The sequence below is a fragment of the Staurois parvus genome, unplaced genomic scaffold, assembly GCF_062004578.1.
Source record: "Staurois parvus isolate SC_StPar_1 unplaced genomic scaffold, SC_StPar_1.0 ptg000189l, whole genome shotgun sequence".
NCBI lineage: Eukaryota > Metazoa > Chordata > Amphibia > Anura > Ranidae > Staurois > Staurois parvus.
In genome coordinates, this window is record NW_028317985.1 from 1062789 (window position 1) to 1123736 (window position 60948).

The 60948-nt window shown below is 46.2% G+C and overlaps 1 protein-coding gene across 3 annotated transcripts; it reads left to right on the forward strand.

Moving 5' to 3' along the window:
* Nucleotides 1-17419: 17419 nt before the first annotated feature.
* Nucleotides 17420-57711, forward strand: XYLT2 (xylosyltransferase 2). Of its 3 annotated transcripts, none has more exons than XM_089677600.1 (11): nt 17420-17706; nt 26056-26470; nt 29224-29399; nt 32381-32583; nt 33294-33374; nt 37456-37672; nt 37779-37955; nt 41849-42111; nt 45732-45912; nt 51119-51452; nt 56451-57711. In XM_089677600.1, exons 1-11 carry the CDS (start codon nt 17572-17574, stop codon nt 56771-56773), a joined length of 2505 nt encoding a protein of 834 aa, XP_089533726.1. In that variant the 5' UTR covers nt 17420-17571; the 3' UTR covers nt 56774-57711. The 3 variants fall into 3 exon arrangements, with proteins under 3 accessions (XP_089533726.1, XP_089533727.1, XP_089533728.1); XM_089677601.1 differs by having other exon boundaries at nt 41852-42111; XM_089677602.1 differs by having other exon boundaries at nt 26242-26470.
* The last annotated feature ends 3237 nt before the right edge of the window (nt 57712-60948 follow it).

Consider the following 60948-nt stretch of genomic DNA (forward strand, 5'->3'; position numbering starts at 1 on the left):
ATAAGCTTGAATTCTTGGCCTTGAAGTGGGCAGTAGTGGACAAACTTCGAGATTACCTATATGGAGCAGAATTCGTGATAAAAACAGATAATAACCCCCTCACATACATTCTCACTACAGCTAAGCTGGATGCCACTGGCCACAGGTGGTTAGCTGCCTTATCGGAGTTCACTTTCAGCCTCAGTTATCGGCTAGGGATTGGGAATAGGGATGCAGATGCCTTATCCCGAAGACCTCACTGTTCCAAGGATTCCCCAGAAGAGTGGACTCAGGTGCCCTCTGAAGGGGTACGAGCCTTATGCCAAGGAGTGGAACACCGAATAAGAGGTGGGTCTAGGGCAGAAGACATTGGGATTTCGGCGTCTGGCGTTCCCAGGTGTTATTGCAATGTCACCCAGGTTGGGGGTGAAGGCCTGCCCAAGCTTTCCAGGAAGGATCTGCGAAGAGATCAGTTGGAAGACCCCCTCTGCGGCCTAGTATTGAAGGCTTTAGAAAGCAAAAGCCCTGATTTGCTTCTTACATCGTCAAGGGAGGCCCGGCGGCTACATCGTGAGTGGGATCGGCTACAGTTACGCCACGGAGTGGTCTACCGAAGGGGCCCCTCTGATGATCCTGAAGAGAAATGGCAGCTATTTTTGCCCGCAAAACACAGAGAAACGGTGCTGACCGCTCTCCATGATGACCATGGCCATCTGGGACCAGAAAGAACCTTTTGTTTGGTAAGAGACCGCTTCTACTGGCCCTGCATGCGGACAGAAGTTGAAAGTTGCTGTCACTCCTGCATCCAATGTATTCAGAGGAAGACTCTGCCTCAACGAGCTGCCCCAATGGGCCTCCTTCAAAGTCAGGGACCCATGGAATTGGTGTGCATTGACTTCCTGTGCCTGGAGTCGGATCAGAGTGGACAGGGAAATATCCTGGTAGTGACTGACCATTTTACCAGGTATGCCCAGGCTTTTCCTGCTAGAGATCAGTTAGCATCAACTGTGGCAAAGATTTTAGTAGAAAGGTTCTTTGTGCATTACGGACTACCACAACGTATCCACTCAGACCAAGGGAGAGATTTCGAGAGCAATCTCATCAAGAGACTCTTGAGTCTACTAGGCATCCAAAAGTCGAGGACTACTCCATACCATCCTCAGGGAGATCCTCAGCCAGAGAGATTCAATCGTACCCTCCTGAATATGCTCGGGACTTTGACTTCAGTGCAAAAGCAACACTGGAGTAAGCATGTAGCAGCCATCGTACATGCCTACAATAGCACTGCCAACGACGCTACAGGATACTCTCCTTACCGGCTGATGTTCGGCCGGGAAGCCCGACTGCCAGTAGAATTGGCTTTTGGAACCTCTGTAGACCATACCTCTGCAGCTTCCCATAGAGGATATGTGGACCGCCTAAGGAAAAGCCTGAATATTGCTTATGAGAAGGCTCACGCTACCTCAGACGCCAGGGGTCAGAGAAACAAAGAGAACTTTGATCTCAGAGTGCGAGTACAGGACTTACAATCTGGAGACAGAGTCTTACTGAGAAATCTGGTTATCCCTGGAAAACACAAGTTGGCAAATCGGTGGCGATCAGAGCCCTATGTCATCTGCAAACAATTGCCTGGATTGCCAGTTTACCAGATCCGACCGGAAAAGGGTGTTGGCCCACTCAAAACCTGGCACCGCAACCACCTTTTGCCTTTGTCAGATGCAGTCCGTCTACCATCACAATCTGATCCACAGTCTACCCCCTCGACTTCTCAGAGGACTAGACCTGTGACCAGGTCTCAACCCACACCACCTCCTGCAAATGAAGAGGACAGTGAGAGTGAGGAGGTAGGGACAGATTTGCTGTGGCCATCTGACATTTCCAAACCCACCACTCCGTTTTCCACTGGAGTGACTGACGTAGTTCCTCTTAGGCCAGAGGCTCCTGAATTTGTGCCTCAGGCCCAACCTACAGAAGATTTGCAAGAGCCTGAGCCTTCTCTACCCGAGTTAGAACCCAAAGACTCTGGGTCCATTGTTGATGAGGGAGAAGACGTGGAGGAAGCTGAACTGGGAGAGACAGAGAGCATTGAGCAAGAAGCAAGGGTTGATGAGTCAGTAGTGTCAGAACCAACATCGGAACCAACACCAGAACCATTGCTAGAGCCCAGGGAACAGAGAGAGCGTAGAGTTATTCAACCCCCAAAAAGACTGACATATGATGTGTTGGGTGAAAACTCTGAAAAAGTACTACATGCTTCTCAAAGGACTCTCGTGACGCCTGGTTCTCCTACCGCAGTTTCGGTAGGGGACAGCCCTAACTCACCCCCTGGCACATCTGGTTGGGCCATTCCCATTAGTGTGGCCTATGGGCAGGACAACCCTCACTCTGCTACATGGTGGGAGGTTCCTCTGCCAGATTCTTATGCAAGTGTGAATAATTTAATTTCCTGTGTGTACTAACTTTGCTTTTTCTCCGCGTGTATATAAAAAGCATGTAACAGGTTGCTTTTACTGCTGTCTTTGGAGGACCAAAGCTTCTCTGGTGGGGGGAGTGTGTAGCAGGCTCCTTGTACAAGAGGATTCAGAAGGAATCACATGTTCAGCAGTCAGCTTTCCTCTCTCTCCCCTATTTGTAAAACCTGGGCATTCTGCCAAGTTCATGACTCATCCACTACACAGCAAAGAACGCTGGGAGGGGGGAGGAAGCAGGAAGTGAAGGGGAGAGGAGAGAGACACGAGGCTGGAGAAAAGACAGGGACATGTGGAGCCCGTCCAAGCAGAGGAGGAGGCACTACAGCACCCAGCACGGATAGAGGGACCCTGCTGTGTGTTCAGAGTCTGGTGAGCTGTCCCCCTGGAGAGAGTAAGACACACCATTTACACTTTGCATATAGACTGGGACATCCGCACCCCACTGCTGGGATCTCACCCATCCGGGGCCCTGTGCAAGCCACAGATCCTCCTGCCTGCTTTGCCCCTCACCACCAGTGTAATTGAGACTGTCTGCCCCGGGGACTGACACATACTGGGAGATTGCATCCTGCGACTGCCCCTGGTCTTGGGGTGCTTTGTGTTGCGTTTAGACACTGAGGTTGGACCCTCTCAGCCCAGAAACCTAGTAAAATTGGATGTAACCCACACCAGCTGAAACTCCAAAGAAGCCTTCAGCTGCTATTTACTTCATTGTAAGGACTAAACGTGCACCAACTAGAGCTCCACCGTTACAAGGACTGAAGTGGGGGAATCTGGCTTAGTAGCCTTATTAGAGGTACCTCTTTATTGCATCCTGTTCTGACTCTGAGGTGATTTTTGGCTAACGCCCCTCAGAAGCAGAATCATACCCCGGTGTGGGTAATACATTTCATTGATAGAGTATAAGTAAGTTTATTTGTTTGATATCAGTTGTATTCTGCTTAAAGTGCGACTCTGCCCTCAGGAGACTCTTGGCTGTGAAGCCCTCTAGTGGCAGACCAAATTTACTGCATTGCATAAAAGAAGAAAAGTAAGTTTGGAAGTTGAAAGGGGAACCCCACCCCTCTACACTGCATTTCATTCTCCATAAAATTGTTCTTGTTTCATTTAACCCTGTGTCAGCAAATTTCTTGGCGGGGTATTTGCTATTCATTACCAGTTGTGCCAGAGGGATTGGGTTTGCTTAGGGTTGGATCTATTGAGCGCAGGACCCATAATATATTCCAGCTTGTCCCAAGGGGCAGTGCTACACATGTATACTAATCATATTGGCATGGAGAGAAATGAACTAGTAGCAATCGGGGAATTTTGCCTGTCTTGCCCACATCAAATATGGCAGCGGAACGCAGCACCAACGTGCGATACACTCACCGGACGTGACCTCACACGTCATAGATCGAAAACCGGAAATTAGGTCAACGCGTTTCGCCTCTCCTTCAAGACGTCACGGGCCACGGCGAGTTTTTTGAAGTTATAATTTTTTTCGTCATAATTGGAAAATTAAGAAATTAAAAAAATTATATTCACAATTTTTTTTAACATACTGTCACCAGTGCAGTACAGCATCAGCATATAACTGGTGTGGTGGTGATCAGGGACACTGACTGGTGATAGTATGAAAAAAAAAAAAAATATTTTTTTTTTCAATTTTTTTTATTATTCTTTTTTTATTCTTTTTTTCTTTTTTATTACATTTTTTCTTTTTTATGATTTTTTTTTTCATATTACACTATGACCAAAGTAGTATAATGTTACCATAGTAACATTGTACTACTTTTGGGAAGTGATCAGTATTTATTTTTTTTACACAGTTTGATTGCTTATAGCAAAGAATTTCTTTGCTATAAGCAAGCATTTAACAGAATGAAATCGATTCATTCAGTTTTTTTTTGTTGTGATTAGCTGTGATTGGCCACTGCTAATCACATGACACAGATGGGCTGTGATTGGCCCAGCCTGTGCATGTGATCACTGTGACCATTCACAGCTAGACACACTTGTATACAATGGATGGGATGAAAGGAAGCAATCCATTGTATACAACTGTCATGTGACCTGCTGTGATTGGTCACAACAGGTCACATGGTACTGGCAACGGGGCTGGTACACAGATCTGTCATTGGCCATTGGTGAGATCCAGTGACAGATCTCAGCACAGCGCGTCCCTGCAGGCACGTGCAAATCGCAATCCGGGAAGGACGTTATATGACGCCCTTCCGGAGGGACAAAGTGTTCGCCCGGCAGTCATTTGACCATAGGCCGGGCTGCAAGTGGTTAAAAATATGACTGATGGCAGTTTTGGGGGCGCTCGTGAGCAGCAACCAGGATGGCTGCTTCCTAAATTAACTCCTCGGCCGCCGGACACATCGGCCGATTTTCACTCCTCAGGGGGGGTCCCTCTGTTTCCTCCCTGGCCCCCTGTCTCTCCAGTGCCCTGATGGGCAAAAAAACGCTGGCCGCCCGTGCCTCCAGCTCCCGGCAGGCTGCTCCGGAGTTTGCGGCCTACCCGCCGGCGATCGCGGCTGAAGCCGGGGCCTCGATTTTGGGCCGGCCGCCGCGGACTTCCAGGACCCCGGCCGCGGGTTCGCGGCTCTCCCCCGGGACCTCAGATGGAGCCCCAGCCGCGATTTTGGGTCCCCCGCTGTCACCATCCATAGGTGGGTCGGACCCTGGCAGTGTGGAGGACCTGGCACCAGAGCCATCCCATCTCTGCGGGATGCTGAGCTCCTGCGCCGATTCAAATGTATGCTGCAGTCGGAGTTGTCCTCCGCTACCTCCAAGCTGGCCGACCGTCTTTCGCAGGAGATTCGCAAGTTGGGCAACCGGACGAACGACCTCGAAGATAAGATGGACGCTGCGGTCACGGTCATAGAGAATCACGAGCAGGATTTGTGCGACCTCAAGAAAGAATTGGCGGACGCGCTGCTACGGCTTGAGGATTTCGAGAATCGTTCCCGCCGTGGCAATCTGCGGTTAAGGGGTATCCCGGAAACGGTCGCGGATCTTACTTCCACTGCTACAGCTCTGTTTCAGGAGCTGACACCAGCTATTCCCATTGACCGGCTTGAATTTGACCGCATCCATCGTGCGTTGGGCCCCAGACGACCGGATGGGCCCCCGAGGGACATTATCATCAAATTTACGTATTACCGCACTAAGGAAACTATTCTCTTGGCGGCCAGAAACAACCTTGACCTCAGCTTCCAGGGGCATCGCTACCAGCTCTTTGCGGACCTCTCTCAGACCACTCTTCAGAAACGACGCCAATTGAAGCCCTTCACTTCGGTCCTAGTGAACCACAGTATCAAATACGCTTGGGGCTTCCCGTTTCGCCTCACCTTCACCTACCAGGGCCGCAGTCATTCTGTGGCTACGCCGGAGGAGGCCCATTCTCTCCTGGAATCCTTACACCTTCTTTCGCCTGAGGCTGCGGATCGGAGCCTGGCACATTCATCAGGATCCCCGGCAAGGCCGCTTCTTCCAAGCCGCATCTGGGAGCGGTCGTCCAATAGGAAGAGGGCCCTCCCTCAGACCCCTTCACGATCAAGTCCTTCCTGTTCTTCTCCGGGCTGAAGATGTGTCTTGGACTTCCCATGTATCATCTCACCGATGGACTTCCTTGACGGGACCGTGAGTTTGGCCCTTAGGGCGCCCCCAGTTTGTCAGCATTACGGGTTGGGACTGATATAGTGTGCCCCCTTGGGTTCCTTCCCTGGTTGGGGGGGGTCTCCTCATGGACTCAAGAATTATGACTTTCTGCTGTTGCAGCCTATTTTGGGCCTGGGAGATGGTATTCCAGTTTTTGTTGGTAGCACGGAGTGAGGGCTCCCTCTGGTTTCGGGGTGGGAGGTTGATCTGGTAGGCCCGGCTGGGTGGGAGGGGGTTGGCCCCATGGTTCTCTGGGTTGCTATGGGGAGGTCATCACGGTTGCCTAGCTCCTGGGACCTTTAGTTTTATTGCTTTGGTACCCCGTTCTATTGTGTTTATTGCCTTATTGCCCTTTTGCCCCCTGGGGACTTATGTTTCTGATGTTTCCATTTGCAGCCATGTGTCCGGTGGTAGAGCCACCCCTAACTGATATCCTTCATTTGTAGGATGCACGTCACCATTGGCGTGACACGATTGCACTATTGTATATTCTTTTTGTGTCCTTTTCCTTCTTTCTTTCTTTGTTTTTTTTTCTTCTTTGGTTTTTTTTTGTTTTTGTTTTCTGCAGGGTTCCGGGATGCCACGGTCCGATCGCCATTGGGAGCGGAAATTGCTAGCTGCTTTATCGTTTGTTCTGCTGAGCGTGTTGCTCTGATGCCGCCATGGCCTCGCCCCTTTTGAAAATTCATTCGCAAAATGTTCAAGGCTTCAATTCGCCTCAGAAGCGGGCTAAAGTTTTTCATCACCTCAAATCGCAACAAATTGACGTGGTATGTTTACAAGAGACCAGGTTTTCTCAGTCCTCCGCCCCACGTTATCTTTCACCTCACTATACCACCTTTTACACGGCCTCGGCTCCTGAGAAACGTCGGGGTGTCCTGATCGCTTTTAAACGCAATCTCCCCTTTGTCTGTGCTAGGAATATAGCGGACCCCACGGGCAGGTATCTGCTTCTGCAAGGCACCCTCTGGGACCAGGAGGTTACTTTTGTCTCTTACTACGCGCCTAATCGTTTTCAGGATAAATTCTTTTCACATCTTTGCACCATTGTTTCCCGACACTCTAAGGGTCTCCTTGTTGTTTTGGGGGATTCGAATGTTACTTTGGATTCCGCAATGGATAGGCGCTGCGCACGGGGGGCGGCCCCTTCTCATGACTTGGCGCTGGAGGAACGTATGCGCTCTCTCCTGCGGACAGCGGGGCTGGCGGACGTCTGGAGGGAGCTTCACCCAACGGAACGGGACTTTACATTCTATTCCAGTCCTCATGATAGTTTTTGTAGAATTGATCATATATTTATGCAGGTTCAGCAGCTTCCCTTGGTCAGGCGGATAACTATTCCCTCCTCGCCTTGGTCGGATCACGATCCCTTGGTACTTCTCCTTGCCCTCTCTGGGTCAGAACGGCGCCCTTTTCATTGGCGCATCAATGATTCTTTATTGACCACTCAGGCTACCTGCCAACAAATAGAATTTTTTTTACGAACATACTTTACGGAAAACGCGGGATCGGTCTCCTCTGCAGTGCCCCTATGGGAGGCGCATAAGGCCACGGTGCGGGGTCATGTTATACAGCTGGCGGCGGTCCGGAAGCGGGAGCGGGAGCGCCGACTTTTGGAGCTTCATTCTCTCCTGGCCTCTGCGGATGCGCGTTGGAAGTCATCTCCATCCGCGGCCCATAAACGCGCTCGGGACGCTCTGGCGGCAGAGTTGGACTTACTTGCCTCTTCGGAGGCAGAACGGGCCCTGCGCTGGACCAAACACAAATTTTATTCCTGTGCTAATAAGCCGGGCCCGATGCTGGCCAGGAAACTTAATTCTGTGGGGAAACCCCATAAACCGATTCGACTGCGACTTCCTACAGGTGGCTGTACTTCTAATCCCCAGCAGATTGTTTCCCGTTTCTCAGACTTCCTTTCACGCCTCTACGCTAAACCAGATCCCTTCCCCGTGGCTCAGGCAGAGGAATTCTTTCAAGATCTCCGACTTCCTGGGTTATCCGAGGCGGCACAGGTGGCACTCAACGCCGGTGTCACTGTACCAGAAGTGCTCCAAGCTATCAAATCTTTACGGTCCACCGCGGCCCCAGGTCCCGACGGCTTTTCCGGTCTTTATTATAAGAAATTCTCAGCCTTGTTGGCGCCCTTTTTGGCTGAGTATTTTAATGCGTTACGACAGGGCTCCTCGCCCTCTCCAGATGCGCTTAGAGCGCATATCGCCATGATTCCTAAGACGACTGATGATGTACAGGAACCGCAAGCCTTCCGGCCTATTTCTCTTCTTAATGAAGACCTGAAGATACTGGGCAAGATCCTTAGTTTTCGCATCAATAAATATTTGCGTAGCCTGGTCCACAGGGACCAGGTGGGGTTCGTCCCCGGGAGGCAGGCGGGTGATAACGTCCGTAAGGTGGTCCATCTTATACATTTTCTGCAACAACGGAAAATCCCAGGATTCTTACTGTCTTTAGACATCTATAAAGCTTTTGATTCTCTATCCTGGGAATATCTGCGGTTTGTGCTGTCTCGTTGGGGTTTTGGGGATTTTATTCTTTCTTGGATCCAGGCCTTGTATTCTTCTCCTTCGGCCTCCGTCAAATACGCTGGGTATTATTCAGATCCCTTTCCTATTGGGCGAGGGACAAGACAGGGTTGTCCCCTGTCCCCAGCGCTCTTTGTCCTGGCGCTTGAGCCGCTGGCTTTAGCGCTTCGGACCGATTGCAATGTATCGGGGGTTCCTTACGCGGGACAGGAATTCAAACTGAATCTTTTTGCGGATGATGCTCTCCTGACTCTTACTAACCCCCTGACGACGCTTCCTAATTTGCAACAGGTTCTTGAGCGCTTCTCCTTGATTTCGGGTCTCCGTATCAACTTGGATAAGACTATAGCCCTCAATATTACTTTGGCTTCGGATTTGATTTCGCGCCTACAATCCCACTTCCCTTACAAATGGGCTTCCTCTTCTCTTGAATACTTAGGCGTTCGCTTGACCCCCACTTATGACTCCTTGTTTGCTGCAAATTATTATCCATTGCTTAGCTCTCTATCCTCTCTTATGCATTCTTGGCAATTTCCGCACCTGTCTTGGATAGGACGGGTTAATTCGGTGAAAATGACCATCTTGCCGAAATTGTTGTATTATTTTCGCACACTCCCGGTGCGGGTTCCCCCTCATTTTCTTAGGTTGCTTCAGGCGAAGTTAATGCGTTTTATCTGGGCCGATAAGCACCCCAGAGTATCCAAAAGTACGCTTTTTGCCCATAGACTTCAGGGTGGTCTTGGGGTGCCTAATGTGACTAAGTATTATCAAGCGAGCCAGATTGCCCCGCTGTCTATGTTGCACGCCTCTTCCGACGTCCCCCTCTGGGTCCTGTTGGAACTACCTAATTGTGCCCCTATCGCACTGTCGACGCTTCTATGGCTTCCCCCTGCCCTGCGCCCTATGGCACTGAGTCCGATGTTACTTCATGGCCTACAAGTTTGGGACTCGGTACGTTATTCTGGTGGTCTGATGTCACCTTTTCTGCCTTTGCTACCTATTATTAACAACCCTCTTTTCCCGCCGGGTTTGGATCACCCAGGGGCGTTTTCTTGGTGGGTGACTAATGGTTTTTCGCAGGTGCGACACTTTTTGATTTTTCGGTCCTTTCCCACCTGGAACTCTCTTCGGGAATCCCGGAATATCCCCCCAGCGGAATTTTTTCGATATCTTCAATTGCGACACTGGCTGCTCTCGCTGCGGGGTACTTCTGCGTTCCCGTACCAGAAATCTGCCTTTGAACAGCTTTGCCAACAGCGTCCGGGCGCTCCGGGCCTTATATCCCTTCTTTATGCAGCTCTGAACAGACGCTCATCGCATACTTCTCTTTCATATGTTGTTCAGTGGGAGCGCGACCTGGGAGTGGCTGTGGATCCGGAGGACTGGAATAAGGCCTGGTCACTCATAGCTAAATGCTCATTTAATACGACCACACTGGAGGCAGCCTATAAGGTTTTGTTTTGTTGGTACTGGGTTCCGGCTCGGTTGGCCCGGGCTAACCCTGCCTGTAGTGATCGATGTTTTCGGGGTTGTGGTCATCGTGGTGATGTATTGCATATCTGGTGGTCATGCCCGAGACTGTTTCGTTTTTGGTCTCGTGTATTTGGCCTCCTTTTCACTTTGTTCCATCTCTCCATACGCCGGGATGTTCGGTATGCTTTGCTTCATTGCCCCATACCGGGCCTCTTGGCTCACCAGCAGAAGTTGGCTTCCTATCTGTTTTTATCCGCCACTAGAACAATTGCTCAGGCCTGGAGGAGTCCTTTTGTCCCTCTTCAGGGGGTGCGGGATCGTATGACCACTATGATGCTCAACGAACAGATGTCGAGTATCCGCAATGACTCCCAACGTAAATTTTTGAAAATATGGGAGCCGTGGTTGCAATATGCCCTTCCCTCACTCTCCCCGGCTAGTCTGGGGATGTAATGGCGTTCGGTGTTGGCGCTCTTGAATCCCTGCTCTTTGCCCCCCCCCCCCCCCCCTTTTTTTTTTTTTTTTTTTTTTCTTTTTTTTTCTTTCTTTTCCTTTTTCTCTCTCTCTCTGTTTTTGGTGTGACTAGGACAGCTGCATTTAGTTGTTATAATCAGTTACATTAATGTTTTGTAACTTATGTGCCTTTGATAGCCCCTGCGTGGGCGTACCTTTTGCCCTGTTGGCATTAGAGCATTGTTTTTCCCCTTTTTTTTTATTTGGCATTTTGTTTATCTGTGCAATTGATAGCCCCTGCGTGGGCGTGTTTTACTGCCTCTGTTTATACTGTTTAAAAAATTTAATAAAAACCATTGAAATAGAAAAATATGACTGATGATGCCAAAAAAATGAATTTTATTTGAAGATAGTGATCGTATGAAGCCATTTATTATGAAATAGTTGTTTGGCTCCTTTTTAAATCATAATGATAACAGAAATCACCCAAATGGCCCGGATCAGACGTCTCCACCCCCTGGAATGTTTGGTCTTGGTACAAACGCACAAGGAGACACACACACAGGGTAAAATGGCAATTAAAGGGTATTTTCCCACATCTGTGGCTTTTTAGATTGCAATTAGTGTCTGTGTATAAATAGTCAATGAGTGTGTTAGCTCTCACGTGGATTAACTGAGCAGGCTAGATACTTAGCCATAGGGATCAGAAAAGAACTGTCAAAAGAACTGTGTAACAAGGTAATGAAGCTTTATAAAGATGGAAAAGGCTATTTAAAGATATTCAAAGCCTTGGATGTGACAGTTAGTACTGTTCAATCACTTATTAAGAATTGGAAAATTTGTGAATCTCTTGATACCAAGCCAAGGTCAGGTAGATCAAATAAAATTGTTCGGGATACAAATAAAAACCCACAGGTAACCTAGGGAGAAATACAGGCTGCTCTGGAAAAAGACTCTGTGGTTGTTTCAAGGAGCACAATACGATGATCAGTGGTGTAGTTAGGTTTTGTCCTGCCCTAGGCAACACAATAATCGTACGCCCGCCCCCACCCTGCACACCCCAATGAGATAGTTGTTATAGCACTCACTCTCACAGCCAGAGATCGCCGGAGCCATGATCAGGAAAGTCCAGGTGAGTTTAGCCAGTTATCTGGACAACCCCCGGAACGATAGTTGGGCTCTGCCGCCCTCCTGCAACACGAAGCCTCTTTCAGATCCTACGTGGCGGAGCAGAGCTCTTTCAGTGCCTCACCAGGTCCCCAACCTCACATGTGTCCATTCTTCCGGTACAGCACTGCCCCCCTGAAAATGCCGCACAAGATAAATGCCTTGTTTGCCTTGCGGTAAATAAACCATTGACGACGATACGTGAACAAAAATTAGCTGCATGGTTGAGTTGCCAGAAAGAAGCCTTTACTGCACCAATGCCACAAAAAAAATGGGTACAATACGTTTGGAGAGGGGTCAAAAGGCATACAGTGACAAGAATACCATCCCCACTGTGAAGCATGGTGGTGGCTCATTGGTGTTTTTGGGGTGTGCTAAAGGCATGAGGAATCTACTGAAAATTGTTGGTAAGATGAATGCACCATGTTATCAGAAAGTACTGGCAGACAATTTGCAATCTTCTGCATGAAAGCTGCACATGGGACGCTCTTGGACTTTATGCACAATGCCAAGTTGACCCTCCAGAGGTTACAACAGAAAAAGGTTCTGGAGAGGCCATCACAGTCTCCTGACCTTAACATCATTGAGCCACTCTGGGGAGATTTCAAACATTCGGTTCAGGCAAGCCGACCAAAGACTTTGCATGACCTGCAGGCATTTGGCCAAGATGAATGGGCAGCTATACCACCTATAAGAATTTGGGGCCTCGTAGACAATTATCATAGAAGACTGCACACTTACATAATACTGCAATACACCATATTAAGAACTAAGCAGGGAGGGACTGACAACTCATGGGGCCCCCAGGCAACAGGGGATCATGGGGTCCCTGTGTCCTCGCCTAAACTCAAAAAAGCCTATGAAAAAGGTACCAGGGGCATCTCATGGGGTCCCCTACTGACCCTGGGCCCTCGGGCAGTGCCCGAGTTTCCAAATGGTCAGTCCGCCCCTGGAACTAAGGATATGCAGACTTTTGAACAGGGGGCATTTAATTGGTTTACTTGTTGCCATGTTTTTATGATTGTGCCATTCTGTTATGACCCACAGTTACAGAATATGAATCCCATAAGAAAAAAGTGAAATGTGTTTTGCCTGCTCACTCATATTTTCTATCAAAATGGTACAAACTGCTTATTACCAATTCTCCAAGGGGATGCAAACTTTTGACCAGATCTGTAAATGCCACATACTGTACAGTACTTAGCAGGGCCCTATTATATAACAGCCACTTACTGATGTATAGAGCATTGTATTATGGATTGCCTAGGGTGAGGCATGTGGATTGTTCACAAGAATGTGGACCCTGGATACTGGGAAACCCTATATAACACACATCTAAGGAATTTATATTCAACGCTTTCTTTACACTTCATTAAAACTGAAAAAACGGGTTTTAGACAGACTCACCCTTTCAGTAAAAAAAAAAAAAAAAAGAATCATTCATAAGTGTCAAGCCATCACCATGCATTCTTTGGACCATGGAACCTCTGATGCTTGTTAGATAGCAGTGTGTGAAGCCTGTTTTCGGCAGGCCATAGACTTAGTTGGATGTGCAGAGATAAGGCGAAAACTAAAGTAGATGACAGCATAACACTCTGAGCATGGCTGAATGGGGGTCCCCCGAGGAAGATTTCCCCTTACCTCTTGTTCTGAGACAACTCTATAATTTGGGGTTTCCCCTCACTGTCTTGGCAATAGTTACCAGGAGGAATAGAGAGCTGAATCTTCTCAATAGGGACACAAACAGAAATGAAACTTGACAAATGGTCTCACTCAGTGGTCTCCAAACTGCAGCCTGTGGGCCGGATGCTGCACTATGCCTGCCTTTAGGTGGCCCTTGGGGCACTATTCCTCCCACTGATTGCTATCGTTAACACTAATGATGTGGCACCATTTCTTTCACTTCACCAATGATGGGGCTTAATTCCACCCAATGACATCAACAATGGGGCACTATTCTTCCCACTGACACCAACAATGTGGCACTATTCATCCCTCCATCACCAACAGTGGGGCACTATTGTTACCAATAATACCAATGATGGGACACTAGTCTTCCCACCGACACTAATAATGGGGCACTATTCTTCTCACCAACACCAACATGGGGCACTATTCCTCCTACTGACACCAACAATGGGGCAATATTCATCCCACTGACACCAACAATAGGGCGCTATTTTTCCCACCGACACCAACGGGAGGAATAGAGAGGCGAATCTTTTCAATAGGGACACAAACAGAAATGAAACTTGACAAATGGTCTCACCCAGTGGTCTCCAAACTGCAGCCTGTGGGCCGGATGCTGCACTTTGCCTGCCTTTAGGTGGCCCTTGGGGTACTATTCCTCTCACTGATTGCTATCGTTAACACTAATGATGTGGCACCATTTCTTTCACTTACACCAATGATGAGGCATAATTCCACCCAATGACACCAACAATGGGGCACTATTCTTCCCACTGACACCAACAATGTGGCACTATTCTTCCCACTGACACCAACAATGTGGCGCTATTCATCCCTCCATCACCAACAGTGGGGCACTATTGTTACCAATAATACCAATGATGGGACACTATTCTTCCCACCGACACTAATAATGGAGCACTATTCTTATCACCAACACCAACATGGGGTACTATTCCTCCCACTGACACCAACAATGGGGCAATATTCATCCCACTGACACCAACAATAGGGCGCTATTTTTCCCACCGATACCAACGGGCGGAATAGAGAGGCGAATCTTTTCAATAGGGACACAAACAGAAATGAAACTTGACAAATGGGGACCAATTTGGACATTTTCATTTAGGGGTGTACTCACTTCTGTGAGATACTGTATATATATATATATATATATATATATATATATATATTGGGAACTAGTGTCAAGGGTAGAGTCTTTTAAAGCATTTAAAGCACACAGACACTTGCTTTCTCCTTTTTAGGGCTGTTTTTGCCCAATTTTATTTAAAAGAAAGTTCCATATAACATATTTCCCACACAGGGGTATCCACCATCAATACAAATGAAAATATTCAGCCTCCTGGCTCTCTTTAGCAGCACCGCTGCTCAGGCTTCATGCCTCGGTCCTCTTGACCCTTCACATACAACCTACTGCACCTGGGTTATATATATTACACACAATATACTACATATTCCCCACTTTAATCATTTCTTGATGCAGAACTGATTCATAAATAGTGAACATATAATCAACTAGAAGGGTTGAATTGTGATTTGAGGTATTGAATGCTTCATAATGGCTCATATAAAATATGAAATTGAAACCGGTTACATCTCTCTTCACCAGCCTCTAAAATATCCCTGTTATTCAATAATCTGGCTGGAGTGATAACTTTCACTCACCCTTCCTATAATTTTAAAGAAAGCCTCCCAAAGTATCAACTTATTCTACCCAGTCTGAGCATAAGTGTGCAAATACTCAGACACCCAATACGTTACGCAAAGCCATTTTGTAGCATCTCATCTCAGGAGTTACATGTATACAGATGGTTCAGGATATACAGGTTTTAAAATGATTATCAGGTTTTTGTAAATGGTTTTAACACAAAGATCTAGAGATAAAAAAATGATGGTAGAGATAAAAAAAAAATGTACATTCCATTGCTTCATAAGTCCATTAGTTTAAAGTCTTTGTAATTCATGGAAGTTGGTGTCAACACAAGATAGCTTTTCATGGCATCCTGTTCTTCACTTGCAAATGAGCATTTCAAGTTACATGTCTCCAACATCTGAAAGACAACACTTCTCCAAGGTTTGTTAGCCAAGTCCTTAGACATTGTATTTGAAGATAAAACAAAATCTTATTTGCAAGCTAATTCACCCCCCACTGCCATAGAGGTCTACTTGGCATCCTTTAGGATAAAAAAAAAACAACGTATGCAGTTGCTAAAATGGGAGTTTACCCAGCAACTGCTTTTTAGGTGGCTAAAACTATAACCACTACAAAAACAATTTGGAATTTCCCACCTGACTTTAAAAAAAACTAAATCATGAAGGCTTGTCCTTGGAAACACAAAAATATGGCAAGGTCCTCCATTAATGTTCCAAATACTGAAGCCAAATCTCTGAATCGTAATGCATGCAATGCAAAGAACTTTAATTGGAAAAACTCATACCACAAGTCCAACTGTCTATGGACTATCAACAAAATGGTTGTTCATCCCAGTGTATCTTATTTTTACCTTTATTTTTTTTTTTTGTATTTTACAGCTTGCAGCTTCACAGCCGGGTGCCCACTGCGCATGCGCGAGTAGCTCTGCGCTTCCTGAATGGTCCTGTAGTCTTCTGGGACCTGTCATGTGTCCAAGAAGACTACGAAGAGGGAGGAAGGGAGGAAACCTTCCACTTCTGATTGCCTAGGCGATCAGTGCGGAAGTGGGAGCGGGTACCTGTCAAATTCGGGTACCCGCTCTCTCCCGCCCCCCAAAGGTCTTCACAAGACCTCCTTCTCTCTAGTTCCCTGGTCTCCTCCTCCCATGCCCGCCTCCAGGATTTCTCCAGGGTGTCACCCATCCTCTGGAACTCCCTGCCCCAACCCATCAGATTATCACCTACTCTGCTCACCTTTAGGCGCACCCTGAAAACCCATCTCTTAAGGGAAGCCTACCCCACCCCCTGCTAACTTGCCGACCTCCTCCACTCTTCCTACCACCCCATCCCCCACAGCTATCTCCTCCTGTGCCACCATCCCCTCCCTCCTAGATTGTAAGCTCCAAAGAACAGGGCCCTCAATCCCCTCATGTTTTGCATTGTTATTGTTCTGTCACATGTTCTGTCCCCCTTTGTAATGTACAGCGCTGAGCCAACTATTGGTGCTTTATAAATACTGTATAATAATAATCCCCCCCCATCAGTGCCCATCATTTTCACCAATCAGTGTCGTATATCAGTGACCATCATTGCTGTATATCAGTGCAGCATCATCAGTGCCTCTTTATCAGTGCCCATCAGTGCTACCTATCAGTGCCCATCAGTGCAACATGATCATCGCACATCAGTAAAGGAGAACAATTACCTGTTCACAAAATTTTATAATAAACCTTTTTTTTGTTTTGTTTTTTAATTTTCGCTTTTTTCATTTACAGTGCAACAAATGAAACTTCCAGTGGTGATTAAATACCACCAAAGAAAGCTCTATTTGTTTAAAAAAAATTATAAAGATTTCATATGGGTACAGCGTTGCCATGCAAAGTGCGACTGAGCTGAAAATTGGCCTGGGGAGGACGGGGGTTTAAGGGTCTGACAGGCAAGTGGTTAACCAAAGGTAGCCCCTCGACCTACAACACAGCCAGTTCCTCCTTTTTTCTTTGTTTTTATTGACATTGCTGCTGTCTGCTGTGCCCCCTGTGCTCCTTCATCCAGAGTGTGGGCACTCGAGTACAGGAGGTGTGTTACTGACCGGATCACCAGGTGAAAACAGAGGTGGGAAAACACTAAATGAAGAAAAGTAATGAAGCCACCACATGTAACGATCGGTAAGCTGCAATGTGTTACATTTTAGACTTCTGTAGCCTTATGCCTTCTATACTGAGCCCTGCATTCCTCTAATGAACGGGGATTATGGGTGTGGGACAGCAGCCACAGGTTGCCAGGCAACCAAGAACGCCCCCCTGTGTGCACCGCATGCTGGGCGGAAGTGATTGCTCCATGGTGCTGACGCGTCCACGGATTCCAGCAGGCGGCGGCGACCATATTTGTTGTGGGCGAGCGGTGCGCCGTGCCCGGGCACAGGAATGCGGTGGCTGTGGGCGCGCAGCGCTGGAGAGCCGCGATCGCACGGCATACAGTGAGGAGCTCCGAGGCGGAGGATGGCGCCTAGCGCCCGGGTCATCAAGCTCGGCCGCCGATACAAGTACCTGGCTGCCGCTGCGCTTGCTCTGCTGCTGGTGCAGGGCCTGGTGGTGTGGAGTTTCAGTGCCCTGGAGGAGGAGGAGGCTGACATGGTAAGAGCCCTGTCCTGGGGAGGGGGACTACAAGTCACAGCGTGTCTGGATCGGGCACAGACAGCCTGAGACTTGTGGTTCTTCCCCAGGGTGCAGGGTTATCATTATTGTCTATGGGGACAGGTCCTTCCCATCCCTACTATCAGCTGTGGTGTCCCCTGTAGGGAGATTCCCCATACTTCCTATCTGGGGTCACTGGGACTGGAAGTGCTGAGTGGTCACCCCCAATTTTTAAGTTAGAATGTCAGCAGCACCTGAACCTGAAAATGTGATCAATTGCAGATGACCAACCATTAGATGTGGCGGCTGCATTAGTTTTCTTGGCTTTTTCCATCTTTTGTCACCTGGTGATCTGGCCAGTAATATGCCTCCTGTATTAGAGTGCCCCCACTCTGGATGGAGGAGCACAGGGGGCACCTGTGGACAGCAGCATTGTGATTCTGGGGGGAGGGGAGTGTTATAGATGGACCAGCAGATTTTGATGGATTGGACCAGAGTCCAAACTACGGCCCATGGGCCACCTTCAGCCCTCCTTCCTGTGCACAGCTTGAGGATTGAGAGTAGGGCTGCCACCTCATCCCTTCCACCTGAACACACATCAATGACACAGGTTCTGGGGCTCATTAGGGTGCTAAATCAAGTCACTGAGTGCCGTCTATGCAATACATCACCCCTCACCCTGTGTCATTAATGTGTGTTCAGGTGGAAGGGATGAGGTGACAACCCTGATTGAGATCAGCAAAGTCTGTCTGTTCCCTCCACTTCAGCCATCACCTCCATGTAGCGGCGACTGTGATGGGGGGCAATCCGGTGGGGTTCCTTATGTAAGGGGGGGAACTCTGATGGAGAGCTTAATGAAACGGGGGGAGGACTCTGGTGGGGTCCTTGAAGTAAGGGTCAGGACTGGTGGGGTCCTTGAAGTAAGGGTCAGGACTGGTGGGGTCCTTGAAGTAAGGGTCAGGACTGGTGGGGTCCTTGAAGTAAGGGTCAGGACTGGTGGGGTCCTTGAAGTAAGGGTCAGGACTGGTGGGGTCCTTGAAGTAAGGGTCAGGACTGGTGGGGTCCTTGAAGTAAGGGTCAGGACTGGTGGGGTCCTTGAAGTAAGGGTCAGGACTGGTGGGGTCCTTGATGTAAGGTGGGAGGACTCTTATGGAGAGCTTCATGAAATGGGGGGGGGGGGGTTTGTGCATTGGTGGGGTCCCTGATGTAAGGCAGGGGGGATTCTGGTGGGGTGCCTGATGTAAGGTAGGGGGGATTCTGGTGGGGTACCCGATGTAAGGTAGGGGGGATTCTGGTGGGGTACCCGATGTAAGGTAGGGGGGATTCTGGTGGGCTACCTGATGTAAGGTAGGGGGGATTCTGGTGGGCTGCCTGATGTAAGGTAGGGGGGATTCTGGTGGGGTACCTGATGTAAGGTAGGGGGGATTCTGGTGGGGTGCCTGATGTAAGGTAGGGGGGATTCTGGTGGGGTGCCTGATGTAAGGTAGGGGGGATTCTGGTGGGGTACCTGATGTAAGGTAGGGGGGATTCTGGTGGGTCCCTGAAGTAAGTTAGGGGGGATTCTGGTGGGGTGCCTGATGTAAGGTAGGGGGGATTCTGGTGGGGTGCCTGATGTAAGGTAGGGGGGATTCTGGTGGGGTGCCTGATGTAAGGTAGGGGGGATTCTGGTGGGGTGCCTGATGTAAGGTAGGGGGGATTCTGGTGGGTCCCTGAAGTAAGTTAGGGGGGATTCTGGTAGGGTACCTGATGTAAGGTAGGGGGGATTCTGGTGGGGTACCTGATGTAAGGTAGGGGGGATTCTGGTGGGGTGCCTGATGTAAGGTAGGAGGGATTCTGGTGGGGTGCCTGATGTAATGGAGGGAGGTCTCTGGTGGGGTCCCTGATGTAAGGGGGAGGACTCCGGGGTGGTCCCTGTTGTAAGGGGGAGGACTCTGGTGGGGTCCTTGATGTAAAGGGGGGCTTTGGTGGAAAGCTTCATGAAATGGGGGGGGCTCTGGTGGGGTCCCTGATGTAAGGGAGGACTCTGGTGGGCTCCCTGATGTAAGGGAAGGGGGACTCTGGTGGGGTACCTGATGTAATGGGGGGGGGAATTCTGATGCTGTCCCTGATATAAGGGAGGGAGGACTCTGGTGGGGTCCCTGATGTAAGGGAGGGAGGACTCTGGTGGGGTCCCTGATGTAAGGGAGGGAGGACTCTGGTGGGATCCCTGATGGGAGGGAAGGGGGACTGTTGTGGGCTCCTTATGTAAAGGGAGACTCTGTTGGAGAGCTTCATGAAATGGGGGGGGAAGGGTTGCCCTGATGGGGTCCCTCCTGATGGGGGGAGAACTGTGGGAGGGTCCCTTATGTAAGGGAGGGAGGTCTTTGGGGGGTTCCTGATGTAAGGGGGAGAGGACTCGGGTGGGGTCCATGATGTAAAGGAGGACTCTGTTGGAGAGCTTCATGAAAGGGGGGGGGCAGTGGCTCTAGTGGGGTCCCTGATGTAAGGGAGGGATCTTGTCGGGAGACTATGATCTAAGGGAGGCTCTGATGGGGACTTTAATATAAGGGGAGACCCTGATGTAGGAAGGTCTCTGATGTAACAAGGACTCAGATGGGGTCCCTGAAGTAAGGGGGGCCCTGATGTAGAGGGTAACTCCCAAAAAACATGAGACTGCTCCAAACGTTTGATTTGTCTTTCACTCTCAGTAAACAGGACAAATAGAGAGGGGAATCTACCTATTGGGGGTGCAGACAGCAATGAAACCTGACAGGGGGTCTATCCCCCTCCACTCTATCCAAAACTAAAAAAAAAAACAATCTTCAGTTCTACTTTAAAGTTTATATAAAGCCAAAACTTGTTTTTTTTATATTGTATAGAGCAGGGAAGGGTTAAGCCCTCTGTCAGTTGATTTGTATAGAGCAGGGAGGGGTTAAGCCCTCCGTCAGTTGATTGGTATAGAGCAGGGAAGGGTTAAGCCCTCCGTCAGTCGATTTGTATAGAGCAGGGAAGGGTTAACCCCTCTGTCAGTTGATTGGTTTAGAGCAGGGAAGGGTTAACCCCTCTGTCAGTTGATTGGTTTAGAGCAGGGAAGGGTTAACCCCTCTGTCAGTTGATTGGTATAGAGCAGGGAGGGGTTAAGCCCTCCGTCAGTTGATTTGTAGAGCAGGGAAGGGTTAACCCCTCTGTGAGTTGATTGGTATAGAGCAGGGAAGGGTTAACCCCTCTGTCAGTTGATTTGTATAGAGCAGGGAGGGGTTAAGCCCTCCGTCAGTTGATTTGTAGAGCAGGGAAGGGTTAACCCCTCTGTGAGTTGATTGGTATAGAGCAGGGAAGGGTTAACCCCTCTGTCAGTTGATTGGTATAGAGCAGGGAAGGGTTAAGCCCTCCGTCAGTTGATTTGTAGAGCAGGGAGGGGTTAAGCCCTCCGTCAGTTGATTTGTAGAGCAGGGAAGGGTTAAGCCCTCTGTCAGTTGATTGGTATAGAGCAGGGAAGGGTTAAGCCCTCTGTCAGTTGATTTGTAGAGCAGGGAGGGGTTAAGCCCTCTGTCAGTTGATTTGCCGTCTGTGTCCTCTCCGGCGATCTCATTTCCTGCCCCAGAGCCTCCACACTGGTAATACCTGTTTGATGTTTCCCCCATGTGACCCCATTCATCCGCACACACCTGCTGAAAACCAAATATACGAGTTTATTTAGAAATGCACTTGGCTAAGAGGCAGAGAACATTGTAGATAACGGTACACACTTTCCTTGGTGCTCCAGGCCATGTTTACACTCGCTTCATTCTCCGAAAGCATTTGACAGGCAGTGATGCCGTTGCAGCGTGGCCCCGTTCACTCGAAGGGGTTGCGCTCAGTGGGGGAGATAGTGCCCTCCAAATACAAGAGAGGTATAATTCCTACCACAAAGCATCATGGCCATGACGTGTACACTCTGAGCCACTGCCTTCGCCGCTGAAGTGGGAAGCAGTTGAGGGGTGGTAAAAGCATGACTCAGCTGTGGGGTTTTACTGCCCCCCAACTGCAAGTGTAAACGAGCCCTCCGGTGTTGTTTGAGGCACCAAAAAGGGGGCTTCTCAATGGGGAATACTGTGCTGGACCTGCAAGCCTAGTGTTTGGTTTGTCATTGTGGTGCCATCCGAGGTTTGCCGCCAAGCATCGCAGCAGCATCATGTGTACAGCCTCATCAGGGTGCCTTTGCAGCTTAACCACTTCCTGTCCGGACACTTCTACCCCCTTCCTGTCCAGGGCAATTTTCAGCTTTCAGCGCTATCACACTTTGAATGACAGTTGCGCGGTCATGCAACACTGTACCCATATGAATTTTTTACCATTTTTTTGAGACAGATAAAGCTTTATTTTGGTGGTATTTATTCACCACTGGGATTTTAATTTTTTTTGCTATGTAAATGAAAAAGTCCAAAATTTTGAAAAAAAGTGTTTTTCTTATAAAATTTTGCAAATAAATAATCTTTCATCATAAATCTTGGCCAAAATGTATTCCGTTATATTTTTAGTAAAAAAAAATAAAATAATGCAAATTAGTTTATAACCAAAAATTATAATTTTTTTTACATTTTTATTTTATTTTTTTATATTTATTTATTTTTTTTACATACGGTCACCCTAGCAGTACAGCGTCACCATGGTGTCACTGTACTACTTGTGGGGGGTGATGATTTTTTTTTTTTTTTTTACAGTGATTGCTTTTACACCCATATAGGATGTAAAAGCAATCATTTCTCTTTCTCTCTGGCTGCATTCTTGCAGCCATTGAGAACTATTGTGTGAGCTGTGATTGGTCACATGGTACAAGGCTGTTGTGAATAGCCTTGTACCATGTGACCTCTGTGATCATTCACAGATTTAACACGTAATAAGCAATGATGTCACAAGTGACATCTTGCTTACTACTTTGCATGTGATCACTGATTGGCCTATCAGTGATCACATGATCGGGACCTCACACAGAGGTCCCGTCCGACGATCGGTGTTTCACTGTGTCCAGAGGACACAACGGACACCAGCTAGAAAAGGCGGGTGCCATTTATGAACGGCAACCCGCCCCTGGACTGCCACCGCCCTGCCGTTTATAAACAGCAGGCGGACGGCAAGTGGTATTAAAGGGTTACTTCACCGTTACAGAAAAGATTGAAAAAAGTGAACTAACACTGTACAACCTCCCCTCCCTCCAGTATCCATTGTACTTATCCCCATGTGTGATGAAATGTCAGTGCTCATGCGGCTGGTGCAGCGGTTTGGGGGGGGGGGGGGGTTAACACCCCTGCTCTTCTCTTTTCAGGACTTCTGGGATGGATCGGAGAAATGCTCTGTGCCAGCGCTGACCAATCAGAATCACTCTGATCCATGCTGGAAGCCCAAAAGAGAGAAGAGAGAGACGAGCAGGGACTTCATATCCCCAGGCCACTGGACTGGCTGTGTAGGCACAGACCAATCATCGCCCACTCGGGTAAGTACAGCAGGAACTTTCCTAGCCGGCAGACGCCAGCGTCCTTAACAACAAGTGAATATCTGGTTGTTAAGGAGCAGGCTGGCAAACCAGCCACCATGTCCTTAACAGATGACTCATCAGCTGTCAGCGGGGTTCTCAACTAACAAAAACAAAATAATTGTTAGCTGTTAAAAATTGAGGGAAAAAAACATCACCGCCCCCCCCCCCCTCCGCACCCCCACTAAATCTGTTCCAGGGCCTTCAGATCTGGTATGGATTTTAAAGGGAAGCCCACAGCAAAATGAAGAAAAAAAACTGCATGGGGTCCCCCCAAATCCATAGCAGACACTTAGGTCCGGTATAGATCTTGAGGGGAACCCCACATCAAAATTATAGAAGAAATGGCGTAGGGGTCCCCCCCCCCAAATCCTTACCAGACCCTCATTTGAGCGTGCAGTTTGGTGCGATTCCCCTGCACCCCCAACCCAATCCTTCCCCCCCCACTCGAATCATACTAGGCCAAATGCCTTCAACATGAGGGAGGGGTACATTGGGGTATGGGGGCCCCCCCCTTAAAGCACCTTGTCCCCATGTTGAGGAGGATAAGGGTCTCTTCCACTCAACCCTGGCCCAGTGGTTGTGGGGGTGCGGGCATGACTTGTTGGAATCTGGCCCCCAGATCCTGCCCCCCACCACCATGTAGTGGTAAAAGTGAGTAAAAACACAGAGCCAGGCTTTGACAAGTACTTTATTAAAAAAAAAAAAAAAAAAAAAATGTCCCCGAAGTAGATCAAAAGCCAATCATGATGAATACTGGCCGCGACCCGAAAAAAAAAGAAGGTCCACATCTGATGCTGGCTCCCTATCTGTCCATGCACACATCGTCGTTTACATTCGTTTTTTTGAACGCAGAAAACGTGCGTTCAGAAGTCAATTTTATCAGCATTTCCAACGCAAAACGCTTGTAAACGTGGCAAATCGCGTTTGTAAGCGCTTGCGTCTGAATTTTTTTTTTAACTCTTCCAGTTCCTGATGCTGTCATCATGAAAAATGCATGCAAAGTGTTTTCAGGGTATTTGGATGGACAAAACCCTGAAAACAGGATGTTCCTGCCAATCTCCTCACACATTGTAATGACCAATTCACACCTCAGACCTCTCCCACCCTTGGAAACAAAAGATATGTTAATGACCATTCACACCTGAATTCCTCATGACCTCCTGCCAGGTGACCTTAATGACTGCCTCCTCCAGACACCTTCCCACCCTTGGAAACAAAAGAAATGTTAATGAGCAACTCACACCTAAGCTAATCTCAACACATACTGCTGTCTCTGCTTCTACTCTCTGTATTTCTCTGAAACAGTTTGAAATATTTAATAATTTACCACTTTTCAGTGCATTCTGGGCATTTGGGAGGTTCTCCTGCGCTTATCTTTAAAAAAACACTTCTAAACATAAACGCGCTATGCAAACGCCTCTAAACAGACGTTTTTTTACCTAGGTTTTCCAGCAGTCAGTTTCCATCGTTCAGAAGTGTCCCGTGTACAAGAAGGGCTAAGGGTCTCTAATTTAGCTATACTTCTAATCTTCATTTTACATTGAACTGAACATAACTGTCACTTTTTTTAAATGTAGTATACTTGCCAGCTTTGTGAATTGAGTTTGGTATAAAAAAAAAAAAGAAAAAAGGGAAAAAAGTGATTGAATAACACAAAAAAAGTAAGAGGTGGGTAAAAATAAAAGCACCTAGGTAAAACAGTCTGCGGGGGCCACAAGAACAAAACAATGAATGTTAAAGGCCCCCTCACAGCCCCAAACCAGTGTTTGGGAATCTAGTGTGTTAGAACCCCTGTCAGGTGTTAATTGCTGTCTCTCTCCGGACATCCACCCTCTCTAGTTTTCCTGGTGACTGTTGTCTTTGGTGATAGGATTTTACAGTTGTCACTGAAATTGGGGGGGCGGCGGCGGCAAATGTTTCATTGGGGGTACCTGTTTCAATGACAATTGTCTAACGGCTCATGGTTGGGGGGGGGGGGACAATAGGTGCCTGAGCTGCATTTTTACCACCACTTTTAAGCTACAAAGGCAGAGAGATGGGGATGTACACATGCCATGACTGTGTTGCTTTGCTTCATGGCTGCTGCAGAAATTCCCCCCCCCCCCCCCCCGTTGCATCTGACAGGCAGTACCGCTGCTGAATGCATTTTAACTACATAGGACCCTGCCATTACCACCCTGCAAATGTGTGTACTGCAATAAGTTGCGGTGAGGTGCTATGGCATTTGCTTGGTGGAAACAGGTGGTGGGGAGATGACATATTACCTAGTCACTGAAAAGCAATCCACTGTGGATTGCTTTTCATAGGTTCAGCATTGTTGGCCAGACATCTAAATATAGCCTTGGAGGGTCCTCATTCCCTGTCATGCCTTAGGGTTGGGATCTGGTAGGAAATCTCCCCGATGGGACACAGAAGTAACAAAATAATCCTGAAAGGAGTTCCAACCATTCTCTACTCTAAGGCTAGGTTCACATCTGTGCGGGTGGTGCCGCTGCGGATCCGCACAAAAATCCGTGCAGCCGCACCACCCGCACAGAAGAATGCGGATCCGCGGGTGGGTGACGTTAATTCTAATGGCACGCCGCCCGCACTGGAGGTTCCCGTGCGGGCTGCGTTTTCAGAAGAAATGCAGGGACTTCTTCCCTGTGTGTCCCGGAGCGCGGGAGTCCATTCAAATGAATGAGCTCTTGTACCCGTGCAAAACGCGGACCGCAGGAACACGGATATGTGAATCGGGGTAAAGCCAAAACAATTTTTTACTTTTCTATAGATACTTTTAAAAATGAGTCAGTTGGACTTGTTTTCCCTTCACTTTTGCTAATCTGCATTTTCTTCTCAACTTGATTTTTGTATTGCAGAATGCTCAGCAGAGGAAAAATAGAAGCCCAGATAAAGCAGAGCATTCCAAGGACCCTGACAATTCTGCAGGGCGCAGGGCTTGGAGATCCAGAGGAAAGGCAGGGAGATCAGGCAGTGAGGTAGCCAGAGTGGCAAGAGAGGCTAATCCAAGATCCAAGCTGAGCACCCGTCTTCATGTCCCCCAGGAAACGTGGCATAACCTAACCAGAGATGGCGACACCGGCAGTGTAGAAGGACCTCACCCCACGGATCGCATTTTCACCCCAAAGTGTGACGTCAAAGGAAAAGACGCCCTGTCTGCTCTCTCCAGAGCCACCACCCAGAAATGTCAGCAGGAGATTGCCGACATTGTCTGTCTGCACCAGTTGGGACAGATCATTCCCAAGAGTTTGCCCCGTTATTGCCAAACGACAGGTAATTGTTCGGGCTGCTGGACGGCCTCATTTTTCACTTTTTTATGCTGTGACCATTCCTTCTGATGCTTTCTCCATAAAACAAAATACATTAAAGTGGTTGTAAACCCTGACTTGCACCCAGTGAAGTGAGTGACCTCATGTGATACACAGAGATGAAACAAACCGAAGTTGTACCTGTTTATGTGCAGTCTTCTCTACACCAGTTTAAAGTGCTGAATTTATAAAGCTTGTCTGAGAGTGCAGAAAAAGGCGGCAGAGAGCTGAAATTACACTCTGCAGAACCCAGGGAGGAGAGCACTGATAGCTGATTGGAGGGAAGAGAGACACCCTGTTCCCTATAGCTCACAGGAACAGAGCTGAGGCTGTCAATACACTGGAGCTCCCTCCACTGGCACCATTTTCTTTTGGTGTCAGGAATACTTTTTAGAAGTGACTCACGCCAATAGCAGTAACAAAGCAGCAGACAGAAATGACACTTAGTGGTCTTAATTGGGACAGACTAAAGGATATGCTTTGCTTATCTTTCATATCTGAGATTTATAACCACTTTAAAGAGTTAGTAAACCCAGGACCCTGCATTCACTATATCCGGTCTCCCCGGACCCTGCATTCACTATATCTGGTCTCCCGGACCCTGCATTCACTATATCCGGTCTCCCCGGACCCTGCATTCACTATATCTGGTCTCCCCGGACCCTGCATTCACTATATCTGGTCTCCCCGGACCCTGCATTCACTATATCTGGTCTCCCCGGACCCTGCATTCACTATATCTGGTCTCCCCGGACCCTGCATTCACTATATCTGGTCTCCCCGGACCCTGCATTCACTATATCCGGTCTCCCCGGACCCTGCATTCACTATATCTGGTCTCCCCGGACCCTGCATTCACTATATCTGGTCTCCCCGGACCCTGCATTCACTATATCTGGTCTCCCCGGACCCTGCATTCACTATATCTGGTCTCCCCGGACCCTGCATTCACTATATCCACTCTCCCCGGACCCTGCATTCACTATATCCACTCTCCCCGGACCCCGCGTTCACTATATCCACTCTCCCCGGACCCCGCGTTCACTATATCCACTCTCCCCGGACCCCGCGTTCACTATATCCACTCTCCCCGGACCCCGCGTTCACTATATCCGGTCTCCCCGGACCCCGCGTTCACTATATCCGGTCTCCCCGGACCCCGCGTTCACTATATCCGGTCTCCCCGGACCCCGCGTTCACTATATCCGGTCTCCCAGGACCCCGCGTTCACTATATCCGGTCTCCCAGGACCCCGCGTTCACTATATCCGGTCTCCCCGGACCCCGCGTTCACTATATCCGGTCTCCCCGGACCCCGCGTTCACTATATCCGGTCTCCCAGGACCCCGCGTTCACTATATCCGGTCTCCCCGGACCCCGCGTTCACTATATCCGGTCTCCCCGGACCCCGCGTTCACTATATCCGGTCTCCCCGGACCCCGCGTTCACTATATCCGGTCTCCCCGGACCCCGCGTTCACTATATCCGGTCTCCCCGGACCCCGCGTTCACTATATCCGGTCTCCCCGGACCCCGCGTTCACTATATCCGGTCTCCCCGGACCCCGCGTTCACTATATCCGGTCTCCCCGGACCCCGCGTTCACTATATCCGGTCTCCCCGGACCCCGCGTTCACTATATCCGGTCTCCCCGGACCCCGCGTTCACTATATCCGGTCTCCCCGGACCCCGCGTTCACTATATCCGGTCTCCCCGGACCCCGCGTTCACTATATCCGGTCTCCCGCAGTACACACAACATGGAAATGCAACTATTTTGGGAAATATAAACTGCTAAATACCTTTTCTAATCAGCAGTTAGAGTAGTCTTGTGACTTCTATCAGTGTCCAGCTGAGTACTGGTTATAGCTTGTTGGAGGAGTTTTCATTCTCCTCTGACTGTCCTATGAGGCTGCATAACCCCTGAACTTCTGTCTGGACAGTGCTGATTGGCCCTCTGCTGATCACATACACCCTCCCAAGAAAAAAGCTCTCTAGCAAGTCACAAAAACTGAGCATCTGCACAGTGGCTCCTAGAGCTTTGTGCTATCTGCAGATGGATTGATGACAGTAAAAGGAGGGGAGGATCAGAGAAGACAGGATCAAACAGCCTATTTACAGAATGCAGAGGATTAACCCCTTAGGTTCCACAGTGAGTATAACCAGCATGCTTTACTGCATATACAGACTGATTGTACTGTTGTGGGTTTAGTATCACTTTAAGGGCTAATTCACACATTGTGGTGACAGATGATTTACTGCATTGTGACACATCTGTCACCTCAGGGACACACAGGGAATAATTGTTTCCTAGGTCTCCCTTTTACACTGCAGTACAGCCTATGGCTGCGATGAAATACAGTCATGCTGCGTTTTATCGCATGCCGATTCGCATTGTAATGTACTGCAAAGCTGTGCTGTATACTGTTATGAATGATATGTGTATGTTTTGTACACTTCACATAAAGTTTATACAAAATAAAGGGAGTCATGTGATGCTCTGAATTTCTACCGTAGCCGGCAACAGAGCGCAGTGATTCCCTCCGGCAGCTCTCCATTCACAGTCTAAAAGCTCCGTAGAAACCTTGGGCCCCATTGTGACGAGTGCCAGACCTGAAGCGCTGAGATCTTGCCATCGCAGTCCTTGGTAGCTGTCAGACTGTTAGGTGGATTCTCCTTTCAATTAATAGAATCTAAGAATTGGTTTGTTTTTTGTTTCCAGGTAAAATAACCCCTGGCTTACAGTGGGAGGAGTCAGATGTTGGAGCCCCGCCTCCGGAGGATCCACTGCGCATTGTTTACATGCTTGTTGTACACGGGAGAGCGGTGCGGCAATTGAAACGTCTCATCAAAGCCATTTACCACAAAGACCACTTTTACTACATCCATGTAGATCAGGTAAGAGATGGCTTAACATAATGGGGGTCCAGTCATTTGTACAGCCCCCCCTACGCACGCCTGCAATTCACAAACCTCTGAAGACTGGACAGATTTTATTTCTAAACAAACATGCGATGAAAGCCCTCGGGCGCGCTAAAGGTTCTAGAGTTTTCTTTCCTTCTACCACGGGTGAAAGGAAAGAACATCGTTTGATTCCCCCATCATCACAGTCCGTGGTAATTATTATTATACAGTGTTTATATAGCGCCAACAGTTCGCTCAGCGCTGTACATTATAAAGGGAGACAATACACGAGACAGTACAATAACAATACAATGCAATACACGAGGGGATCGAGGGCCCTGCTCCTTGGAACTTACAATCTAGGAGGGAGGGGATAGTGGTACAGGAGGAAATAGCTGTGGAGGATGGAGTGGTAGGAAGAGTGGAGGAGATCGGCGATTAGTAGAGGGCGTGGTAGGCTTCCCTGCAGAGGTGGGTTTTCAGGGTGCACCTAAAGGAGAGGAGAGTAGGTGATAGTCTGATGGATTTGGGGTAGGGAGTTCCAGAGGATGGAGGAAGCCCTGGAGAAGTCCTGCAGATGGGCATGGGAGGAGGAGACCAGGGAACTAGAAAGGAGGTCTTGTGAGGAGCGGAGAGTAGGCGATAGTCTGATGGATTGGGGTAGGGAGTTCCAGAGGATGGGGGAAGCCCTGGAGAAGTCCTGGAGACGGGCATGGGAGGAGACCAGGGAACTAGAGAGGAGGAGGTCTTGTGAGGAGCGGAGAGTACGTTTTGGGTGGTATTTGGATAGCAGGTCGGTGATGTAGTTTGGGGCAGTGTTATGAATGGCTTTGTATTATCATTTTGAATTTTATCCGTTGGGCAATCGGAAGCCAGTGGAGGGAATGGCAGAGGGGGGTGGCGGATACGGAGCGGTTAGTAAGGTGGATGAGTCTGGCCGCAGTATTCAGGATAGATAATGGGGGAATCCTTCCCACAGCGCTATTGTGTTTTGCTGACAGGGAGCATTCCCTGGCAGCAGAACACAGCGATCACTGCTGGCGGCTATAGACGCTGGCAATGGTCACATGAAAAAAAAAACAGGCTGGTTGTACTGAAATCGATCAATGAATCAACTTCAATACAACCAGCCTGCTGAAGGTTGGATCAAATCTCGGGCAGTTGCTGCTGACCTGGACAATTTGATACATCTAATCCCAACCACAGCACCACCTGCCTGGAGTTTGCATGTTCTCCCTGGGTTTCCTCCGGGTACGCTGGTTTCCTCCCACACTCCAAAGACATGCTGGTAGGTGAATTGGCTCCTGTATATGTAAATTGTCCCTAGTATGTGTATGTATGAATGTGAGTTAGGGACCTTAGATTGTACACCCCTTGAGGGTTAGGGACCTTAGATTGTACACCCCTTGAGGGTTAGGGACCTTAGATTGTACGCCCCTTGAGGGTTAGGGACCTTAGATTGTACGCCCCTTGAGGGTTAGGGACCTTAGATTGTACGCCCCTTGAGGGTTAGGGACCTTAGATTGTACGCCCCTTGAGGGTTAGGGACTGATGTGAATGTACAATATATATGTAAAGCGCTGCGTAAATTGACAGTCCTATATAAGTACCTGAAATAAATACATAAATCTGCGGTCGGTATAACTGCAGGTTTGATTGAACTGTATCCTTCACCAACAGGTGCCCTTGCGCTCAGTGCTGCATAAGCTGTATGTAGCCTCAGGTACTTACAGTATACAGCTCTGTTCTGGCAACAAGGCAGACACTCATCGGGTAAAAAGAAACCCTGTGAGTAGAGAACTCACTGGAAAAGAAATGCTCAAGAGAACAACTTACTGGGCCCTCTCCTGGAACAAAATAGAATCTGAGCCATTCAGAGGAAGCTTTGTATTTTCTAAATGAATACAAGGCTTCTACTGATTGGCTGAAGTGAAGATCGTGACATCATCCTCCTGCCCCTCCACTGCAGTATGTGCTAAGACTACATGCAGTCCATACTGCACTGACCGCAAATACACCTGTTAATGAAAAAAATAGTTTGTTTGGATCAGCTTGGTGCAAACGAACGAGTTCAATCAAACCCTTAAGTTACGTTTTAAAGCTGAATTCCAGGAATTGACGTCCTTTGTGACAAGTGAAGGCACACTATGAGTTAAGTCCAAGGAGATGTACGACATCTCCTGGACTTATCTTTGTTAATAACATTTGACAGGTTTATTTGGAGAGATGCTGTGGGATCCGAGAGGAAAAAAGGCACACAGCAGCTATGCCCACTCTCCCCTCTAGTGCCAATGTACAGAAGACTTGGTATTATGTGAACACATTCACAAAATACAAAGGCTTCTGTGATTGGGCAGGAGCAGGGGAGGGGCGGGTATAGCAGCTGCAGTAACTCTGCTGTTGAAGATGCAGAGATTAGGAGGATCAGTGTTGAACTTCTGGAAATACAGCGATAGACTTCTTCTGGGAGTACTATAAACCAGTCAGATATAAATAATAGAGAGAAGTCCAGGAGATGTGACGCATCTCCTTGGACGTAGCTCATGGTGTGCCTTCACTTTTCACAAATTGAAGGAATTCAGAATTAAGTAGCGGCCAGGGTAACGTTTCATCCTGTACTACTTTAGAGCAGCTGAGGGAAGAATTTATGAATCAAATTACTTTTGTAGTTGATTTTGTCTCAAAATGTGCCTCGCTACTCCTGTTTAGCATTGGTTTGCTGTGCAACAGAACTGATAATGTGCCCCTCTGTACTTGGACTTTCAAGCGATCCCATTTCTTTCCCCAATACGGTAAACACACCTGACCTTTTTACTGTATCACAGCGCATTGTTGAAAATACATATTTGTTGTGGTGTACTGCAAAAAAAAAAGTTGGGCAAATATTGTTTTGTGGAGGTGCAGTGAGGGCCCATACAAAAGGAATGCATTGAACAGGGTGAATGGACCTTTACTAATTTATGTCTTTCTGACAGCGCTCAAATTACCTTCATAGTGAAGTTGTCCAGTTGGCACAGCAGTATACAAACATTCGTGTTACCCCATGGCGCATGATCACTATATGGGGTGGAGCCAGTCTTCTCACCATGTATTTGCGCGGCATGCAAGATTTGCTTGAAATGTCCGACTGGCCCTGGGACTTCTTTATCAACTTAAGTGCCACTGACTACCCAACCAGGTAAGTTAGAAAAGACACTAAAAAAAAGAAAATAATTGTTATAAATATGACCTTTTGTTTTACATATAAACATTTCATGTAGTGCAAAGGATTCCTAGAGCACTAGGGCTTAGCTAACCATTTGCCCTCCTGAGGATTTACCCCTCTTCCTGACCAGGCCATTTTTTGCGTTACGGCGCAGCTTTACGTTAACTGACAATTGTGCGGTCATGTAACGCTGCACCCAAATGAAATATACGTCCTTTTTTTTCCCACGAATTGTGCTTTCTTTAGGTGGTATTTGATTGCCTGTGTGTTTTTTTTTTTTTTTTTTTTGCAGTATAAAAAAAAAAAGACAATTTTTGAGAGCGAAAACTTTTTTGACTTTTTGCTATTAAACATGTCCAGTGAAAAAATTTTAAAATCATAAATTTAGGCCAAAATGTATTCTGCTCCATGTCTTTGCTAAAGAAAAAAATCCCAGTACGTGTAAATTAATTGGTTTACGTGAAAGTTATCGCGTAATATATTGGAGCCCCCTCTCCTGTTTAATAAATAGCAGATATGCAAAAAAAAAAATATGTAGAGAAAAAAAGTTATTCAGTATATACTACCCTTATCCCTGGCTTTCACCCATGGAATTCTTTACATGTGTTCCTTGTGAGAATGGCTGTTGTACCTGAACCGTGTTAGGTTTGTCATGTAACTTGAAATGTTTCTTTTGTATACAGGACCAACGAGGAGCTGGTTCTCTTTCTATCAAAATACAGAGACAAGAACTTCCTTAAATCTCATGGCCGTGACAATGCTAGGTAAGATTTCCCCTTGTGATAGCGAAGTCCTATATCTTAAAAAAACAAAAAAAAAACCACAATTCTTGTCCAGGTCTTACATTCTCATCATGAAACCGAGGAAACGCAAAGAATTAAAGAAAAGCACACTCACCTGAAGTCGTGTATTAATTAAAAAGTATTTAAAGTGTTACTAAACCCCGGACCCTGCGTTCCCTATATCCGGTCTCCCCGGACCCTGCGTTCCCTATATCCGGTCTCCCCGGACCCTGCGTTCCCTATATCCGGTCTCCCCGGACCCTGCGTTCCCTATATCCGGTCTCCCCGGACCCTGCGTTCCCTATATCCGGTCTCCCCGGACCCTGCGTTCCCTATATCCGGTCTCCCCGGACCCTGCGTTCCCTATATCCGGTCTCCCCGGACCCTGCGTTCCCTATATCCGGTCTCCCCGGACCCTGCGTTCCCTATATCCGGTCTCCCCGGACCCTGCGTTCCCTATATCCGGTCTCCCCGGACCCTGCGTTCCCTATATCCGGTCTCCCCGGACCCTGCGTTCCCTATATCCGGTCTCCCCGGACCCTGCGTTCCCTATATCCGGTCTCCCCGGACCCTGCGTTCCCTATATCCGGTCTCCCCGGACCCTGCGTTCCCTATATCCGGTCTCCCCGGACCCTGCTTTCCCTATATCCGGACCCTGCGTTCCCTATATCCGGACCCTGCGTTCCCTATATCCGGACCCTGCGTTCCCTATATCCGGACCCTGCGTTCCCTATATCCGGTCTCCCACAGTACACACAATATTGAAATTTAATTATTTTAGTAAATATACTCTGCTAAATACCTTTTCTCATAGCAGTATAAAGCAGTCTTGTGACTTCTACCAGCGTCCCGCTGAGCACTGGTTAAAGATTGTTGGAGGAGTTTTTATTCTCTTCTGACTGTCCTATGAGGCTGCATAACCCCTGACCTTCTGTCTTGGCAGTGCTGATCACATGCACCCTTCCAAAAAAAAAAACTCTAGCAAGACACACTAAACTGCGCATGTACAGAGTGCCTCCTAGAGCTCTCTACTATCAGCAGATAGATTGAGGACAATAAAAGAAGGGGAGGATCAGAGAAGACAGGATCAAACAGCCTTTTTACACAATGCAGAGGATTAACCCCTTAGGTTCCACAGTGAGTATAACAAGCATGCTTTACTACATATACAGACTGATTTTACTGTTGTGGGTTTAGGAACACTTTAAATAATGCATTTTTTATTTTGCAAAGATGAATATTAGAGTTTTTCAACAGTTTTTACCAGCACACGATGACAGTGCAAAATATTTACAGTAAAAGTAAAAGGGCAAAAAGGAGGCGTATAGGCCATAAGCAACAAGGACATATCAAAACAGAAAAGTCATCACCTCATGACGGCAAACAGAATGAGTAACAGCGGGCTGTGGGGATGTACTCGGCCCGACTGCGGGGTCTGCCCCACCTATCTGAGAAATGCAATCCAGAACCTAGTGGCGGGAGTGGCATCAACATGAACTGGTAGGACAGCAAACACAAGGACAAAAGGAGTTCAATAGTAGCTGGGGGGGGGGATTAGAGGAAGGGGGAGAAGAAGGGCAGGATGGGGGGAGGGATGGGAGGAGTCCTGTAAAGGCATTTTTACATACAATAGGTTGAAATGTTTGAACTTCATCTGGTATCTGTCACTTGTAATCTTTAACCACTTCAATACCGAGCACTTTTACCCCCTTCCTGCCCAGGCCAATTTTCAGCTGTCAGTGCTGTCGCACTTTGAATGACAATTGCGCTGTCATGCAACACTGTACCCATATGAAATTTTTATAATTTTTTTCACACAAATCGAGCTTTCGTTTGGCGGTATTTAATCACCACTGAGGTTTTTATTTTTTGCTAAATAAAACAAAAAACACCTGAAACTTTTGAAAAAACGCACTTTTCTTCGTTTCTGTAATAAAATTTTGCAAATAAATAACATTTCTTCATAAATTTAGGTCAAAATTTATTCTGTTACATTTCTTTGGTGAAAATAATAATAATTGAATTTGTATTTTTTTTCAAATGTTTCTATTACTTTTTTTTTTATTAATTTTTTTTTTTTTTTACACTTTTATTTTTCAGCACACTGACATAGTAACATTGAGCTACTCTGGGCAAGTGATCAGGATTTTTTTTTTTTAAACACATTATGATTGCTAATACCAATATATTTTGTTGATATTTGAAATCGTTACTGAATGAAACTGATTCATTTAGTCTTTTTTTTGTGATTAGCTGTGATTGGGCAAAGCTGATCGCGTGATACAGATGGGTTGTGATAGGCCCTGTCTGTATCATGTGACTGTCTTGACCAGTCACAGCTAACAACTTAAATGTATACAATGGATGGCATGACCGGAAGCCATCCATTGTATACAATTGACATGTGATCTGCTGTGATTGGTAACAGCGGTCACATGACACTGGCAACGGGCCGGTGTAGTGATATGTCATTGGCTGTGTCCAGTGGACACAGCCGGTGACAGATCATGCCGCTGTGCGGCCCGTTTTGACAGGATGTCATATGACGCCCAGTCACAATGGCGAGTGTCCCACCCGGCTGTCAATCTGCTATAGGCCGGGCGGGAAGGTGTTAATCCATCTACCGTTTTAAAGTGATTTGTAAAGGCTCAGCTTTTTATTTTATTAAATTAATAAAGATGCTGCTTTGATGGGTGGATGTCAGTCTGGAGAAGTGGGTGCTCATAGACCGGCTGTATTTCCATACAGACTGCCTTAAGTAATGTCCTCATGTGGTGCTGAATGGCCATGATTAACCACTTCATGTCCGGACATTTTTACCCCCTTCCTTTCCAGGCCAATTTTCAGCTTTCAGCGCTGTCACACTTTGACAATTACACGGTCATGCAACACTGTACACATATGAATTTTTTAGCATTTCTTTAGACAGATAAAGCTTTATTTTGGTGGTATTTATTCACTACTGGGATTTTTATTTTTTTTGCTATGTAAATGAAAATGTCCAAAAATTTTGAAAAAAAGTGTTTTTCTTATAAAATTTTGCAAATAAATAAAATTTCATCATAAATCTTGGCCAACATTTATTCCTTTTTTTTATATTTTTAGTAAAAAAAAAATAACCTAAATTAGTTTGTAACTAAAATTATAATTTTTAAGCATTTTTTTTTTTTACCTTTATTTAATTTTTTATATTTATGTTTTTTTTTACATACTGTCACCCTAGCAGTACAGTGTCACCATGGTGACACTGTACTACTTGTGGGGGGTGATGAAGATTTTTTTTTTTTTTTTTACACTGATTGCTTTTACACCCATAAAGGCTATAAAAGCAATCATTTCTCCTTCTCTCTGGCTGCATTCTTGCAGCCATTGAGAACTATTGTGTGAGCTGTGATTGGTCACAGCTTGTCACATGGTACAAGGCTGTTGTGAATAGCCTTGTACCATGTGAACTCTGTGATCATTTACAGATTTCACACGTAGTAAGCAATTATGTCAGAAATGACATCTTGCTTACTACTCTGCATGTGATCACTGATTAGCCAATCAGTGATCACATGACCGGGACCTCGTACAGAGGTCCTGTCCGATGATCGGTGTTCCACTGTGTCCGGAAGACACGGCGGGCACCGGATCACGGTGCTGCGCGCTCCCAGGGAGCGCTCACAAGCAGGGGGCAGGGAGGCCGTTTATAAACAGCCACCTGATCCTGCACTTCCGCTGTCCGGCCGTTTATATACAACAGCTGGACGGGAGGTGGTTAATTAAAAAAAAAAAAAAAAAAAAATGTTTTCTAAATCCATTGAATAAATGGGCAGGCCAGGGGACAGTCAGGCTGTGGAAGAAAAGGCTAGACGATGCTGGACATCCAAGAAAGGAGGCAATTTCTGTCTGGCTCCTGACTAATGCCCACAGTGAGAAGCAATGAAATCCGAGTAAGCCATTTCAGTACAGGAGGAGCCTAAAGCAAGACTAAACCTAAGGCCGGAGTTCTGCTTTAAGCCATAGACTCCTGTGTGTGTAAAGGAGGTTGTTGATTCAATTATTGTTGTTTAATTTCCAGGTTCATTAAGAAGCAAGGTCTAGATCGCCTTTTCCATGAGTGTGACTCGCACATGTGGCGTCTTGGTGAGCGGCAGATACCAGAAGGCATTGTGGTAGATGGTGGCTCTGATTGGTTTGCTCTGACCCGCAAGTTTGTGAAATATGTCACCTACACACAGGACGTCTTGGTGTCGGAATTGAGGCGATTCTACAAGTATACTCTGCTGCCTGCTGAGGTGATCCATTTGTGTCTTTCTGTATCAGTGTTTTCTCTGAACTTCATGTTAAATTTTATGTCTTGTCACCGTAAAGCAGCACCTGAAACCCATGTCTCTCCTACAGTCCTTCTTTCATACTGTCCTGGAGAACAGTCACGACTGTGACACTCTTGTCGACAATAATCTGCGAGTGACTAACTGGAACAGAAAGCTGGGTTGCCGCTGTCAGTACAAACACATCGTAGACTGGTGCGGCTGTTCTCCTAACGACTTCAAGCCCCAGGATGTTGTGCGTCTGCAGGTAGTCTGAAAAAGATGAACTATCTTCATTACATTTATATTATTATTATTATTTATTTATTTTTTTTAAGATTTCTAAACGCTTTTGTTGCCAATCCTTTTTTTTTTTTTATTCCTTCCATTCTTTTTTACACAAAATTAAAAAACTACTTAGAACTCTTAAGGGCCAATTCACACCAGAATGCGGTGTGGGAAACCTGCATTCCGTGCACATTCCCCACACCAGCTTCAAAACACTTTCAATTTTCAGCAGTTATCAGTGTGAACAACACTGTCACAATTACAGTGCATTTGCCTGCACTAGATCGCATGGTACTATCCCCTCATTCAAATGAATGCACCTGGATTGCATGTGAAGCGTGTTCCTGTGCAGTTCATGGTGTGAACCGGCTCTCAAAATATTTTATATTTTCGAAAATCAGAGGGCCTGTAGAATTACATTTAAATAGTTTTTTTTTTTTTTTTATTTTGCACGATATTTGCACAACTATTATCAAACCTATATGTTCAAAAAAAGAAATAAATATAATATAACCTTAGTACGCCTTAGTAGATCGCTCTTCAGAGAGCATTTGATAGGTGGTTAGATGATGTTGTGGCACCTCCTGCTTTAACTTCTTAAACCCTGCACTGGCACACTGCAACCTCATGCATTGCACGCAGTTGCGGGGTGCTTGCAGAGCAGCCCCATTCACTTGAATGGGTTGTGCTTGGCAGGTGATGGGGTATAATTCTAACCACAAAAGCACTGCAGCCACAGCATGTGTTTAGATGCCTCTGCAGCTAAAGGGGTGGGGAGGGGAGTGTTAAAAAACCTCAAGCACAGATTTTTATCTCCCCTCAAGCTGAAGGAGCCTTTACAGTTAGGCTTCTTTCACACCAATCAGTTTTTCTTCCGTTACTAAAGCAGAAGAAAAACGCATGACTATAAATCCTAGGGAACTCTTCACAACAGTCACTTGTGGGTCAGTTGCATTTTTAAGTGTGGCATGTTTGGTGTGTGTTTTTAAAACTGCACCAAAAACGCACTTCCCAATTGAAATGTATTAAAAACGCACCCGCGATTGCATTTCTGCTGCCACTTTCAGTCCAATCGCCTAGGCAATCGGAAGCAAAAGGTGTCTTCCCCCCCCCCCCCGAAGTCTTGTGGGACACGTGACAGGTCCCAGAAGACTACAGGACCATTCATGAAGCGCAGCGCTACTTGCGCCTGCGCAGTGGGCACTCGACTGTGAAGCCACAAGCTGTCACAGCCGGGTGCCCACACTGAAGATGCCGGCCTCCGGGAATACAGGACGGCTGGTGAAACTGGCTGCAGGGGGGGGGGCACCACGGGACCGAGGGACAGGTAAGTGGCTGTTTTTTAAAAGTCAGCTACAGTTTTTGTAGCTGCTGACTTTTATTTTTTGACAGGGTGAGTGGAACTCCACTTTAGGATTAATAGGATGTTAATGACCAGATAAATCTAGATAGAAGATATTGTATGTATTGTTCCATTCAGATAGTTAAGATATATAAGTAGCAGTTTTATGTGTTAGATCAGTGGTTCTCAAGCTTCCTAAAGCCATGACCCTTTAATACAGTTCCTCATGTTGTGGTGACCCCCAACCATAAAATTATTTACCCAGTAATTATAATTCATGAGTGTCGTTTTACCTCCAACACTGTTGCTTTCAGCACAGTAGCTGCTTTCAGCACAGTAGCTGCTTTCAGCACAGTAGCTGCTTTCAGCACAGTAGCTGCTTTCAGCACAGTAGCTGCTTTCAACAGAGTAGCTGCTTTCAACACAGTAGCTGCTTTCAACACAGTAGCTGCTTTCAACACAGTAGCTGCTCTTTACACATCAGAAATGTGTTTTCCGATGGTCTTAGGTGACCCCTGTGAAAGGGTCGTTCGACCCCCAAAGGGGTCACGACCCACAGGTTGAGAACCACTGTATTAGAGTATTGGTAGAATGCCCTGTTTCAAGATGGCGATATCGCTCTGCATTAAGGGGAGGTACAGCACTTTTTAAGTGGCTGATCATCCAATGTGCACACCCTTTGTGAAGAAGTCAGAAGTGACGAAACGCGTCAAGGAAGCGACGTTGGACGCAGATGTACAAATGGAAGTTGCAGAGTGGCCATCTTGACTGAGGTTTTTCAGTCATAAAATAAGATTTTACAGAGGATCCAAATTCTTTACTATCAAGAAGGATCACAAAGTTTTGTTTTTTTTTATATATATAATTTTATTGTAAGCATAACTTTATTAAAATCTATCCCTTTGAATATGATATTCTACACCATAAAGATTCTGTTCTGAGCCTTAATATGTTACCACATGGAGAGTGAGCTGAGCAGGGATGGTCAGATGAGCAGAGCTTTTTCATGCTTATTAAAGTGTTTTATCTGGTAAAGTGCATGGTGTGCAAGGTGATGGGGAGCGGCTCTCACATTTTACACGTGTACCGTGAATATTAGGAAAGCACAATTTTGTATCCAAAGGATATTGCACTATTATTGTTTTTTTGAGGAATTATTGAAGAAAGAAAAGACGGAGTTTATGATATTGAGAGCTTTAAACAAGTTTTGATAGGGTAAGGGTGTTTAGTACAGCCATGTAGATGTGGACACTAAGTGGGGTGGCACGTCTGTAACCACAGGGTGATAATATGTTTTTTTGCGTGGGATAATGCACTATATTGGTTTTCCTTTTTCTTTTTGAGCATTTCACCCTGGCGGTATTCCCGAGTGTAGCTCGGGGTTAACTTTCAGTACCAGTAAGCGGTAACCCCGAGCTACACCCGGGATTACCCTGCAGCGTTACTCAGGGATCCCTCCAGCACTTATTTTGTCCTGCACTCCTGCGATGTCCCCCCTGCAGCGTCCCCGACCATCTCTTCCGGCCGATGCCGACATCTGTCTTCCGGGTTCCGTTCCCTGCGAGTGTCGGGATGTACGGGGGACGGAACGGCGGGAAATTCAAAAATGTAAAAATGTGACATTCACTAAATACACTAAAATCTGATAGTATTACATTATTGTATCAAACCATTTCACATACATTTTGTCCCGAGTGCTTTGTCCGGCGCCCTGCCTGCATTTTTACTGTTCTTTCTGCCTGGAAACTGAGAAACGTCCATGGCGTCCAAAAAGCGTCCCTTTACGTCAAAAGCGGTTTTAGACCGACTAGAGAACAGCGATAGTAAATCAGAACCACTTGCAGAATTGAGTGATAATGATTCGTGGGGGAAATTACTCATCAGACACTGAAAACGATTCTGCGACTTTGCTCAGCGATGTGCGAACTTGGCGCTATATTTCAAATGAGTGTTTTTGGTTTGATTATATTATTGAATTAAATTTTTTATTTTATTATTTATTATATTATAATTTATGATTTCATGTTTCAAATTTTATCATACTCGGGATGTTTACTAGACTCTTGTTCGGACAGATTTCAGTGAGTTATTCCTAAGAATTACAGACCTACAATAAAAAAACAACATATTTTTATTGAAAACAATGTACCGCTTTGAGCACAGAAATACTGACCTAATCAGACCGCTAGGGAGGTTAAAGGAATATCTTCATGAAGGTGGACTAAATTTGAGAGCAAGTATATAAAAAAGTTTTTGAGGATAAAACAGGCGCTGGAAGATTATTATAATGATTGGGTATTGTTTACTCCCACTGATACAAGACATTCTCTTCTCCCACTGGCCACATTAGAGCCCCCCCCCAAGGTTTGAAGCACAGTAAACCGGCCCTTTGTTTAGAAAGTTTGGAGACTGTAGAGGATAGGAGGGTTTAGTTCCACTGTAAGTCAGGGAATTCTTTTCTGCTCAATAGACTTTTTAGTACATTACACGTCACTTTTTCTGGTTCTCACTTTCCTCCTTTCCTCTTCCAGCAGCTCTCCAGACCAACTTTTTTTGCCAGGAAGTTTGAGTCTTCGGTGAATCAGGAAGTCCTGGATATTTTGGATGCTCACCTGTTTGGAGAGCCAGTTCCCGGGACTCCAGGTCTCAAAGGTTACTGGGAGAATGTATACCACAGCATGGAAGGCCAGCGAGCGCTTACAGACGTCACCATGACTGCATATGAATCGTTTACACGTTTAGCACTTCGAGAACTGCAGAGTCCTGAGCAACTGAACAGAAAGAGATCCTGCAGGTTTGTATACAGAAAGGGGTGTAGTATATGATGTGTAATATATATAATCAAAAACAATACAAACATGTCGCGCTCCACTAATAACTGCAATATACTCAATGGACTATTTACATAAACAATATATAATTCAAATTTTCAATTAATTATAAATAACATACGTGAGTCCAACTTTGGTTTGCAGTCTTACTGAAACTGCGTGCTTATTTCAAACACAATCTGTGATTATTAAGGTGTCTTCCTCTAGTGAGACATATAACAAAGTCCACAAAAACTTTTACTTATGTGCGCCTTCATCAGTGTGCGCTCACCTGATATATATTACCAAACCGTTAAGTGGGGTCAAAAACAGCTTGTGTCCCTTTAAATGGACTTGGAAATGAATAGATTTGTATATCCCTGTCCCAGATGGATGGATGAATGGAGTATTTCCCTTTTTCCAGCAGGGGGACTCACCATTTTCCAGGGACCTTTTCTCCTGGAGTTGAATGGATGAAGTTATCCCTCTCTTCTCTAGGGGGTCTCGTCACTCCTTTTTATTATTATTATTCAGGTTTTATATAGGGCCAACAGTTTGCTCAGCGCTTTACAATATAACAGGAGACAATACAGCAACAATACAGTTCAATACAAGAGGGATAGGAGGGCCCTGATCCTGGGAGCTTTTTGACTTATTACTCCACGTGTATAGATGTCATGTAATCAAAGAATATAATATAGTGCCTTATCTCCTTTTAAAATGTATTTATTAAATAAAATATAGTGCACTCACATGATATAAATGATAAAACCATTTTTAAGTACAATATTATAGAATCCTCTGTGTTTGCAACACTCCTTATACTTGCTGTGTATTTTTGTTTAAGCGTCCTCACATCAATTATTTATATATATATATTATATAATTTTTTATTATTGTTATACAGGATTTATATAGCGCCAACAGTTTGCTCAGCGCTTTACAATAGAACAGGAGACAATACCGTTCAAGACAAGAGGGTTAGGAGGGCCCTGCTCCTTGGAGCTTACAATCTAAGAGATAGATAGAGATATATAGATAGATAGATAGATATATATATATATATATATATATATATATATATATATATATATATATACATATATACAGACACAAACCCACTTTACACATCAAAAGAACTCTTTGCTATGTTAATTTTATGCAGGTCACCTTGGTATTTGGGGAATAGCCTGTTTATCTAATTAGACATTTCAAAGGGTACATTGATTATTTGTTTAAGGATGATAAAGAATGTGATTGGACAATACAATAAGTATTTATTGATGGTGGAGTCAAAGGCATATTATATGGTGAAAGGATGACTTGTGTATCTGGTAAACACTATAGTGAACCTAACCTAATTGTGATTAGGGAAGTCTTTTCATGTAAGATCAAAAGTGTTTTGTCAGATCAGAAACCCTCCAGTAAACTGTATTTCAAGGGCAGTTATTTTGGCTGGGAGAGGAGCTTTTCGCTGTCATTAATATGGGAACACAGGTATAGATGATAACTCACATTATTGCATGCATGGAAGCTACCTAGGTGCATGTTATAGATCGGACATATGCTGGACGGTGTAGTATCTCCATGTTTGCTATGAAGTATCTTAAATGGGACTTTGAGAGTTGTTGTTCATTGTAATATCTACAAGTATTCAGCTGGATTTCTGTCATCTGTAACAAGTATCTTTTTTTTTTTTTTTATAAATATTTATTAATTTTCCATCAAGATTCATATTACAATCCTTTTCCCCACTTAAAGGGACACCAAAACAAAGAAAAACAAACAGAACAATACAATCTTACAAATATTTATCTCCCTAAAATAACTCCATACCCCTCCCCATCCACCCTCCCCTCCCCCCATTCCCACCCCGTTACTCTGCGTTTTCTTCCTTCCCCCCTGTAGAGAGTGCTCATAGCCTGTCTAGTAGAGTTTTATATCTTCATTTATTTCACCTTTCCTTTAAATTTCTCCCATTTTTCCCATTTTGCATGAAATATCCCCATCTTATCTACATGCATATAATAAAGTTTCTCCATCTCACAAATCTGATTCACTCTGACCACCCAATCCTCTTCCATCGGCACCTCTCTTTTTCTCCAATACCTGGGAATCAGACTCTTTGCGGCACTTAATAAATACCCTATACCCAAATCCTTATATGTTTTCACTGGTACCTCTATTATGGCAAAGACAAACCCCTGGGTCTAATCTAATATTAACTTCAGTAATCTTCCCCACTACTTTAACTATTTTCTTCCGAAATATTAGTATTTTTGAACACCCCCACCATACATGGTACCACGTGCCTATCTCTCCACACCCTCTCCAACACAACGGTGAAATCTCTCCATTCATCTTGTTTTCAACTTTCGGTGTAATGAGCCATCTTATCAAACACTTATAATTTACTTCAACCTCTCGCATACTAATATTTTCATAGGTTAATCTATATATTTTTTTCTGCATCTCTTCATCTATTTCCATCTCCAAATCTCTTTCCCATTTCTCTATATACTTCGGTTTAGGGCTATTATCTATATCAGTGAGAATTCTATATATTTTCGCAGTTCCATGTAACAAGTATCTTTTATACAAATAAATGGATCTCTCTGGAAAAGAACTGCGGGAAAAGTACATATATAAATATCCACTGTTCATACGTCCTCCATCATTGATATAAGACAACAGATTTGTCTTGTGAACTGTTTCTGTGTGGACCTCATAAATTTAGAGGACAACAAGGGGGAGATTTATTAACCTCTGGTTCACATCTCTGCGGCCGTGCGACATTTTGTTTACTCCTTTTCATGTGATCACTGATTGGCCAATCAGGAATCACATGGATCAGGACCTCACGCAGAGGTCCCATACAGCGATTGGTGTTCTGCTGTGTCCTCCGGGCACCGTGCGCTCCCAGGGAGTGTGCACAGGCAGAGAATGGGGGGCCGTTTATAAATAGCGACCCGCTTCGGCACTGCTCCCGTCCGGCCGTTTATGTACATGGGACGGACAGAAAGTGGTTAAGGGTCAGTTCACATTACATGCGTTTCAGTTGCTTTTTTCCTGCATCCAAAACGCACAGAAAGTAGGTTATGTGGTTGTCAATGTCATAGTTCACATCAGTGTTTGCAGTTCTAGTGCGTTTCAGTTGCAGAAAAAAAAAAGTACACAGAACTATACTGGAACGTGGTAAAATGCACTGGAACGCACCAAAACCGCACATGTCCCTATTCAGAAAAAGAGAAGGGGAAAAAATGAACCGGAATGCATAAAAAACGTGTCCGGAACGCATCTGGACTGCGTTTTTATAGTGTGAACCGGCCCTAAAAGAACCACAAAGTATCTTAAAAAAAAAACAAATCTAGCAGTAACCTTTGTACATAGAAGTCCTCAATTCCTGTGAAGAAATGGAATTTTGCTGTGCAGCCTGTTCTGGATGCCTTTTGGAGGTGAGTGTTTATATAAAGCCCATACCTAATGCAGAGCATAACATATGTCATTGAGTGACACCGATCATAAACAAGATTGCTGCTTTAACTGCACAGAGGAGGCTTTGGCAGAATGATTGATTATAGTGCTTGCTTTTTTCTCTCTGCAGCTTTGCCCCTGATGGTTTCTCATCTGCGGTTGAGATTTATTTCTATGATGACCACTTCCAAGGGTATTTAGTTACACAGAAGGTTCATCCCAGTTCAACGCTGGAGTTTTGGATGATACCACGTGGCAGTTTCAGAATAGTCGATCAGACCGGAGCCGCTAATCGCATCCAGAGCCTTGAGGTGAGTGTCAGCTCTTTCCCATTAAAGAGAACCTGTCCCATGAACATGTATGTGAACACACAGCGTGCACTGTGACTGCATGAGTTATGGGTACTGTGTGCATTAGCTGTATAACTCCTTCTGCAGTCAGTCTTTCAAACATGAAACTGTCACCATCTGCCAGACTGATATATTCTGGACTGTTAAAGGATAACTTCACCATTGGGAACATGTTACATGATCCACCCTTTTTTGGGTGGAACATGTAACATGTTCCTGCTGCTCTCCCCCTGTTCCCTATTCTCATTGTGATAGTGGGCCAGTTATCTTCTCCCTGCCCCCGCTGTCACAATTTGAAAAGAACAGAGCTGTGGAGGGCTGCGCCCACACGGTCACTTCATTCATTCACAGAGTTCTTTGAATGAATGAACTGCAACTACCGTTCTGGTAGATCACAAGCATAATAATGGCAGCAATGCCAAGCTGAGGTTTCTAAAGCGAGCAAAATCCTCTCTTGTTTTAAGAGAGGTATAGACTCCAGAGAGAGAGATATCATTCCCCCGGTACAAATCATTAGTAACACCTCATCTGGAATATGCAGTTCAGTTTTGGGCACCAATTCACAAAAAGAACATTGGGGAACTGGAGAGAGTACAGAGAAGGGAAACCAAACTGACACAGTTGACCACCCCCTCCTCCTTAATAAACTACTCTCCCTTGGCATCGGAGATACTGCTCTCTCTTGGTTCTCATCCTACCTATCCCGACGCTCCTTCAGTGTCGCCTACAATGGTGCCACCTCCCCCTCCCTCCCCCTCTCTGTTGGGGTCCCCCAAGGCTCTGTCCTTGGACCCCTTCTCTTCTCCATCTACACCTCCTCCCTGGGCAAACTCATACAATCTCACGGCTTCAACTATCACCTCTATGCTGACGACACCCAAATCTACCTCTCCACCCCTCACCTCACCCCCACTATCTCCGCCCGCATCACTCACCTCCTAAATGACATCTCAGACTGGATGTCGCTACATTTCCTCAAGCTCAACCTCTCCAAAACCGAGCTCCTCATCTTTCCCCCTGCCAACACCCCCCCCCCCCCCATCCTATCCATCATCACCAACAACTCCACTATCACTCCCGCCCCGCAAGCCAAAGTCCTTGGCGTCATTCTTGATGCGAACCTCTCCCTCCAACCGCATGTCAAATCACTCACAAACACATGCAGGCTCCATCTTCGCAACATTGCCAAGATACGCTCCTTCCTCACCCCAGACACCACCAAACTTCTAGTACACTCCCTGATTATCTCACGCCTTGACTACTGCAACTCCCCCCTCACCGGCCTACCCCAGTGCAGGCTCTCCCCGCTCCAGACCATCCTGAACTCAGCTGCCAGACTCATCCACCTCACCACCCGCTCCACCTCTGCCACCCCCCTCTGCCTCTCCCTCCACTGGCTCCCGATTGCCCAACGCATCAAATTTAAACTCCTAACCCTGACCTACAAAGCCGTTCACAACATTGCCCCTGACTACCTCACCAACCTGATCACCAAGTACCACCCTACCCGTACCCTTCGCTCCTCACAGGACCTCCTTCTATCCTGCTCCCTGGTCTCCTCCTCCCATGCACGACTGCAGGACTTCTCCAGGTCCTCCCCCATCCTCTGGAACTCACTGCCCCAATCCATCAGACTGTCGCCTTCCCTATTCACATTCAGGCGCTCCCTCAAAACCCATCTCTTCAGGGAAGCCTACCCCACCCTCACCTAACGGCCATCCTCCCTCATTCCTCCCACCACTTCATCCCCCTCAGCCACTTCCTACTGTACCTTTACCCCCTCCCTCCTAGATTGTAAGCTCGTAAGAGTAGGGCCCTCTTACCCCTCGTACGTTGTTTGTTGTTGTTGTACTGTGCCATGTATTGTCCCCCCTATTGTACAGCGCTGAGCAAACCCTTTGGCGCTATATAAACTCGTAGTAATAATAATAATAATAATAAGAGGCATGGAGGAGCTAAGCTATGAGGAAAGATTAGAGGGACTGAATTTATTCTCTCTTGAGAAGAGGAGATTAAGGAGATTTATAATACATAAGGGGGGGATATGATCTCCATGTATAATACATAAGGGGGGATATGATCTCCATGTATAATACATAAGGGGGGATATGATCTCCATGTATAATACATAAGGGGGGATATGATCTCCATGTATAATACATAAGGGGGGATATGATCTCCATGTATAATACATAAGGGGGATATGATCTCCATGTATAATACATAAGGGGGGATATGATCACCATGTATAGTACATAAGGGGGGATATGAGCACCATGTATAATACATAAGGGGGGATATGATCTCCATGTATAATAGATAAGGGGGGATATGATCTCCATGTATAATACATAAGGGGGATATGATCTCCATGTATAATACATAAGGGGGGATATGATCACCATGTATAGTACATAAGGGGGGATATGAGCACCATGTATAATACATAAGGGGGGATATGATCTCCATGTATAATACATAAGGGGGGATATGATGTCCATGTATAATACATAAGGGGGATATGATCTCCATGTATAATACATAAGGGGGGATATGATCTCCATGTATAATACATAAGGGGGGATATGATGTCCATGTATAATACATAAGGGGGGATATGATCTCTGTGTATAATACATAAGGGGGATATGATCTCCATGTATAATACATAAGGGGGATATGATCTCCATGTATAATACATAAGGGGGGATATGATGTCCATGTATAATACATAAGGGGGGATATGATCTCTGTGTATAATACATAAGGGGGATATGATCTCCATGTATAATACATAAGGGGGATATGATCTCCATGTATAATACATAAGGGGGATATGATCTCCATGTATAATACATAAGGGGGGATATGATCTCCATGTATAATACATAAGGGGGGATATGATCTCCATGTATAATACATAAGGGGGGGATATGATGTCCATGTATAATACATAAGGGGGATATGATCTCCATGTATAAATACATCAGTGGTTCATATAGTGAACTCAGTGTAGTTATTCCCCCTGAGGTCATCACAGAGGACAAGGGGGCGCTCTTTACATCTGGAGGAAAAGAAATTTAATCTCCAAACACGGAAAGGTTTCTTCACAGTAAGAGCTGTGAGAATGTGGAATAGACTCCCTCAAGAGTTGGTTCTGGCTAGCTCAGTGGATTGCTTTAAAAAAGTCCTGGATTCTTTCTTAGATACACAGAATATAATTGGTTACTAACATCTATAGGTAAAGTTGATCCAGGGAATATCTGATTGCCTCTCGGGATCAGGAAGAAATATTTTCCCCTGCAGGAGCAAATTGGATCATACTTTGCTGGGGTTTTTGCCTTCCTCTAGATCAACTGTGGGTGTAGGATTATAACTTTTTTTTTTTATATGATTGAACTGGATGGACTTTTGTCTGTCCTCAGCCAGACTAACTATGTAACTATGACATCCTTTGCGGCTGACGGCTTGTAGTTCTCAATGAGTGAGCAAAATAATTGGGCTGAAATCTTGTTGTTTCTGTGCGATTCCCATGTGAACCAGTCCTAAAACCCCTGCAGGTGCAGAGGAATTCCCGTTAATCTGCCAGAAATCCAGTTGTTCCTGTTTGAACTTTCAACTCTATCTCTGCTGTATTGGTAGACAAGCAGTGTTGCCAGCCTTCCCCAGTCCTCTGGTGGACTACAGAACATACTACTCCTCATGTCCTTGGAGACCCCATCAATTTCAAATAAAATCTTCCCATATGACTACATGTACTTTAACATGGGCGTGTTATTTATTTCAGAGGCACACTGCAAGTGAAAGGAAAAATTGTTCATGAAAAGGAAAAATGCACCAAATAGGCATTTAAAATGCTTGATCTCTTTGTGATTTTTACCTGAAATTTTGTCAACTTAGTGGTGTGGTCTCTAAAACATGAGAGGGGAGTTGTTCTGTAGCCCAGTCCAGTGGAAGATTGCTGGACAGGAATGGCTCTGATCATCTCTATGTTCTCAGAAACCAGAAGCGATTAGCATTCTTCCCTTCTGTTGTTCCTGGATGTATACAGGGCCATTTTTACATTGGGAAAACATTTAATCACCCTGATCTTGGTGTGATCAGATGCTGTGAAGGGCAGAGGATGGATCTGGGGTCTAATAGACCCTAGATTTCTCAGTAAAGAGTATCTGTCACTGCCTATCGCTATCACAGGGGATATTTATATTCCCTGTGATGGCAATAAGAGTGATTCAATTAACATTTTTTTTATTTTTTTTTGACAGTGCCCATGTCTCCCGCATGCTTGCGCACAAAGGCAGACATGCGTCGGTCCTGCACATATACGTAAACAGCTATTGCAGCACACGTGCGGCATCACTGCGAACGTCAGATTGTGGGCAGTAATTCTAGCACCAGACCTCCTGTGTAAATCTAAAATGATAACCTGTAAACGCTTTTAAAGCATCCCCTATGGATAATAAAATTTACGTAGTGCATCGCCGTTGCACGGGTGTGCACAATTTTAAAGCGTCGTGTTTGACATGTTGGTATCTATTTACGCAGCATAAAATCATCATCTTTTATATGGTACCAAACAATTGGATATTCTATTGTGTTTTTGTGCATTTAAAATTTAAAAAAGGTGTGTTTTTTCCCCAAAAGATTGCATTGGGAAAACCACTGCACACATACCATGTGACATAAAGAATTTCCGCCATTTTATTTTCTAGGGCCTCTGCTTTAAAAAAAATACATAATGTTTAGGGGTTCTAAGTAATTTTCTAGCAAAAAATACAGATTTTTACTCTCTGCCAATTAGGGAGTGTTCTGTGTTTCATACCGCCTGGCAGTACTCGGGTCGTCGGTTCGAATCCCAACTGCGGCACCACCTGCCTGGAGTTTGCATGTTCTCCCTGTGCCTCCGGGTACTCCGGTTTCCTCCCACACTCCAAAGACATGTTGGTAGGTTAATTGGTTCCTGTCTAAATTGTCCCTAGTATGTGTATGTATGAATGTGAGTTAGGGACCTTAGATTGTACACCCCTTGAGGGTTAGGGACTGATGTGAATGTACAATATATATGTAAAGCACTGCGTAAATTGACAGTGCTATATAAGTACCTGAAATAAATAACTAACTCCACTTCTGTCATTTCTCACCATTTAATAATGTGATTATGTCACAGGTGGGCACTGAATGGGACCCCAAGGAGAGGATCTTCCGGAATTTTGGAGGCCTGATTGGTCCTATGGACGAGCCTGTGGCTGTTCAGAAATGGAGCCATGGAGTAAATGTGACAGTTACTGTGGTCTGGATTGATCCGACGTACATAATAGCCGCTTCCTACGACATCTCGGTTGACTCTGAGGCAGATTTCACACAATACAAGCCACCGCTGTCGCGCCCCCTGCGTCCTGGTGTGTGGAAGGTCCGCTTACTGCATTTCTGGGAGCTGCTGGCAGAAGTCAAATTCTTTGTGATACCGCTGACCTATAGAAACAAGGAACCGCTGCAGGGAGGTGAGGCCTGAATCCTTACATCTGTTGTACTGTACACATTTTATTGGCTGTTAGGACTTTTGTGTGCGATAGATCAGACTCCAGATCAGGGGCGGACTGACCGTTTGGAAACTCAGGCACTGCCCGAGGGCCTGGGGTCAGTAGGGGGCCCCATGAAATGCCCCTGGTACCTTTTTCATAGGCTTTTTTGAGTTTGGGCAAGGCTACAGGGGCCCCATGATCCCTTATTGCCCGGGGGCCCCATGACTTGTCAGTCCGCCCCTGCTCCAGACACTGCCTTGGTGATACTAGCTAATCGGTGAAATGGCATTGGTGGGTATTAGTAAAGTAGGGCCACACAATCGGAAATATAGGAGGCATATAAGTGAAAGATTGTGCCTGAATGTTTGTTTTTTGTTTCTTTGGTTTTTTTTTTTGATACAGTAGAGCAGTGGTTCTCAACCTGTGGGTCGCGATCCCTTTGGGGGTCGAACGACCCTTTCACAGGGGTCCCCTAAGACCATCAGAAAACACATATTTCCGATGTGTAAAGAGTAGCTATTGTGTAGAAAGCAGCTGCTGTGTAGAAAGCAGCTGCTGTGTAGAAAGCAGCTGCTCTGTAGAAAGCAGCTGCTCTGTAGAAAGCAGCTACTGTGTAGAAAGCAGCTACTGTGTAGAAAGCAGCTACTGTGTAGAAAGCAGCTACTGTGTAGAAAGCAGCTACTGTGTAGAAAGCAGCTACTGTGTAGAAAGCAGCTACTGTGTTGAAAGCAGCTACTGTGTTGAAAGCAGCTACTGTGTAGAAAGCAGCTACTGTGTTGAAAGCAGCAGTATTGGAGGTAAAACGACACTCTTGAATTATAATTACTGGGTAAATAATTTTATGGTTGGGGGTCACCACAACATGAGGAACTGTATTAAAGGGTCACGGCATTAGGAAGGTTGACAACCATTGGTGTAGAGGGATTAGAACACCTGCCACATTTTTATTGCTGTCTGTGCCCCTCGCTGGGGAAATTCCCCTTCTCCTGTTTACCATTATTACTGGAAGTTAAAGAAAACCCCGAATTTCAGGTTGTCACCAAAACAGAAGTAGAGAGGAAATCTTCCAAAGGCAACACTTCTAGGAACAATCAGGGATTTCCTCACTTTGGAGGGGTTTCTCTCACATCCTGTTTCAGCTATGGGACAAGAAGTGAATGGAATTCTCCCCAGTGGGACTTGGATGAGAAAAAATAACCTGATGGGTTTTAGCCCTCCTTTACTCTATCCAAAATTTAAAAGACAGGTTTTGCGTATACAGGCAGTCCCTGGGTTAGGAACAAGATTCTGTAGGTTCGTTCTGAAGTTGAATTTGTTTGTAAGTTGGAACAGGTACATTTTTTTAAGTGCAACTCCAGCCAAAAAAAACACTTTTAAGTTTGGGATAGCATAGGGAAGGGTTAACTGGCCATGCAGTGATGTGGGATTGCTGACAGATCCACTGGGCTGTAGGTGGCAGCATGTGGTGAGCAGCAAGATGGCCGCCTGCCGGTTTCCAGGAGTGACGGCACACTGCCTCCGTTCTTAAAGCTGTGTTCCACTCAACCTATCAAAAAATAAAAAGTCAGCAGCTACAAAAACTGTAGCTGCTGACGTTTAAAAAACAGCCACTTACCTGTCCCTCGGTCCCGCGGTGTGTCCCTCGCAGCCCGTTTCACTGGCCGTCCTGTATTCTAGGAGGCCGGTATCTTCAGTGTGGGCACCCGGCTGTGATAGCTTGCGGCTTTACAGCCGGGTACCCACTGCGCATGCGCGAGTAGCACTGCACTTCCTGAATGGTCCTGTAGTCTTCTTGGACCTGTCACGTGTCCCAAAAGACTACAGGGAGGGAGGACACCCTCCGCTTCTGATTGCCTAGGCGATCGGACCGGAAGTGGGAGCGGGTACCTGTCACATTCCCCCCGCCCCCCCAAAGGTGCTAATCCTTAATGGGGAGGGGGGGAGCAGTCCTTAAAGCGGAACTTCCCCTTTTGGGTGGAGCTCTGCTTTAAGTATGAATCGTATGTAAGTCGGATATTTGCAAGTCAGGGACTGCCTGTAGTTCTACTTTAATTGTGCATCTGTTCAGAGTGCTATTATGTCTCATTTTGAGTAAAAAGTCAAAAATCTGTCTCAATTGGCTATTTAGGAATACAGGGGTTAGACAAAAATATGGAAACACTACATGATTTGCAGGTGTGAAAGTGACGACATGTTTCACCTTGAAAGCGAAAGTGATGTAACATTCTTTTGCGTCCGCTGTGTGATGAGACACCTAGCTAACATGTGGGAAGCCTCACTTTCGTCGTTCACTGTGTGCACTGCTAGTGATAAGGAGTCGTATCAGAGCTTAATGAGCTTCAAAGAGGGCAAATGGTTGGTGCCGCTTAGCTGGTGCCGCTGTGATTGAAGTTGCCGATTTATTTTCTGTGATGCTCAAAGGTTATGATGGTTATAAAAACGTCATCTGATCAGCGTAGGTGCGGTCGAAAGAGACAAAAGGACATTGCGCAGGGTTGTAACCCGGAATAAAAAAGCAACGGCTGCAAAAGTGACTGCAGAGCTCAGTCTGTCTTCACAGGTATTACTAGCAGTACGTTTGCGGTGCTTCCCCATCTACTTCAATGTGTGGCGTTCACCTGCCCATCACTACATTTCAGGTGAACTTTGCAAAGCATCGCAGCTGTGGCATGGAAACATCTTTGTCAACTGCCTAATGCAGCTTAAGGATTGAGCAGTTGGCGGGTGGCAAAATTGCAGCTCATCCACGCATTTTTGCTACGCCCCTAAACACATGTCTAAATGAAGCCTTAAAGTGTAAAGGCTCCTGGTTTTTTAACTTCATGCATTCTAAAACTTACCTGAGCCCCCTCTCGATCCAGTGATGTGCGCAAGATTTTTGGTTCACCCGGGTCTCTCTTGTGATTGGCTGAAACAGCCTGGTTGTGTTCCCCCATAACAAGCTGCTTGCTATGGGGGCACTAGGTAGGAGGAAGGGGCCAGGAGTGCCAGTGGGGGCCAGAAGAGGAGGATTGGGGCTGCTCTGTGCAAAGTTTTGTCCCTCCGCCCCCCCCACCCCCATCATTCCCTTAGGCCACATGTGTCAACTGGCGGCCCTCCAGCTGTTGCCAAACTACAAGTCCCATGAAGCATTGCAAGATTGACAGTTACAAGCATGACTTCCAAAGACAGAGGCATGATGGGACTTGTAGTTTCCCAACAGATGGAGGGCGCTTGACACCCTGCGCTAATAGGAATCATTGCAATGCTCCTGCACACCTGGCTCACCCGCATTACATTAACCACTGCCGCCAGTCTGACATTCCTCTCCTACATCAAAAAGTTTAATTTACGTATACGTGCGGTGCAATCACAATTTACATATGCGTGCGGTGCAATCACAATTTACGTATGCGTGCGGTGCAATCACAATTTCCGTATGCGTGCGGTGCAATCACAATTTCCGTATGCGTGCGGTGCAATCACAATTTCCGTATGCGTGCGGTGCAATCACAATTTCCGTATGCGTGCGGTGCAATCACAATTTCCGTATGCGCGCGGTGCAATCACAATTTCCGTATGCGCGCGGTGCAATCACAATTTACGTATGAGCGCGGTGCAATCACAATTTACGTATGAGCGCGGTGCAATCACAATTTACGTATGAGCGCGGTGCAATCACAATTTACGTATGCGCGCGGTGCAATCACAATTTACGTATGCGCGCGGTGCAATCACAATTTACGTATGCGTGCGGTGCAATCACAATTTCCGTATGCGCGCGGTGCAATCACAATTTCCGTATGCGCGCGGTGCAATCACAATTTCCGTATGCGCGCGGTGCAATCACAATTTCCGTATGCGTGCGGTGCAATCACAGCATTACTCATTACACCTGCATTACTCGCAACAGATGGAGGGCTGCCAGTTTGACACCCCTGCCTTAGGCAATTGATGACAGTGCCCCTGGCACCTCCTGGAATATGTGATGTTAATATCCTAGGAGGCACTGGGAGCCCCACATGTCACCCCATTCAGTAACGAAGGAGGGGGGCATGTCATCGGTAGGCCGTGCCAGAACCCAGATGAGGCGACGCAGCCTCCCAGTGACGTCACAAAGGAATGGAGGCTGCAGAGAAGAGTATCTCGGAAGGACAACGCTGGATCTACTGTGTGGGTGGATATCTCAGCTATGGCCTTCTCAGCATCAGATAAGTGGGGAAAAAGGGAAAAAAAATGGGGGGGGGGGGGGGGGGGTTGTTGATAAGACTTTGCTGAATAGAGAGGAAGCAGCCTGATTTTCATCTAGTTTTGTTGCTTACTTGCTTGACACCTGCCCCCTCTGTATTTCCAAGGTCTTTGATGTGTTAGACACAGTTAAAGGCCCAGTACTGTACATTTACAGTCAGATAACGTGTAAACAATTTGATCCACAGATATCGCCCACTCCGCTCCTCCCATGGTATCCTCCTCTCTAGCTCCCTCATCACCTCCTCCCACGCTCGCCTCCAGGACTTCTCCAGAGCCTCTCCCATCCTCTGGAACTCCCTACCACAGCATGTCCGGTCAGCAGCCACCCTGTCTGCCTTTAGGCGATCTTTGAAAACTCACCTCTTCAGGGAAGCCTACCCCACCTCCACCTAAGAACTGTACCTGAATCACCTCCACCAGATCATCCCCCGTAGCTATCACCTCCCCCTTCCTTTAGATTGTAAGCTCCATGAGCCGGGCTCTCACATTCCTTCTGTACTGAAATGTATTGCTGCTGTATTGTCTCCCTTTATATTGTAAAGCGCTGCGCAAACTGTTGGCGCCATATAAATCCTGTATAATAATAATCACACTGATCTCAGCCAAGCCAGCACAGGTTTCTGCACAATGCTGGTATTTGGGTATTGAATAGGGTCAGTGGTGTCGTCTCTTTAAATATCCCTTCTGTGGTGGAATGATGGTAAATATGTGACATGTTTGCGTAATCATTTTTTTTTCTTTTTTCAGGTGACCGCTGGCTGCATGCTGGCCCATCTCGGGGTCAGTACATGGAGCAAAATTTTCAAGCACTCAGTGGAATCCTAAATTTACCCCCACGGGTTGAAGTCGAACAGGAGGCCAATCGGAGGTCTGAGCTACTGGGTAAAGATCTGGAGAAATGGACAGATGATGGTTTAAGCAGCTTTTGGTCTATCGGAGGCGTTTGCACCAAAACTGCTTCCTCGTTTTGCCCGTCCCTTCCCATCTGTTCTGACACACACTGGAGTTCCATGTCTCCGGACCCAAAGTCTGAGCTGGGGCCTGCCGGACATGATGGCCGCTCAAGGTAGCAGGAATTCCCAGCACAGTGGAGGACTGCGGTTCATGGTATCTCGACGGGGGGACAATCTGTGTTTTTGCCTGTGTCGCAGATCTGTGGATAAAACAAAAGCTTGAGCTGTTTTCTGCCTGGTACGAAGTGACAAAACAAGTTGAATCTGTTTACATAGTTTCCCCCGTTCTATGAGGGCCAAATAAAGGCCACTTGACATTCCTCATCATTTCCCATTTGCTCGTCAGAGCGTGCCAAGCTGGTCCAGCAATTTCCCCCATGTGTGCCAAATAGGTTTCTGGCTGGGGTTGTATCTGCTGCTATGAAACAGATCTGAAATGACCAAATACAACCTGGGTGGACACTACTATTCCTGAAGGGGCTGGTTCCTCAGATGGATGACTGACTTGTGGACTTGTACGGTGAAGCAAAGAAGAAAGCTGCACGTGCAGAATAGGTAGAGATGCGACAAGGACTACCTACCATGCACCTCACGTTGGAAGGCAGATAAAGGTGATCAGCTGCCACTCAAATTGGTTACTAGCGGGTGGCTTCTGGTCACATGGCTGTCTGCCTTCCAGCCACAGCTGCCCAAAAGGTGGTTTTGGTGCCATCTTTATTGGGTCTGTGATGTTTCATAATTGGATCACATGACTAACTGTGGTATGAAGGTTCCGTCATTGTGGACTCTGTGTTAAAGTTAATTTCTGTTAACAAACGGTACTTTTTTTAGCACCACTAACGAAATTCTTGCATTTGTTTTCAGAATGGTTGATTTAGTGGTTTAAACCAATTACCAAAGGTTGCCTGCGTGGTGCAGCCACCTGTGTAGACTGGCAGGGGCTGGCGCCACAGGCTAGTGTGCCCGTTATCACTCTTTGTGACGCAAAGCACTTTATTAATGTCATTTTTATGGCGTGAAAAAGTCTTAATAAACGTTATGTTATAGCCACTAAATCACTACTTGTCATCATAACTTTAAATGTTGATCTGTCCTAAGCAAAATGCGCTAACTCTCCCTAATCCACTAGATGTTAGACTTTTTCTAAGTGTAGTACTCCTCACAGCCACTAGAGGTCAGACGTTTCCTGAGTATAGCACTCCATCACAGCCACTAGATGTCAGACGTTTCCTGAGTGTAGCACTTCATCACAGCTACTAGAGGTCACTTTTCCTGAGTATAGCACTTCATCACAGCCACTAGATGTCAGACGTTTCCTGAGTGTAGCACTTCATCACAGCCACTAGAGGTCAGACGTTTCCTGAGTGTAGCACTTCATCACAGCCACTAGAGGTCAGACGTTTCCTGAGTATAGCACTCCATCACAGCCACTAGATGTCAGACGTTTCCTGAGTGTAGCACTTCATCACAGCCACTAGAGGTCACTTTTCCTGAGTATAGCACTTCATCACAGCCACTAGAGGTCAGACGTTTCCTGAGTGTAGCACTTCATCACAGCCACTAGAGGTCAGACGTTTCCTGAGTATAGCACTTCACAGCCACTAGAGGTCACTTTTCCTGAGTGTAGCACTTCATCACAGCCACTAGAGGTCAGACGTTTCCTGAGTGTAGCACTTCATCACAGCCACTAGAGGTCAGACGTTTCCTGAGTATAGCACTTCACAGCCACTAGAGGTCACTTTTCCTGAGTGTAGCACTTCATCACAGCCACTAGAGGTCAGACGTTTCCTGAGTGTAGCACTTCATCACAGCCACTAGAGGTCAGACGTTTCCTGAGTATAGCACTTCACAGCCACTAGAGGTCACTTTTCCTGAGTATAGCACTTCATCACAGCCACTAGAGGTCAGACTTTTCCTGAGTATAGCACTTCATCACAGCCACTAGAGGTCAGACTTTTCCTGAGTATAGCACTTCATCACAGCCACTAGAGGTCAGACTTTTCCTGAGTGTAGTACTTCATCACAGCCATTAGGTGTCAGACCTTTAGTATAGCACTTCATCACAGCCACTAGAGGTCAGACCTTTAGTATAGCACTTCATCACAGCCACTAGAGGTCAGACTTTTCCTGAGTATAGCACTTCATCACAGCCACTAGAGGTCAGACTTTTCCTGAGTATAGCACTTCACAGCCACTAGAGGTCACTTTTCCTGAGTATAGCACTTCATCACAGCCACTAGAGGTCAGACGTTTCCTGAGTGTAGCACTTCATCACAGCCACTAGAGGTCAGACGTTTCCTGAGTATAGCACTTCACAGCCACTAGAGGTCACTTTTCCTGAGTGTAGCACTTCATCACAGCCACTAGAGGTCAGACGTTTCCTGAGTGTAGCACTTCATCACAGCCACTAGAGGTCAGACGTTTCCTGAGTATAGCACTTCACAGCCACTAGAGGTCACTTTTCCTGAGTGTAGCACTTCATCACAGCCACTATAGGTCAGACGTTTCCTGAGTGTAGCACTTCATCACAGCCACTAGAGGTCAGACGTTTCCTGAGTATAGCACTTCACAGCCACTAGAGGTCACTTTTCCTGAGTATAGCACTTCATCACAGCCACTAGAGCAGCGTTTTTCAACCACTGTGCCGCGGCACACTAGTGTGCCGTGAGATATTGTCTGGTGTGCCGTGGGAAAAATTCCAATTTCATCTGTAACATGTGGCTTCGGCTCACAAATAGACCAATCATTAGAATCTAATGATTCAGTGGTCGGCAAGCCGCGGCTCGCGAGCCACATGCGGCTCTTTACCCAGTCTAATGCGGCTCTTCTGTGTGCCGGGCGCCTGCTCCCCTCCCTCCTCTCGGTCGGCCGCTCCCCTGCCTCCTCTCGGTTGGCAGCCCCAAAAGTCCGCGCGGACCTTTTAATCCGGCTTGCGGATGTGGCTGTCAGGATGTGTGTAGGCGGGGCAGCGTGCCGAACGTGAGGGGAGGGGAGCTAGGCTCCTCTCACAGTCCGCCCTGAAGACCCGAACGGCGCGGGAAGACAGCGAGAGGAACGCAAAAGGTAAGTGAATTGACACGGGGGACTTGGCTTACTAGAAGGGGGGGGGGGGAATAGTACTGTGGGGGATGAAATACTATATGAGGGATGAATTACTTTATGAGGGATGAAATACTATATGGGGGGATGAAATACTATATGGGGGATGAATTACTATATCAGGGATGAATTACTATATGAGGGATGAAATACTATATGGGGGGATGAAATACTATATGGGGGGATGAAATACTATATGGGGGGATGAATTACTATATGAGGGATGAAATACTATATGGGGGGATGAAATACTATATGAGGGATGAAATACTATATGGGGGATGAATTACTATATGAGGGATGAATTACTGTATGAGGGATGAAATACTATATGGGGGGATGAAATACTATATGAGGGATGAAATACTATATGAGGGGATGAAATACTATATGGGGGATGAAATACTATATGAGGGATGAAATACTATATGAGGGATGAAATACTATATGAGGGATGAATTACTATATGAGGGATGAAATACTATATGGGGGGATGAAATACTATATGGGGGGATGAAATACTATATGGGGGGATGAAATACTATATGAGGGATGAATTACTATGGGGGATGAATTACTATATGGAGGATGAATTACTATATGGGGGATTAATTACTATGCTTACTATGGGGGAATATTACTATACTTACTATGGATGACACATACACATCATTCATCTACTCTTGGTCCGGCCCCCGGGTCCAATTATAAAATACTTTATTATTTCATAATAAAGTAATTATAAAATAATTTCTTTGTGTTTGATTCCTATTCAAGAGAATTACTTTATATATAGTCAATATAGGCACAGAGGTAAATTTTTTTAACATTTTCTAATGGTGGTGTGCCTCGTGATTTTTTTCATGAAAAAAGTGTGCCTTTGCACAAAAAAGGTTGAAAAACACTGCACTAGAGGTCAGACTTTTCCTGAGTATAGCACTTCATCACAGCCACTAGAGGTCAGACTTTTCCTGAGTATAGCACTTCATCACAGCCACTAGAGGTCAGACTTTTCCTGAGTGTAGTACATCATCACAGCCATTAGGTGTCAGACCTTTAGTATAGTACTTCATCACAGCCACTAGAGGTCAGACATTTCCTGAGTATAGCACTTCATCACAGCCACTAGAGGTCAGACCTTTAGTATAGCACTTCATCACAGCCACTAGAGGTCAGACTTTTCCTGAGTGTAG

What these genes read in the sequence shown, in the direction of transcription:
- XYLT2 (XM_089677600.1), top strand. Translation starts at nt 17,572, where the DNA reads ATGGCGCCTAGCGCCCGGGTCATCAAGCTCGGCCGCCGATACAAGTAC. An exon ending in AGGAGGAGGAGGCTGACATG is followed by an intron (nt 17,707 to 26,055) that starts GTAAGAGCCCTG and finishes TTTGTATTGCAG; the next exon opens with AATGCTCAGCAGAGGAAAAA. An exon ending in ATACTCTGCTGCCTGCTGAG is followed by an intron (nt 37,673 to 37,778) that starts GTGATCCATTTG and finishes TCTCTCCTACAG; the next exon opens with TCCTTCTTTCATACTGTCCT.